The following is a 72089-nucleotide window of genomic DNA, read 5'->3' as shown; positions in this document are numbered from 1 at the left end:
GGTCTCCAGAGTTGTAGTCCAGTGCTCAGACCACTACACCTCACTGGCTGTCAAAAGCAGATTAGTGCAGCTTTAATGGGATGTTTTAATATTTGCATTTATTTGTGTATATACAGGCCATGTAAGGCACATACCTCAAGAGATCACCATAGTCTACTAATCTCCATCCAGTCTCCAGGGAGACAGCCAACACCCTAAGCTACATTTAAGGCACAAAAGGCTCTCTATTTTATTTTCTACGTCTGATTCAAACAGTAATCTCTTCTCAGGCACAGATACACAGATTTCTGCATCTTTAGCTGAAACCCAGAATAACTGCCTTTTAGGTCCTTGCAGGCATTTCTTGGCAGTTCAGAAAGCTGAAGGAAAATAGCCTAACATTTCGTTCCCATGGAAACATATACCTGAGCTATTAATACTCTTTTTGTCAAGTCTGAGGTTCTGGCCATGTTTTAGAGCAGTCCCCTACTCACAGAAATCCTATAAGAAACCCTTAACAATATATTCCATACTGCATTGCTCCTTTGCTTATCATAAGCCTAAATCCTATTGTTTGTCTTGACTAGAGTAGAGTCAATGGAGTTTATCTTACTACTTACCTCCCCCTCTGCTCCCATCACCCCAACAGGACTGATCTGCAACAGGAGCCTCCTGTTGGGATAGCGGATGGCGCTTTTAAAGGGGAATGCTTCCTTTTTCGTCATGGAAGCATTCTCGTAATTGTTTTTAAAAAGGCCCTTTTTAAATAACGAATCAAAGTATTATATATCCTCAAATGGCCATGGCTGAGTAGATTCCTGCCCATGAGATATACCAAGGAAGGTGACCACGACTTGAGGAAATTAGTCCTTATTCAACCAGGGTCCTTCTGCCATTGGATCTCATCAAACACAGCTGGCTGTGTCTTCCATTCAAGAGACTTGCCCAGCGATCCTTGACCTTGTGTTGAAGCATGAGTTTTCAATGGAGGGAGAAGTAGTTCTCATGGCAGTGATAAGGTGGTGAGGAGCACAGAGGGAGGGAGGGAGAGAGAGTGAATTCAGGGATAGGTGAGCACAGCTTTGATGGCAACAGCAGTGGGAGCAGGAGGTTGGTGATTAATTTCCAGAATCAACAGTCAAGGCCAGCAGCTTTTCATCTACCTTTCCTGTCACCCCCTGATTCTCTTCATCTCCACAAAAAACCACCTCTCCAGTTGTAACAAGGCCAGTGTAGATACAGTGCCGCAATGGCAACCATCTTGGAGTGCAGGTCCCTGCCAAGCCCAGAAGGTGATACTAGGGCAGCCCTGGAGCAATTGGGTCAATGCTGCCAAACTTCATGGGAACAAAAAAATTGCCATGGAAGAAAATTTCAAGAAATATGAGGAAAACTGAGAAACAATGCAACTCTATATATAAGGGAGGTTGAGGAGGGAAATAACTACAGAGCTGGAGGCAGAAGGATCCATAGTGCGGGGTGAGGGCTGAGGAGTGCCTTGGATGTAAAAAAAAAGTGTTGCAACACAAATGGCCAACTAACCTGAAAGTATTGAAGAAGGTATTGTTGGGGCAGGCCATGACTGATGTCAGAGAAGGGCAACACAGAGTGGCAGTGGCGGCAGGCAGCAGCAGCTGAAGTGGTGACAGTGGCAGAGGAAGAGGAAGCGAGAGCTGCCTTGGTCCCAGCCTTGCCACAAGAAACTCAACCAATGTGGCCCATGCTAACAGCATGGCAATGGAAACTGTCAGGCAGTGCAGGACCCTGCCTAGCCCAGGGATGATGCTGAGGCAGCCTGGAGCAACTGGACCGATACTGCTAAACTTCATGGGAATGGAAGAGCTGCCTCAGAAGAAAGTTCCCAGGAATATGGGAAAAACCAAGAAGCAATGTGTAGAGAAAAGATTCTATAGAAGAAACTGAAGGAGGAGTGGGATCACACCAGGATTGGGATTTTGCACACCCAATATGGGGCAAATCCCCCTCAAAGTGGTTTTTCTGAACGTGTTTTTCCCATGTTTCTTTTCGGAAAACCTGCTTCTTTCAGGGTGCCGGCAAATGTGAACTTGGCCCCGGTCATGATTGGGTCAAGTTCAGGGGGAGGGATAAAGGTCAGATGGTGGGCAGTGGGCAGAACATGCCTCCCCTCTTGCACTGGTCACTTTGCAAGTGGCATTTTTTAAAATTATTTTTTTGGTGTGTGTGACAGAATATGCGAGTGCTTGTGCTACATAATGTTTCTCTTTCAAATTTGGCAAATTGATACAGTGCGCTTGTGCTACATATGTGTGGGAAACAGGGAAAGCAAGAGGATGCAAAGGAAAAGGGAAGGAGAGATGGCATTCTGGGATGGGGAAAGGGGGGGAAAAGGGGGGAAAGCAAGAGGATGCAAAGGAAAAGAGAAGGAGCGATGGCATTCTGGGATGGGAAAAGGAAGAAAAGCAAGAGGATGCAAAGGAAAAGAGGAGGAGAGATCCCTGGGATGGGAAAAGGAGGGAAAGCAAGAGTATGCAAAGAGGAGGGAATCTGAAATGACCCGAAGGCACACAACACATGCACATACACACCTTGACAAGTTGACAGAATATGCAAAAGCTGCCACCAGTTTTGTTTTTTAAAAGGATGGGGGAAAGCACCCATTCCGTTGGCCAGTGGTAGTAGGACACATCACCTTTGACGAAAGCGGAAGTGAATTTGATTGACAACAAAAGGAGGCTCCATTTTAAAGGGCTACTGCAAATGTGAACATCAGTGGAGCAAAATGCATCGCTCAAGGTAAAGGGTAGTGGAAACTTATTTCTGGGGAGATTCAGAACCGGCTTACCGAATTCAACCTGGTTCCACCCAGGGCAGATTCCCCAGTGAGAATGGGGCCGTTGTTTAGCTTTTTGCAAGTTATTCAGTTTTTTTTTTAAATGGCACAGTAACTTATTTTATTTATTTATTTAGTTATTGGATTTATAACCTGCCTTTCTCACAAAAAGGGATACCTTGAGCATTCACTGAGATGATCAACAATCCAAAATATTTTAAAATAATGCAATATTTATTTTAATTAATTAATTAATTGATTAAAAATTAATTTTTTAAAAACACTGAGCTATGGCCCTTTCCTACCTCTACTGTGTGTGTATGTGCCCTCAAGTCACCTGTCTACTTATGATGACCCATCAATTTCATAGGGTTTTCTTTGGCAAGGAATTGTAGAGCTGGTTTTGCCTACAGCTTTTTTACATCTATATAAAATACCTATTAAAAATAAAACTAAGCTGAGTAAACTCACTGTGAAAGCCACAGGTACTTTACATCATTCTTTTGTCTTCATAGAAATTCATTATATCCATCATCAAGGTACAAGAATATATCTGAACAAGAACTGTTTATCGAGATTTCACAGAGACAACTGCATCACTCAATGAACACAAAATCAAGTGATGGTTTGCAGCCAATAAAGATCAAACAGTTCCATCTACACAAACACAAAACTTTTCAATGGAAGCAATTCACACCTTCAGCTATGAATGAAGTGGCAAATCATTGAAATCTCAAGTGGTATAGGGTATATGTGCAAATTGGCCATACGTGATATTAATGGATTCAGCTAGTTGAAAAACATTTTCAGTGAAAGAGTCTTTACCTTGTATTCTGAAAGAAAAATATCTGCTTTAAGAGGGAGAATAAAAGGAATAAGCCTATTCATGTTTTAAAGTTGTTATTATTTCTTACCTACAAAAATTTATTGACTGATTGCTTTGATTTCTATCTTGCCTGTCTCCTAAAGCAGCTTATAATATAGCAGTAAGGCACCGGATCCCATCTGATTTTGGAAACTAAGCAACCCTGGTTAATATTTGGATGGGATACCATCAATGAATACTAGGTGCTGTATGCTATATTTCAGAGGAAGGAACTGGCAAAACTAATTCTGAGTATTTCTTGCCTAAGAAAACCCTATGAAATTAATGGGGCCACCACAAGTCGACGGGCACCTTGAAGACACACACACAAAGAAAGGAAAAGGCCTAAACACCCTAAAGACACCAGATCTGATCTTGGAAGCTATGCAGAGTCAGCCATGGTTAGTACTTGGATGTAAGACCAAAAATGAATATGAGGTACTGTAGACTATACAGTCGCGCCTCGCCATACGCTGCCTTTTTATAGGCGGCTTTGAGCATAGGCGCTCAAAGCCGCCGGCGCGCGTGGGGCGGAAGGGGCGGCGCGTCCCATTCAATTGAATGGGCGCGCGCGCCCGCGCCGCTGCACCACCACGCACAAGCCCCATTGTTTCCAATGGGGCTCGAGCATAGGTGGAATTCGCCTTACGCGGAGGGATCTGGAACGGATCCCCTGCGTAAGGCGAGGACCCACTGTATTTCAAAGGAAGGAACTGGCAAAAGTACCATGGAGTTTTCCTTTTCTAACAAAACCCTATGCAATTCATGGGGTCTCAAAAAGTCAACTTAAGGTGACAGGTGACTTAAAGGCACATACAGACACAAAGGAAGAAATAACATACATTCAAGAAGGTGTGAAGAAAGTGGCTAGGGAAACATTTTTCTGCCTCTGTCATTATACTAAGACTTGGGTCATCCACTGATGCTGAACATAAGGAGAGAGACTCAGGGAGATAAAAGTACTTCTTCATACAGCACATAGTTAAACTGAGAAATTCTGCCATCTTGTCCTCTGCCTCAGGCAGATAAAAGTACTTCTTCATACAGCACATACTTAAACTGAGAAATTCTGCTGTCTTGTCTTCTGCCTCAGGGTGCAAAATGACATGTGCTAGTGGTGTGCTTTATAGCAGTGTAACTGGGATTTTCTTTTCCTCCTTCTCCTGCTGAAGTCCTACACAGTGACAACCCCCCATACACACTCTAATTCTGGAAAAAGCAGTAAACATCCAGAAGATGTATACCATTGGATCCTGGCCTTTGGCTGCTTACCACAGAGATTTAAATCCTTGGCAATGTTGACTGAAGAATTTTACTCAACTGATAATATTTATTTATTTATTGAGAGTATTTATATCCTACCTTCAGCCAAAAAAGATTCCCAGTGTGAATCAGGGGCAAAACAGACAGGCATAATATGTCAGCTTAAGGGCAACTTGGGGGCATGTTTAGATGATGCACGCCCTGATGCTGCCCAAGCCGGCATCACACCACCTGCCAACCCAGACAGTGGACAGCATTGTGAAGCTCCGGTGGCACAGCGTTTGTATGCCGTACACCACAGGAGCACCGCAAACCTGCTGCAGTGGTGAAAAGGGTGCCCTTTCCATGGCACAAAAAGGAGCGGCTTTCTGTTGCTCCTTTATGCACCAGAAAAAGGCTAGGTTGGGGCTGCGGCATGCGGTTGCCACAGCCCTGATTCAGTGCACAAACGGGCGGTGTGACACCACCCCTTTCGAATTGTCTGTTTTCAGCCTTACAAATCATTAATTGGACAGTTTCCTACCTTCAGGGAAAAGATAGGACACACAAAGAAAAGAGAACGACAGTGAGGGAGGAGGGAAAGTCCAGCAGATGTTGGCTGTTCTTCTCTCCCTCAGAATTCACAGCAGTGGCAGTTGAAATGGATGGAGGGTCTGTCACTAGTTTTGATACCAAGCAATAACAGCCCTGCCTCACTGCTCTGCAGAGGCCAGAGCAATGCAAATCATGTTCATCTCAATCCAAATGTCAGGATTGTATGTAGTAGACAAGCTTCCAGTCTCAAAACATTTGGAAGAGAAAACAGACAGGCAATAACGCTTTCTTTTAATGCCTTGTTTTCTTCCAAAAGCTGTTGTCACAGCCAGACTAAGGGTTTAAATGGCTATACCCAACTCAAGATTGGGAGACTTTTTTTATCTAGTGTTCTTCAGTCAAGTGGAGATGGAAGAAGGGCCTTAAGTCAAGTACGAAAAAACTCAAGCCTGTTTTAGCTTATGATCCTTCAATTCATAAGAACTGGGGAACAGTTCTTATTTGGAGTGCACCCTTCCTTGGTAATTGCTTTGAGCAATGGCAATTTAATTTTTGATCTCTTCCATACCCTCCAACATTTCATAGATTAATATTGTGGCAGAATGAGTGCTCAGTCATCCCCTTACTCCAGTTGCTGCCACCTCCACAGCCAAAGAAAGAATCACTGTTGCAGAAACTGGCTCCCCTTTATAGAGTCAGCAACTTCCTAAAAATGTCCTCAGAGAAGTTTGTGAGAGGAGGAAGGGATGGCTAGGAAAATCACCTGTGTTGTAGCACAGGCAACTTCCCTTCCAAACAGTGTGGTGCTGAGGACCAAGGCACTCAAGAAGCATGTACAGTCAGCCCTCCACATTTGAGGGTTTGATTCATGGTTTTGATTATTTGCAACTTTGCAGCTGCTGCTTGAAAAGGTCAACCTCTTCTCCCCCTCCTCACCCTTCCAGCCAGTGAAAATGAACACCATACATTCCCCTTCTTTGCCAAACTTTGCATCCTCTTCATTTTCAAAGTCCTTCCCTTTGAATCCAGTGTTTGTAGCTGCCTTCAAGGAGGATCTTACTTCTCTCCCCTCCTCCTCCTTCCCCTCTCTTCCAGCCAGGCAAAATCAACCTTCCCCTTGTTCTGATGGCTGCAAACACCAGATTCAAAATGGAAAAACCTGGGAAATGATAAGAATGCAAAGTTTGTCAGTGGGAAAGATATGGTGTTGCTTTTGTATGGCCAAAGGAGAGGCAGAGTAGAGCAGGTGGATTTTTTGCTGTGGTGGCTGCTAACATCATATTGAAAGTAGAAGCACTTTGGAAATCTTGAGGAGGCTATGTGTTGCAAAGTTGCAAAGAGTTCCAGATGGTGCTCTTGGTGAGACAAGACTGTTTATCATTCATGCTGGAAGGGCTAACATACAGTGGGCCCTTATCTTATGTGGGGGAATCTGTTCCGGACCCTCCCCCCCCCCCCGGCATAAGGTAAAAAGTGTGTATGCTAAAGCCCCATTGAAAATAATGGGGCTTGTGTTCATGGCACGATGCACATGCCCATGGGCACACACACCATTCATTCTTTTGTTGCCCAGCTTCAGCATAAGCTGAAAGCCACATATGATGTGCCTACATATGGCACAGGCACACTGTATTCAAGGTTTTTCCACTTTCACAGGGTTCCTCAGTCCCTAATCCCCAGGAATGTGGAAGGGTGAATGTATTCTTGCTTCCTCATTTTGTTTGAAAGTGGGGAGGGACAGAAGGCAGATAGGCAGGCAGGAGTAAGCATGCAGCAAAATAGCAAGTGCTTTGCTCTGGCTCATTGCAGGCTTCTCCATCACTGTGCCCCACTTCCCCACTCTGCTGATTTTTTTTAAGGCTTCTTTTTTTCCTCAGGACTCTTTTTCTTGCTTTTGGTGGGCATTATGTATCTGCAGGAAAGCTGAAACTGCTGAGAAATCAGAAGGCTGGGGAAGTGAAGCAGGAGTAGCACTGGAAATGAGCACTGAAGCTCATGGTGGTGGTGACCTTTGCTTTCAGAATTGCTACATCCCTTGTTCTCCTGTCTTCCTTCCATGATTGGGGAGGTGTGGAGGCATACCTACCAAGGAGGAGGAGGGAAGGGTAGGTAGGTGGCTAAGTGAAATCCTTAGTGGCAGTTTTCAAGGACTGATGGGAAATAACAAGCAAAGCAAGACCGTGGCTGAAGCAAGTGAAGTAGCAGGACATTTTAACACTGGTTTTATTTACAGCCTGTGAGATTTGGAGAGTATACTCTTTCTAGTATGACTGCTTAAAATATTGGTCAGAATCTTCTATCATAGTCTATGTTGAGTAAAATTCTTCAGTCAACATTGTAACTTTATATATACTTAGGTTAGGTACTTAGCAGAGATGCTAAGAAACCTTGTTAGTGATTTGTGAAGATGTGATACAGGACACCAGCCAGAGTGTTCCAAAGCACATGGGGCTATGCAGAAGTACATTGGCACTCTCTGTCTGTTGCCCTGATGCACAATGATCCTGTTGTGCATCAGTCCCCTTGTGCATTGGTCACTTTGCTGACTCTTCATATAATAACATAATGGCAGCTCCTTACTAGAAATGGACATTTAGTAACTGTCCACAGACTTACAAAGACGTAAATACCCAACACGCTTACAGCCATCATTCTTCAGCTGCCAGTTCTTTCATGGGTTACCATTCTTATGTACAGCTCAAAAGTTATTTTTTTAAAAGTAATTAGCTTCATCACTGTTCTAAGCCTTGGAACTTTATTACTGTTGTTATAGTTAGAATTTTAATAAAAGTAGCTTCTACTTTTAACTATTCAAAACCTATTGAAATAATTACTTTTAAATTATTTTTTAAAAATCATTTGGTTATGAGGTGCTAGCCTGGGTTGCACACCAAAATACTAAACAGATAATTAATTAGTGATTGCTGTCTATTACTAACAAAAAACCTATTCTGGTTATGTGTGCGTATGTGCCTTCAAGTCAACTGTTGACCTACGGCAACCACATGGTTTTCATAGAGTTTTCTTAGGCAAAGACTACTCAAAGGTGGTTTTGCCAGTTCCTTGGTCTGAAATATAGCCTACAGCACCTAGTATTCATTGGTGGTCTCCCATCTAAATACTAATCAGGGCTGGCCGTGCTTAGCTTCCACGATCAGACCTGATCTGGTGACTATACAACCTCTTAAAATGAGGTTATTCCTTATTACTTTAGAATCATAATATAGCCATGCAACAAATATGTCTGTGTCTATTCTGCACAGGTACAGCTATATACCTAATCTATACCCCAAATTACATAAAATTCTGGTATGTGGATACAAAAGAGATTTGGACCTAAGTAGAGAAATTCTCAGAAACATCTACATCAGTGTGCTGATAGTGCAATGTGTTCACACACCATTAGTTATGCTGTCTGCCAGTTAGAAAGGATGGGAATATGTTGTATGTCTCTAGTATTATTATTTTTTGTGCTTGCAGACAGCTCTCAGAGATGATTGCAAACAATATTCAGCAGATTTCACTAGTTCAGCTGTTGGCTGTGAGTTTCCCAGATCAAATCTGGATGTCGGCAACGTATAGGAAGTCGAAGTGTGATAAGCCCAGTGTGATAAGCCTAAAACCAACTTCATAAATAACCACATACCCTCCCACTGTCCTGATTGGGAAAGGATAATCCTCTGTTGTCCTACTTTTTCAGCTTCTTACAAACTGTCCCAATTTCTCTCTTCTCCTTCCACATTCTCCCTTCATCCTCAGTTTACTTCAATTGCTACAAAGCACTCAATTAACTCAAGAGCAGGGAAGAGATGAGAGGGTAGCAGAAACCTGCTCTTCCCAGTAGATTTGGAAAAAAGCAACTTGTTGCAGTCTCTCCTAGTTTTAAGTGTTCTTATTAATAACTTTTGCCATCCATGTTACCTGGCTACACATGCCCCAGTTTCCATCTATTGAAGGGTATGTGATCACCAGATAATAACAGTCTTTGGAGTAGTCTGTCTATTTATCTTTAACTGCATAATGAAAAGGGGTTGGATCAAAAATTTGATCTGGGCCATTACCATTTTTACCCGAGACATGTTGACAATTACTTCAAATACTTGACACACACTTGCTGTGCCACAAGTTTGTTTTTTGAGAGCCTTGGAGATCCCTTTCTGACATAGTTAATAAGCTTCTGCATGATCAACATTTATAGCTATTCTGTTCATAGGGGCCAAAGCCAAGCCTTAGATGGTCTTGGATACATTGCTCACATTCTCAAAATTAATTTGAGCTGAGATTAACTGCTTCAGATGACCTGGGGCAGACTGCCAGAAATATGTTTACATTGAAGTAAAAATGGACCTCAGAGAGATAGTTTGCAACATCACAAGGGAATCTCTCTGTATCATAGTTCAGTCAATTCTTTCCATTTACCTCAGGCCCTTAGCAAGAAAATACTAAGTTCTTTTTTTGTATGTTGGTGAGAGCCAATGTGGCTTAGTAGTTTGAGGACTGGGCTACAGGTCTGAAGACTGGGGTTCAATGCTACACCACAGAAACCCACTGGGTGAGCTTGAGCAAGTCACGCACTCTCAGCCTCAGATAGGGTCCCCTTAGGTGACTTCAAGGCACACAACAACAACAACAACAACAAGTTGGATTTACACCATTACATTTCACTTTTTTTTTGGTTGCTGTGGAGGTCAGAATTTACAACAAACAAAAGGTCTCTCAAAATCCACCTTTTAAATAGAATAATTTCCATGTTGTTGGAGAAAAGAGGAATGAGTGGAGACATGCCCAACTATTTTCTTGTTGGCAATGGCAAACCCCTGTCTGAACAAATTTTGCCAAGAAAACACATGATACAATCACCTTAGGGTCACCATAAGTCGGAAAGATTTGAAGGCATACAACACAAACAACCATATATAGTCATTGTGACAAGCAGCCACTAATAACCCATCCTTGATAAATTTGTTTAGTCCCTTTTTTAGAAGCAGTGCTTGTTTTGTGACCATTATTACAACAAATTCCACAATTTAAGTAAGTAAGCATTTTGTCTCTTCTGGTTCTCCCATCATTCAGTTTCTGCAAATAATCCCAGATTCTAGGGTAGTACGGTAGTTGTTGGTTTTCAAAGCTGCTCCATATCCACAAATAATTTTATACTTCCAACTGTATCTCCCTTTATTCACCTTTATGCTAAACTCAACAGCCCCTAAAACAGTGATCTTTCCTCATAGGGAAGTTGCTCCTTGATCATTTTGGTGGTCATTTTCTGTGCAGTCTTTAGTGTTACAGAACAATTTTTCAGGAGCAGCCAACTGTACACAATAGTCCATGTGTGGTCACACCACAGGTTTGCATAAGGGCAGTATGATATAGGCAATTTTATTTACAGTTCTTTTACTAATTATATCCAACCTAGAATTTACTTTTTCTTTCCATCCACAGTATCTTACTTTATGGCACTTGTTCTTGTGTGCCTTCAAGTCATTTCTGAATTATGGTGCCCCTAAGGCCATCATGGGATTTTCTTAGCAAGATTTGGTCAGGGGTTTGTCATTGCCTTCCTCTGACACTGAGAAAGTTTGACTTGTCTAAAGTCACCCAATAGCCAAGTTGGGATTTGGATTCTGGTTTTAGTCCATCACCACTACACCATGCTGTCTGAACTATGAGAATAATTTTGATGGCATAGCTTTAGGCAATGATCTTGTTAGTTTATGAATTGCTATGGGAAAAGCTGCTTAAATGCAAGGGAACATAGGGGATAGGCAGATTTTATTTCCCTTTTCTTTATACTTCCCCCCCCCCCCCCCCCAAAAAAACCCCTGGGATAAACTCATATTTTATATACAAACAGTTGCCTTGCATGTCTGCATTGAGTTTAAGCAGGGAAGTAGTTTCTGACTGCCATGCTGTGGAAATATAAGCATAAAGAAACTAGAGAAAAACAAGTAATCAACTAGTCAAGTTAGATTTATTGATTGTGGCTACCTTGTACCTTGTTGCAGATTTTGGTATTAGAAGACCAACTGATTCATCATCAAGTCTCTTCAAATGCCATAATTTATTGATGGAGGTCCCCCTTAGGGGAGAAGGGTCAAATATCTATACAAATATCAAATAAAGACTCCATTGTTTTAAATTCATGGAAGTACCTTTGGTGCTACAAGTAGAGAAAGAACTCACTATTCCCATTTGTGAATAAAAATAAACCCTATGATGGTGATTCTCAAAGCTTCCATTTGCACCTTGTGATGAGTCAGAGCATGTAGTTCAAATTAGTAATATTTGGCCTGTTAACTCTAGTTTAAAGTAACAATACTGTACAAATTTGGCAAGCTTGTAGTCAGTCATAATTGTGTGTATGTGGTGGGGGGGGGCATGTTGTCACATTACAAAAATAGTTGTTTGTGTTAACCATGGTTTATTACTTAAGCCACACATTGCAGCACAAATAACCAAATACATTCTAGCTTTTCTAAAAATGTATGTATTTTCTATGTATGTATGTATGTATGTTTTGTTTAGAACCCACAGGACAAAGTGGTTTGAGTGGTGTAGTGGTTGGACTATGACTCTGGAGACCAAGGTTTGAATCAAGGCATGGCCATGTAAATCTATTTGGTGACGTTAGGCAAGTCAGTCTCAGAGTATTCTTCATATTCTTCCCAAATGTCTGCTCATTCTTTTCTTTTAAATCTCATAGAATATAATACAGTGCAATATCCCTGGTGCTGCTTATACTAGTACTTGAAATGCTTGGATACTTGAAAAATAATCCCTAATGGTTTACTTTAACTACCCCTCTCAATTAAAGCTCCTTGTCCTATCCACAGTAAGCACTGTGAAATTTTGTTCATTTTCGTTGTTTCAGAGATCTAAAAATTGAAAACATGCTTCCCATTAATCTCTTTGTTTAATATAACCAGTTTCTTCAGCCTTTTTCAAACTAGATTTGCTATGAAGTCCTTTCTTTTTTCTCTTCTTTGTCAGCATATGTATTTAAATGTAGCACACAACAAAACAGATGTGGTGTGTGCCTTCAGTTTGCTTGTTGACTTATGGTTGCCCCCATGAATTTCATAGGGGTTTCTTATACATGACTACTCAGAGGTAGTTTTGCCAGTTTCATAGAATCATAGAATCATAGAGTTGGAAGAGACCGCAAGGGCCATCCAGTCCAACCCCCTGCCATGCAGGAAATCCAGATCAAAGCATCGTCGACAGATGGCCATCCAGCCTCTGTTTGAAGACCTCCAAGGAGGGAGACTCCACTACACTCCGAGGAAGTGTGTTCCACTGTCGAACAGCCCTTACAGTCAGGAAATTCCTCCTAATGTTGAGGTGGAATCTCTTTTCCTGCAGCTTGCATCCATTGCTCCGGGTCCTAGTCTCTGGAGCAGCAGAAACCAAGTTTGCTCCCTCCTCAATATGACATCCCTTCAAGTATTTAAATAGGGCTATCATATCACCTCTTAACCTTCTTTTCTCCAGGCTAAACATCCCCAGCTCCCTGAGTCGTTCCTCATAGGGCAAGGTTTCCAGACCTTTCATCATTTTAGTCGCCCTCCTTTGGACACGCTCCAGTTTCTCAATGTCCTTTTTGAATTGTGGCGCCCAGAACTGGACACAGTATTCCAGGTGGGGCCTGACCAGAGCAGAATACAGTGGCACTATTACTTCCCTGGATCTAGATACGATACTTCTATTGATGCAGCCTAAAATTGCATTGGACTTTTTAGCTGCCGCATCGCACTGTTGACTCATGTTCAACTTGTGGTCTACTTGAACTCCTAGATCCCTTTCACATGTTGTCTCCTTAAGCCAGGTGTCTCCCATCCTATATCTGTGCATTTCATTTTTTCGCCCTAAGTGCAGTACCTTACATTTCTCCCTGTTGAAGTTCATTCTGTTAGCTCTGGCCCAGCTTTCTAGTCTATTCAGGTCATTTTGAATTTTGATCCTGTCCTCTGGAGTATTAGCTATTCCTCCTAATTTGGTGTCATCTGCAAATTTGATAAGTATTCCCCCAATTTTTTCCTCCAAGTCATTGATAAAGATGTTGAACAGTACTGGGCCCAGGACAGAGCCCTGTGGGACTCCACTGGTTACTTCTCTCCAGGATGAAAAGGTGCCATTGTTGAGCACCCTTTGGGTTCGGCCGGTCAACCAATTACAAATCCACTTAACAGTTGCCTTGTCCAGCCCACAGTTTCCTCCTGTAAAATATAGCTTACAGCCTCTGGTATTCATTGCTGATCTTCCATCCAAGTACTGACCAGGGATGACCTTGCTTGCCTTACAGGATCAGACAAGATGTTCTGCCTTTTGTGATGTACATCTTTCTAAGCCTGCATAGGATGGCAATGACATTGTGCAAGTCAGAATTATTAAGGTTCCATATAAGGTTCCACTGATGCAACATGATTTCCCCCCATTCCTTTCTCTGCCCTCCTGCCATGCACTTCCAAGAAATCAAGTTGTTATAAATGCCTAAAATATTTCCCTTGAAACTTAAAACATGAAGTCTGCCTCATAACAGCAGCCAATACTCCCAAGCCAGTGTACAGCTTTACATTCAGGAATAGTCTCTCAGGTTTGGAGGGGATTTGTTGAGGCATCAAGGATTTTTAAGTCCAAAACTGATACAAATGACATGCTTACACATGCTTTAGCAATCCTTAGATTCTAAACAAGAGATTCCTAGTTGAAGCCAGGAATATACCAGTACTTGCAGAATGCAAGTTCTCTTTATTGTGGATTGTGTCCAGATATAGATGCATGAAAGTAAGCTGGACAGACTTCCCCACATGTTGCTTCCCAAAGCAGTTCTCCCAGCTCCACTGAAAATATCATCCAAAGGATCAGGGGATCCTTCAATGGGATGGGAGGATTGTGGTGTAGGAGCAGTTCCTGAAAACTGAGTGCCTCTGTGAGTGAAGCCTCCTGTCCATCCATAAAAGGCAAAAACACATCAAAACAGCATATCAAAGTATTCTGAGAACCGATATTTGACACCTTGGTTTGATGTAGTGGCTGCCCACCCTGATCTAGCCAAGTACAATAGAATCAACCATATGTTCTGCTCAATTAAACGTTTCACTTACTGTATAATCTTGACTATATGTTGAATCTCACATATAAGATGAGAGCAAAATTATATGGATTTTGATAATGTCCTATGGATAAGTCAAGGGTGAAACTAAAGGGCATGTAACAAAGGTTCTAAAGGATGAAGTAAAGGAAGATGATGTCAAAGGACTTACAAAATCCCAGCAGGCCTAACTGTGCTCACACTAAATGCTGGCTGGATGAAGAGGAAACTACAGGGCTCCCCCGGGTTACGAAATTAATTCGTTCCGCGGCGCCATTCGTAACCCGAAAAGCATTCGCAAGCCGAAGCCCCATAGGCGCTAATAGCGAAAGCCGCGATTTGGTGCGAAAAAGCGCCGAAAAGCACCAAAAAATTTTTCGTAACCCGAAATAACCTTCGTAACCCGGAACAGTTTTTTTTAATGGATTTTTTTCGTAACCCGGAAATTTCGTAACGCGGCGCATTCGTATCCCGGGGTACCAGTGTACAATAAATGACGGTTGTGCAATGTGTGTGGGAGGTGACCACGCACAAGCAGGGCTAAGAAATGCATACATGTCAAAAAGGATGAAATGGCAAAGTAAAGAAAATGGCACCTATGCTAGCACTGATGTGATAGCTTTGTCTGATTTTAATCCAAAAAACTGGCAGACATACACAAATATTTAAATCCTTTAAAGTCTGATTCTTTTGGCACTCCTTTGAGAGGAAGCAACAAAGTGCTGGCACCGCCATCATTTAAAAAGGCTGGGGAGGGGACCTGTACTTGGTTCCCAATATTTGGTTTTTCATTTATTTTGGACTTTAGCTTCCCGCCAGCTTGGCCTACAGTAAAGAATTATGCAAGCTGAAGTCCAAATCATCTGGAGGACTAAAAGTTGAGAACTCTTGTTTGAGGTGGTTAGGATGAACTAAGCTCTCATCTTTCACCACTCTACTTAGAGAAGGAGATGGTTCCTTTTTCTCCTAAGGGTTAACGTATAGTACTTACATTGACTTGTGGTTTTTGACCCAGGTTTTTGAGTCAAATTTTTGACTCAAAATTTCTAGACTTATACATGAGTATATACAGTAAATGATCTTCCTTGACAGCAAAGGAGGAAAACAACAACCAACACATTTAACTTTTTAAAATCAAAATGATGTTTTATCATTTTAATAAATATATATCAAGAAAAAAGCTCACTTTACTACAACACCACCTTAGTATACAAGTACCTAAATATCTAAGTTTAACACAACAGATGTTGACATATACTGGAAAAAGAGCAGACTTTTTTTCCTATTCGCAACTGAATTTAACACAAGAAAAATCAGCATTAAAAAAATTGGTCCATGTGGACAAATGACTAAATGATCCTACTCATACACTGTATGAATGAGATCTATATTTAATATTGATAGCAATAATAAAATGTTTTTGTCTTGGAGAAATAAGGTAGGATAACTTTTTAAAATAAAACCAATGCATCTAGTATTAATCAACCTTGTAAATATCTTACCACTGCATATTTGAATTTTCCTATATTTTCATCAGAAATTCTCTAAGCATTCCTTATGCACACAAGAAAGATGGTGATACCTCATTTAATTCCATCTGGGGCAAATGACAAGTTTTAAAATATGACAACAGAATGTATTAGAAGAACACCCTGTAAATTCCAAATATATATGGTCTAAATCCCGTTGTTAGTCTCAATAAGAGTAGTCAGTCAGTTGGGTTTAACCTGTGTGTTCTCACCATTCAACAAATGAGTTAGTAGGACTATTCTAGTTGGGACTAACAAATGGTATACCAGCCATATGTGTTTTTACAGATACAACTTAAGAATAATGCAGCATGTTGACTGGATCATTGGTATCTGTAGTGAATTTGCTCCTGATCAAGGAATATCTTGAGTTTAATCCTTGGTATGAGTGCATGCTTGTGCACATCTCTGGCATCCCTTCCAGGCTGTCAGTGTTAGTCTCCCACTGATCCCATCAACTAGCTCTAGTAATTTCCCAGTTGCTTCTGTGCCCTTCAGATGTGGTGGGCGAAGGAAAGATAACAACAGAGTTTGAACAGTTGCTCATTAAATATCACTCATTACAGCTTTTAAAAAGGAAATCCATTGTGTGTGCTGTATGCCTTCAAGTCATTTCCAACTTATGGCAACCCTAAGGTGACCCTATCATAGAGTTTTCCTGGCACCTTTAAAAGTATCAAATTTATTATGACATAAGCTTTCATGCGTGAAAAGGTTCATTTCATCAGCTGCATAATTAGTTCACAAAAGCCCATGTTATAATACATTTTTAAAGTGCCACAAGTTTGTTTGTTCCTTATCTTGCAGCATAATGTAATATGTTTCTACTCAAAAATAAGTCCTTCCTCTCAGGTGCATAAGATTAATGCTCTATGGATGTCATTGCAGGTGATATCTCCTACAACATTCGAATTTTAAAATCATTTGTTGACTCTAATTTGTTAAAACATTTTCAACTGGACAAGCCTTAGAATTTATTTTTAGGTCCATCCCATGAAAACATGAGCTATTATCCAAAAGAAATATGCCTCTGTTTACATCTAGGGTACCTTTCCATCACCACCTGTCCCTTGTATCTCTGCAATTAGGTTGAATAATTTTCATTCTGAACACTGAACAAAGAAAAACTGCATTGTACATTCTCTGAAGATGCCAGCCACAGATGCTGGCAAAACGTCAGAAAGAAACTCTGCTAGAACATGGCCACATAGAACAAAATCCACAAAAAAACTATGGATGCCGGCCATGAAAGCCTTCGACTTTACATTGCATTGTACAGTAGTGGGTAAAACTCTCTGCCTATTTAGTTTAGCATGGCTACTTTGTCTGGCAGCAACTATCCAGCAGAGCTCTTCTTCATCACTTGGTACCTGATAGTTTCACAGAAGGGGTTAAATTATGAACCTGGGATAAAGCAAGTGCTCTGTGTAAAGGAGGAATAGGCAAAGAAGAGTCCATGGGCTGCATGTGACCCCCTTGAGCTGCTTTCCCTCCCCCAGGCCCAGAAAAGTCCTTTATAAAAATCAGAACTGACTTCCACTGACTTCCAGTTTTGAAAATAAGGCTACTCGTGGGGATAAAATGGCCTGCAAATGGCCAAATACCCCTACAGTCTCTAGAAGGCATAAATGAGCTTTTTAACCCTTTGGGTTGTGGGGGTACATCCCCCAGGTCTTCAGGGGGCTAAAATAGATCCCTAGATTCCCTAAGTTGTGCACCCTTGATGTAAAGCCACTCAGCTATGGTCACTCTCTAAATTCCTAGACCAGTGTACCCTTTGATATGTTTCACATTAATAAAAAGGGGGGCAGAGGAACAGGGGTGCTGCATTTTGGATCTTTTAAAATCAAGTCATTTGAAATGTGGTGCTGGAGGAGAGTTCTGTGGATACCATGGAATGTCAACAGGACAAATAATTGGGTTCAAAAGCAAAGCAAGCGTGCACTCTGCCTAGAAGCCAAGATGATTAAACTGGGACTGTATTCTTTGGAAAGATTATGAGAAGACCCACTAGAAAAGATAATAATGCTTGGTACAGCAGAAGGCAGTAGGAAAAGAGGAAGAATACATTAACAGTGGATAGACTCAATCAAGGAAGCCACTAGCCTGAGCTTGTAAACCTGAGCAGGGCAGGGGGATAACAAGGTGACTTGGAGATCTCTCATTCATAGGGTTGCCATAAATCAAATTCAATTCGATAGCAATTAACAACAAGAAGATTTTGAATATCATTCGGCGGGAGCACTACAAATAATTCTGTTGATATCTGGGTGACATAACAGAAAGAGATTGGGTTCATTTGATCACCCCAAATGTATGGTCCAGATCAGACAAATGTTAAACCTTTCTTTGAAAAATGTGGTATCTTCCAAAAGTTTGGAAGTGTTACTTTTGGGGATTATAATTCTCAGAATCATAGAATCATAGAGTTGGAAGAGACCGCAAGGGCCATCCAGTCCAACCCCCTGCCATGCAGGAAATCTTCAACCATCATGGCCATTGATTGGGAAATTGGAGGAGTTGTGGTTCAAAGTTTTCCAAGTTCCATATTTGTTTCCCAGTCTGTTTCCTGGGTCTTTCAGCCACACACACACCAAATCTCAGCACTTCCAATGGGGCCAAATTCATTGAATGTGTAATCTTCCCACAGTTATTATTAGGATTCAGAAGTGTGGAACATTAGCCAGATCTTATCTCACATGTGCATTTTTAAAATGAGGACATCTGAAGATGATCAAAATTTGTGTCTAACAAATGAAAGTTATTTCCCTGTTTCTCCAAGAGAATCTTTAAAAATAAGATTAAAACCTTTACATTCATTTCAGATAAAAATCTTATATCACCACATTGTGCTTTTTCCAGAATAAAAAACCCTAACATTATAGGAAATCCCAGTACATGCTCTTTACAACTTTAAAGAGAGAAAATGATTTGAAACAGAGTAAAGTATAAAAGCATGCCACTGGTCCATGAACTTCATTATACCAGAAACAAAAAGGAAAAATTACAGCAACAGACAGTTGCCATAGAAATGTTCAAGCAGCTAATGCTTGTTTACAAGAGACCTCTGTGTTTTTTCTTCAATCCCTTCCTAAGGATGGCAAACCAAAAAAAGCAATTGAGCAAACAAGAAGAATAGATGCATTTGAATTGGAAATCAAATTCTCTATTTCAAAGGATACAGGTTTCTAATAATATTTATCCACCCTGTAATTTTTTTCCTGTTTAGGTTACATCCCTGCTGTAGCTGTTTTATTTTGTTTGTTTTTTAACTTAATTTTCTCACTGGAAAAATTAAGATAAAAAGTAAGGCACCAAAGAAATTCTGCCCTTTATAGCAACAGACCACCATAAGGCTCTTTCATTCTTGCAGCTTAGATAAACACTGTACATGTGCTGGAATTGTACATGGTTTCTGATTAAGATTCCACAGAAAGATGTTATTGCACCCTTTTGTTTAGACCAGACATGTAAAAACTTCTGAAGGGTGTCAATACTAGATCATGGCATAGGTTTATTCCTCTTCAACTATACACAGTCTTTCTCAAAGCCATTCTTGTTGGGCAAGAAGTATACCTCCCCTTTGCTGGTAATAATTTGCTTTTCAAATAGATAATTAATTGATAAGCATAAAGGAGATTCTTCTTAAATCATGTCAAACTCCCTAGGGCAAACCTCAGAAGGGTTATGTTTTCTCCATCTGGTCTATTGGTTCTTTCAGCAATGAAAGCTAAAATATATTTATATATCACAATTCAACTGTGCTTTTTAATTCCATATATTTATAAATAGTTCTGTGATGCAGACCATACATACGCTTTGATGCAATCTGCTCCCCAGTCATTAAAACTATCCATGAAGCTTATGACATGATTGTATTGTCTGTATAAAAGTATAAGAAGATCCATCCAGAAATTTAGTTTGATAAATTCAACATGCTGTGTGTTCTTCAGAACTGCAATTATATGGAATATGGTTCAGATTTTACTTCCTTTACTGCAACATATTTTGCTGCCTGGCAAGTATTCCCTTTTTCGTAAGGATTTCTTCCATGATTCATTCATGTTGCTCTTGTCATCTTGCCCCGTCTCAAAATAATCATAATATTTATTTTTACATTCAATGCCATGGTCACTTTTCATAGGTTCCCAGTCTGAAGCACGGTCTCGCTCCATTTCATGGCCTCCTTTCTCGTTGCCTAACACTGTCTTATCCTGATGCCCATGTGGCCCAGCATTAGTAATGAAAATCTCATTGGCATTTATCTGATCATCATTCCTGTAGACAGGGACATTGCTGACACCATATTCTACCTGTTGTGAACAACCTGGCAAAGATATGGAAGAGGAGGAGGAGGAGGTCGAAGCAGAGGAAGAAGAGGGACTCCCTGTTGCAGAATTAGTAGATAATGGTAAACTTAAATAGTGGCTGCCACATTCTTGATAAAAGCAGCAGGTGTGGACCTTTTCACAATCCTCCCGTGTCATCCGAAGGCGTTTCCTGTAAGGACAGTCATGAGACACAAACCACTCTTGGGCTGAAGGATTGCCAAAAGAGCATGCAGGGAAACACCAGTTGTTTTGCATGATGATCTCTCCATGAATCCTCTTCATCAAATTATTTATGAGGACAGATCTCCTTAGGTAGACCTCAGGATCATCGATGTACTTCAACTTTTCCAATGACATGTAAAGGATATGTGCACGCTCCTCAAAGACAGATATTGTCTGCAGAAAAAGAGAGAGATAACAAAAACAGAGATCAATGCAGGGGAGGTTTAGCTGAAATGTGCTAATGTAAATCTGATCTGTGAGGCCATCATTTTGCACTTGTGAGATGTATTGCAAATCTGTTTAAATTATCTAAAGCTTTTCTAATTTTGCATCTGTATTTCTAAATTAGCATATGTAGTTCTCATGCAAATTCATGTTCTCCTTTGCTCTCCTTTGTGGTGATGCATATCCTTTTTTCTGATGATGTGTAAGTGGCCCTATTAAAAGTCCTCCATCAATTTATAAAAAGAAAAGAAATTCAGGTTTCTATTCTTTTTTTTAGCAGGCTGGTTATTTTCCATTTTTATCACAGCAGTTCAGGCCCAGAATGAACAAGTCCCAAGTTATGATGAATTAAGAAGCCTCAAAGCATTATATAAAAATATATATTATTCTAAATTATTCATTCATTTACTTATTTGTCTTGCTATTTTCAGATTATTCATAATTTAAAGTCCTAAACTGTAGTACTTAGCTTATGCATAAATCCAGCATTGCATCAATTTCTTTGTGCTCATCTAAACAAACATATATGATCTTCAGCTCTCATTCTGTTTACAAAAACGACTACAATCCAGTGAAGACACCTAGAAGGAGAAACAACTCTACAAAAGTGAAGAAGATCTCTGTTGTCATTGTGTGCCTTCAAATAATTTCTGACCTGTCACAGAGTTTTCTGGGGCTGAGAGTCTGTGATTCACTCAAGGCCACCCAGCAGGTTTCCATGGCTGAGTGAGGAATCAAACCCCAGTCTCCAGGGTCATAGTCCAATGCTCAAACCACTACAGCAATTACAAATCACCCCTTCTCAGTTTAGGGTTGTCAATTCAGGACTATCCCACGCCCTGAGATTTCGAGGCCAAAACATGATGTCTCAGGAGTTGGGTTCTGATAATGTTAGAAAAGGCAGGCCATTGTGAAGCCATTAAGCTTGATGTCTTAACCATCAACCATGGTTGCACAGAGTGCATCATTCAATAAAAAACACCAAGTCTAACGAAGGAGGAAAATACATGTAACTTTTAAGACCAGAGGTCTTGCCTTGAAATGTACAGTGGGCCTGCGCTGTACACACACTATACGAGGCTTCAAGCTTGCATTGAAGCTGCACGACAATAAAACATATGTTGTGTGCGACGCTGAAAGCATGCGCCCATTGTTTTTAATGGGGTGGGGCATATACAGAATTCCCCTTGCCTGGGGGGGGGGGTCCAGAATGGATCCCCCGCATAAGGGAAGGGCCCACTGTATTCTACTTTCCCTGAAGACTGAAGAAGAGAGTCCAGGCCATGAAATCTGGCAACACTACCTCTCACTACAACTACCTTCCCTGTTGTTCTGAGGTACCCCCACCTCACCCTCCCCTGGGCTGCAGGAAGAAGGATAAACCATAGGGAAGAAAATTATCCTCCCTTCCTACAGCAAGAGCATTATGTGAGTGAAGTTCCATTTGCAGAAAACCTGTATCAATGCTAATTTTGCTTTTTAAAAAGAGTTCTGGGGGAATATAAGATACACATCCAAATTCTGATCATATGGTGTCACTTCCTGCTATCTGAAGCTATGTCCACCCTTGCTTTGCTCTTTGGGTAAATTGAAGGAAGAAGCACCTTCAGCAAAAAGTTAATGATGTCATTGCATTCTTTATGCAGCAGGTCTGGGGGAGAAAAGAGATGTGTGCAGGGAATTCTGTCAAATTCATAAGACTTAGTGACAGATGCAAGGATTACTTGCCCACAAAATTGGCACTGGCACAACAGCTTCCTTTCTTCATCTTCTACCAATTGGGATAAGCAAAAGAATAAGCAAATTTTGTATGAGAAGGAAGCATTCCTCTTTATGCCTGCTTTTCTTCTGCTCTTTTCCCTTGTGGCCAAAGAATTTTGGCAGAAAGGAAAAATCTTTCCTATGAAGGCTATAGGGAAATTTTCCAGTTTTTCATAAACATGCATCTTCTTTCATATACAACCCTTTCCTTTCAGCAAATTCCCTCTTTTACACATACTGACGCATTCCTCATTCCTTGTAAACAATTACCAGGATTTGTGTTTATCCCATTTTGTAACAGAATTTGTTGTTAATTGTTCTAATGAAATATCTATTTCTATAAAAATTATGGAAATAAACAAATAGAGATACACATCACTGTAAGTGATTGGGTGTCCTTTGTGTTTTAAAAATGCATTAAGCATGTGTTTCTATACAAGATGTTCATTGTATAGACTCTTTTTTAAAGCAATTAAAAAGAGACATAATCTTTCACCCCAGTGTCTCTGGCTCAATTGCAGTCACTGTTGCCTGTAACTGGAAACTGATAAGTATCTGGCAGAGTGCTCTGTGCTTTCTGTGAAAGTATCTCCTGGTCTCTGTCCAGTTCCCAGTGGAAAACTATCTACAGTACTTTACAAAAATCGCCATCTCATTTGGCAATCTTATTTTGCAAAAAGGTCATGATACACATGAACCATAGTCTGACATTCCCCTGGGTTTAAAGCTTGATCTTCCAGATGTCCATGCAATATGGCAATCTTGCAAAACATGAATACATTCATATATTATTGGTATTTTTAGAGACTGAAATGAAAATCACAGTTGCAAAAACTGTTTAGCTATTATCTAGTGTCCTAATGGTGATACAAGAGAGAAGGAAAGAATCAGCAGAATCCTATTGTTACTCCCAATTTACGGAGACTTTTTGAATCAATACAATTTACATATGGTTTGATTCATTCTTCAACAATTGATTCAGTGGCACTATTCTAATTTGGATGAACCAACAGTTTCTAGGTTAGAATTTTTATTTATTTACTTATTACATCACTGAAGGTTTCTTCATTATCTAGTCTCGTGAAGAATGAATTCTTCTTGTCATTGCTGCTATTTAGGCTTTGATCCTGAGTTGTTGAGAGGAAAAAAGCTCACAGAAAGAGACCTCTCCCTTTGGAAGACAGCAGAAAGAGCTGAACAGCCACCTTCCAGTTCAACTCTATAGAGATAGAACTGATGGCTCCACTCCATCCAATATTGAGTACATCCCCCTTTTTACAGTGTTACAACCCATTTCATCCCACACTGATCAATAATATCCACCAGCCCTACAGAGAGGCATTTCTGGGAATGAAGGGGACCACAAAAGAGGAGACAAGCAAACCCCTTCTGCAAGTTTCTTTTGCTCATGGTACTCAAGATCCAAGTTATATTATTTATTATTTATTATTTATTCTGAGCTTTTCCCAAGTTCTCAAGCATATGTAATTTCAGAGCCAGAACACACACTTTAATACCCATTTTGAAGCCAATGAAAAACCTTTACATGTGGCGATGCTCAGCATAGAAAAATGTAATATCTATTTATTTTACAATCATTTTAGCATCATTGCCTGCCTACTCACATTGACTAAAAAAAATCAAAAAGTAAAACACATATGGCAGCAATACATTTGATAGGATCAAAGACGTGCACACACATACACATACACACACACACACACACAATGTGTATTCAAAAGGCGATCCCACTGTGTTTTCAATTAGTCTTTCTCCCTAGTAAGGCTGTTTAGGATTGCAGAACCAGGATTTTAGCAGTACTTCAACATACACATAGCAGAATGATCAGCTATTTGCTTTCTGAGACTGAACTTATAAGAACTTCAGACAGTCATGAAGTAGGAGGAACTGGGCCCCAAAATTAGAGAAAGAGGTCTATAATTGCCCTAAATGTGACCCTGCTGTATGGTTTTCAAACGCTCTCCCAGTGTGAAGAATGGCTGCACTGCAGAAATAATGTGGTATGACACCATTTTTAATGTCATGGCTCAGTGCTATGAAATGTGGGATTTATACTTTTGTGAGATATTTAGCCTTCTCCATCAGAAAGCTCTGGTGCCACAACAAACCCCAGGATTCCATAGCACTCAACCACGACAGTTAAAGTGGTGTCAAACTGCATTATTTCTGCAATGCACATTCAGCCCATATTGCTGAAATTACTCATAGCTACTTTCAAGAAGAAATTTAGTAAAGAACTGTATCTCTGGTTGGCTGGTGGGTTCTGGGAACTATACACATTTTTGAGTACCTCTTCCAAACCAGCCCAACTTCATAGCACGGGGGGATTATTGTAGAAGGAAGTGCAATGTGTCAAATATGTCCTCTGGAAGTAGCCAATTCAGAATAATTATCCTCAAGAAACCTTGTAAAAGCAAGCCCCCCCCCCCCCAAACTTTCTTCTTCTAACAGCTGTAATAATAAAGAATGCAAAGGGGGTAGCTATTTTGTTTAATATACTAGAATTAGATTATAGATATTTTTTAAAAAGGAAACGAAACATTCATATTTAAGAAGAATGAAATATTGCCTGAGTGGAGAATTTGCCTGGGCGGATGATTTTCACATTCTTATCACAAACCTGCTTTTAAAAACTTTTAAAAACTTACTTTAGGTGAAGAAGTGCTGAGCGGTGGATGAAAATCTTCTTCTTCTACATATTTTCTTTTAAAATATGTGATCTTGGATGTTGCTAGAGGATTTGAAATTCCTCTGTGGTGTGAGCCTGTGGAAAATAAATTACATACAAGTAAATTGCATACCTCTCTGTTAACAAAACAAAGACCTCGCAGGTCTTTTCTTTGGTAAAAGTTCATTGCAAGACTATTGAGAATTTGCTAACCCAGCTCCCTTTTTTAAAAGGATGCTTTGTTATAAAAAGTCAAATGATGTGCAGGTGAACATGTTTATTCAGTAATATGAAACAATTAAAAAATACATGAATACAAAAAAAATAACAGGTGTATTAAAGTGACAATAGAGAAATAAGCAGGTTCACAATGAATTCTAGATAAGAGACATCAAAAACTGACAAAATTACTGGATGGCAAAGAAAGAAGTCTGTACCTGAGAAATTGGGGGGTGGGGAGGGTGGGACTACATTCTTTGAGGTCAAAAGTGTATGTAAAATAATTGCTTATCAATTAATGAGCAAAAAAATTGTACATCTATATACATATGTATAAGTTTAATAAGTACGCTTCACTAAGAAAGTGTATTTTCAAAGGGTGATTCAGAATTATCTTATCTACCCTGAGAGGTGTGTCATTTTGCATTTTTTAATTCTTAGGAAATGTTTAGTATCAATAAAATAATTAGGGTTGAAATGTATGGGGCAGCAAGTAACATGAACAATTACATGCACAGGAAAGGTATTTGGTTTTTGAATGAAGTAGCAGCAAGTTCAAAAGCCAGTGTAGTGTTGCAGTTTGAGTGTTGGACTAGGACTGCTGCCACACTGAAGAATTAACACAGTCTAATACTGTTTTAACTGTCATGATTCCATGACAATTTCATTGTGGCACCACAGTTCTCTGACAGAGAAGGCCAAATATCTCACAGAACTCTAAATCCCAGAATTCAGAGCACTGAGCCATGGCAGTTAAAGCCATGTCAAGCTGCATTAATTCTGCACTGTAGATGCAGCCTAAGGTAAGACTGGGAAGACCAGGCTTCAAAGCCCCACACAGCCATAGAAACTAACAAGGTGACCTTGGGCAAGTCACACAGTCTCAGCTTTCTAGGATGGCAATGACAAACCTCAGAATAAATCTTGCTAAGAAAACCCTAGGATAGGGTCACCATTAGTCAGAGAAGGCTCTTAACAACAGAAAAGCTTCAAGGTCAGGGTAGGTAGATCATTGCTGCACCACCTGGACTTTGGTCACATTCACAGGATCACATTCAGCAAGGTCAGACTTGTGATACCTAGTTTAATAATAGTTCATGTGGAAAAAATTCCACATGATCCAGACAACAGCCAAGGCTTGTAGATTGTTTCTATACAATATTGCCAAAATCCGACCATATCTCTCTGCCTCTACTGCCAAGATCCTGGTCCATGCCCTACTGGTCTCACAACTTGATTATTGTAATGTCCTCCTGGCTGGGCTTCCTCTTTCTCACCTCCGTCCTTTAATTTCTGTCCAGCATTCAGCTGCACGCATTATCACATCCACCCACCGCTCTGACTACAGCTCTCCTGTGTTGGCACTGCTTCAATGGCTCCCCCTCCCTTTCCGTATTCAGTATAAGCTTCTGCTGTCGACATTTAAAGTCCTCCTTGGGCTGGCCCCTCCTTACTTATCAGACCTTCTTTCTCCTCATCTTCCCACCAGGGCCCTCCGTTCTGGTAGTCAAGGCCTGCTGTCCCAGCCCAGGATTTCCTCTGCCCCATCCCGGATTCGCCCCTTTTCACTTGCTGCCCCTCACTCCTGGAACCTTCTTCCTCCGCGAGCAAGGGCCATCACTTCTTTAACCAGCTTCAAAATGGAGTTGAAGACCATCCTGTTCAGAGAAGCGTTCTCAGGCATTGCATAACTGTCACTTGCTATTTGATGTTCTTTTGTTGCCTGTTTTATTGAATCATTTCCTGTATTGCTATGTATTTTATATGTATTATCCTACTAGAGAGGCAGGCTAACTCCAACAGGCCTCCCTGGAAGAAGTTTACCCATCCATTAAGAAGCCAAGCCCTCCCTCCAGTCCATCTCCCCTGATCCAGGCCTTGGAGGTAGAGAAGAACTGCTGGCCCTCATCCCCTTCCCCACCACCACTCCCTTCTCCTTTTGTGTCGTGTCTTTTTAGATTGTAAGCCTGAGGGCAGGGAACCGTCTAATTAAAAAGATTGTATGTACAGCACTATGTAAATTTACAGCGCTTTATAAATAATAGTTAATAATAATAATAATAATAATAATAATAATAATAATAATAATAATAAATTAAGTGGGCAGTGAAAGGTTTGGGAAATGAGTCTGTTTATTTAAAGACAGTCATCACATCGTTCCAAGTAGTCTGCGGAACTCCTATTCCACATGTCCAACCCATTTGAAAAATAGCAGCATTCATCAATGCAAGTGGCACTTGTTTAAGGATTTAGAATTTATTCAAACCTTCAAAACAGGGATGGGAATTATGCGGGCTGCATGCAGCCCTCCCCAGGGCTCCTGCCCAGCTCTCAGCCAAGTTTTCAGCTGATCTTGAGACCCTCCCAAGCCCACCTTGAGTTTTAAAAACTGGCTGAAAAGGCATACATTTTGGTTAAAAAAAACTCTGACTTGCTTTTGCCTCTCAATGCTGTTTTGCCACTACCCTCCAAGACAGTTGAAAGCCACCCCAAAACAACTACAAGTTCAAGAGACTAGAACATGTCAGTCCCAAAGAAATGTTACATGTGCCCATACAGTTGGGGAGACTGAAAATGCCCTACCCAAGGAAGTTAGGCTGGCCCCATCTCTTTTATGCTTCTCATGAGCACCCAAAACAGTGCTATTCTGTGTGGCATTGAATATATTCAGTATATTCTCTAATATTTGAAACTGATGTTTTAACTGTTTCAAAACTGGAGTCTATGACTGTTTTCAAACTGCTTTCAGGAATTTTCAGATTATTTTAATATGTTTTTAAATGTTTTTATATTTGTATTGTTTTAATTGTTTTTTATTTGTTCATCTCCTCGGGAGCCCTTGTGGGCTAGGAGGCGATACAGAAATACTTTAAATAAATAAATATTAGAGAATATACTGAATGCACTCATCTCATACCACCTGACAGGAAAAAACACTGTCCTTATGCAAAGACCAAATCTTAGTTGCAATTTATGTATCAAATATGCATAATTTGCTATAAACCAATTTGGGATGATGTTCTTTAGGCTCAATAGAAAGGAAGTGATTTGGAACAGGTAGCCAAAAATGTAATTACTCCGAACTCTTTTGAGACTACTAGATACCGTAATCTAGAGTGGGTCACAGCACTCCAATCAAACCATATGCTCCCATGGAGAATGAAATTTTAATTATTGTCTAGTATTTAATATGGCCACCTGTTTGGGATTTATTACATTCCCTTCCCCAGTGCTAATTTAAACCACCAATAAATAATATACAAGACAAAATGGGTGGTCAAGGTTTACTTTTGAGACAGGATGCTATAGAACCTAATCCCACAGTTTTGCAGCTCATCTTGAATGCATGTGGAGTATACATATATGTCTTTCATTCTAAGATTTTATGTTGACAACTAGCCAACAAGGCTTTTGTGGTGGATAAGGGCAAAATATTCAAACATTGTAAGTAATCAACAATATTAGACATCACTAGTGCTTTATGGTACCAAACTACTCTATACACATATTTATGTGGAATTTAATCTTAAACTTGTTTTCCTTGGAAGAATTTGATAAAATATATTCAGAATCAGGCTTTGATGGGCTTCTTTAAAGAAAGAATTCCAAAGCAAAGTAAAACAGAGGGTACTTTTAAGCAGTTTTAGAGTGCTCTTTCTCACTGAAAACCTATAGCAAAGCCACTCATATCTGCAGTTGGAAATAAGTAAAGGCCACTGCTTAGTTTATAAAATAAAAGTCTGGTTCTTATAATCCCCCATAATCTGGGAAAGGGAGACTGTGGTCCTTAGTCTGATTTAATGTGGAGGAGGGCAGAAAACGAGGGGGCAGAATGAGCAGTATGCAACTTTGAAATGGTACAAACTTCCACTACTATTGGCCATGGTTTTATCCACCTTTGGAGTTATCTGAGACTCTCACATATTGACTTTTCCTGTGGATCTGCAATCCTTGATAGGAATCCTACTTAAGTAAACTATGAACCATCCAGAGTTGGTTTATTCCTTCTCCTTTGCATGCACAAAAGACATGAAAACTTCTGTTTTTACTCTAGAACAATCCACACTCCAAATTGTAACCAAAGTTTGGTAACTGTGGTTTGGTTTAGTTTAAATAACCAGCTAGGAAAGAAAACCAGTTTTATTCTGATTTAATTAGCATTGATTAGAAGGGGGGAAATCAGCGACCACAACTCCCAGAATCCCTGAGAAGTGGCCAAGCTGATTCTTCTAAGTTCTGGCACACTTCCATGTGTTCTGACACACTGAGAAACTATGGCTTGTTCTAAAGTGCAGGAGGGCACTTTCCTTCATCTCATGCAAGAAGTGGTAGAAGAAGGAAGAATTCATCCAAACCAAGGACAGTGAGTAATTCAAACTGCTGAAGAAGTCAAAGCTTCTCTGAAGATCCAAGACTTGTGAAGGCTGGTGATGGGGTTTCTTTTGAGAAATCACTAAGATGGAAAGAAAACTATATACATAGCAAGAGATTGTAAATACTGTACAGACAAATAGTACTTAGATACAAATGTGATGGCACATTTATGTGGACTCTGCCACTTCAGATTGCATAACAGGGAGGTCATGTGTTAAAAATCCAGATGAAGTCTTCCCATCCACACAGAAATAAGGAATTCTAAGGAGAAAGCTCAACTACAGTCCTTCTGGTCAGTGTCTAGATTTTTATCTGGAAATATATTTCCCTCTTGTAAAAGGGAGCAGTTAATCATATGAGCTCCCACCAATGGTATGGTCATAGTCCAGACATAGGTTTACCATCTTATCTCCTGTTTGTAAAGCTGAAGCTCAAAAGACACACCAATCATCTTTATTACTTCATATGTTGCAGGGCTTATCTATACCATGCAAAACAGGATCTGTAAAGCTTGGTAAGTCCAAATAGGGACACAGAGAAGCAGCCATTTCCTCCAGTACTTGATTTGAGTTAGGGAACACAGTTTTAAATTCAGCATCATTTTCCCCCTCACCAGTGAAAACATCAGTGAAATAGTTTAACACTGAAGAAAATGTCTTGAGCAGCTGGTGCAATATGTCTTCTAAAATAATCAAACTGCTCAGTCCTTGACTGAGAAATCCAAAGAGAGCAGAGGATGAAAAACCCAAGGTAAAAGAACCACCAAATTCTATGGCATGCTCCCCCCACCCAAGCCTTTATCTTTCAGGAGAATGTTGGGAGAAATAAGAATCTCCACCTCAGCAGACACATCCCAACCCCAACCCCTTTCGCTGTTGAAACACCAATGTTATGCAGAGCAGTGGTTCTCAAACAGTTGGGTGGGACCTCCAGGGAGTGTGTGAAAGTTGCTTGAGGGGGATATGAGACTTGGAGGCCCTGATCCTTCCTCGTTCTCCTCCTTTCCCAGACTTTCTGAATATGTAAAATTTACACATTTGTTGTTGTTGCTGCTGTTGTGTGCTTTCAAATCATTTCTGACGTATGGTGACCCAGTGAACCTATCAAGATTTGTTCAGAGGAGGTTTGCCATTGACTTCCCCAGAGGCTGAGAGCATGTGACATGTCCAAGGTCACCCAGTAGGTTTCATGGCAAAGCAGGAATCAAAGCCTTGTCTCCAGAGTAACAGTCCTGAAACCACTACACCACACTGGCTCACATGCATTGAGTTAAATAATTGAGTTTACTTAAATAATGCTGTTCTTATTTTAACAATAATTATCTCCTTACAAAATGTTCAAATATGGATATACATGAATGTGAAAATGAAAATATGAACAATAATAAACAAAATATTTTTATTCATTTACTACGTTGAATGGGGGGGGGGTGCAACATCCACATGTAAAGGGGGTTCCCAAGGATAAAAAGTTTGAGTACCACTGGAGTAGAGGATTAGTGGCTGGGGCTCCCACATGTACCAGGATACAGTGGGCCCTTAGTATCTGCTGAGGTTTGGTTCCAGGCCCTCTCACCATAGATAACAAAATCACTGGATGATCAAGTCCCATTAAATACAGTGGTACAGTAAAATGTGTCCCTTATAAAAAAATGGCAAAAACAAAGTTTGCTTTTTGGAATTTTTATATTTAAAAAATATTTTAAGTCCTGGATGGTTGAATCCATGGAAAAACAATCCACGGATACAGAAGGCTGACTGTACACCATGGAGACACATACACACACACACACCCTCACAATGGGGATATCAGTTGGTTCAGAAGAGATGACATAAAAGTATTCATAAAATGCATACTTTAACTTGATGGAATTTACAGACACAAGAGATGGTGATGGTCACAGGCTTAAAGAAAAAATGGTACTGGGCAAAATAGGGTTTGGTTCCAGAACACCAACACCACTGGATAACAAAATCAAATCCCATTAAATATAATGGCATAATAAAATGGTGTCCCTTATATAAAACGGCAAAAACAAGGTTTGCTTTTTGGAATTTATATATTTTAAAAATATTTTCAAACTATGAATGCTTGAATCGGTGGATTAAAAAAAAATCTGGATAGAGATGGCTGATGATTGTACAATAACATCCAAAATCCACAAAACAGTGATACCTTTATTGGCCAACCAAATTCCAAATTTTGGCACTGGTTGGCATTTTTCCCCCAACCAAAATGCAGGCTGACATTAATGCTGAATAGCTGAACTGAAAACAGAAACATCTTCAAAATGTAAAGTTGTGTTTTATAAATTGATACCTAATATTTTCTGGCTTTGGAACATGTCCACCACACATATGATAGTATGTTCCTGGGTTTTGTGCACATTTCCAACAATCATTTCTTGCACCTTTATACATTTTAGCTATTCTACGTGGAGACAAGTGCCATCTTAAAAACATTTTAGAATTATTTTCCTTTAATCCTGACAGTGTGTGTCTTTCATTCCACATTTTCCCCCACAGGTCTAGGTTTATTGCTTTACCTATATTTTGACATTTATGTTAATGTCAATATGTGTTTTTAATGATAAAAGATGGTGGTATCAAATAAAAATAAACAGTGGGAGGGAACAAAATGTAGGCTTGTGACTAACACAGTCATAATTTTTTTCTTCTGTATGATTTTTTTTTTACTCCTTTGTCTGATGAAGAAGTCATTGGAGCTTCAAAAGCTTGCAACATATTTTTTTTTGTACAATGGGCCCTTGGTATCCATTGGGGTTTGGTTCCAGGACCCTCCCCCCATGGATACTACAACCCATAGATGCTGAAGTCCCCTTAAATACAATGGATAGTAAAATTGTGTCCCTTATATAAAATGGCAAAATCAAGGTTAACCTTTGGGAATTTATCTCTTTTTGGAATATTTTCAAACCATGGATGCTTGAATCCATGGATAAAATATCCGTGGATATGGAGGGCTGACTGTATTCTGGTTGGCCCAATACGTATAAGTATCACTGTTTTGTGGACTTGGGATGTTATGGTACTTTACTACATGGTCAACAGGGCTAGAACTAGAAAAGATCCTAAAATGCAAAGGCCCGGTCCAGACGGGTGCGATAGGACACCCTCGTCACATGCAAGGGGCAGTGCTTCTAGACGCCCCTCACCCCTTGCATGTGACGAGGGTGTCAAAATGGCAGTGCCCTGTACAGATGGGCGCCACCATCTACATGATGGATGCCTAGTGTCCCCACGTCGCGGCGTCATTATAGTGCCACAAGAATAACTCGCTTTTTGTGGGTTCTTTTTGGTCCATGGGGAAGTCCCACGGTCTGGAGGCTGCGGCTTCCCCACGGACCAAAGCTGGGTGCCAAAGATATACAAAGATATATGCCAAAGATATACAACTGAGCACAAAAGTTGGAATCATCCAAGCCATTGGGTTCCCCATTACTGTGTATGGATGCTAGAGCTGGACAGTTAATAAAGTGGATTGGAAGAAAATGATTTCATTCAAGATGTGGCGCTGGAGAAGAGTACTGAGGATAACTGTGGGCAGACAAAAAGACAAAGAAATGGGTCCTAGAGCAGATCAAGCAAGAAATCTCCCTGGAAGCCAGGATGGCAAAACTGAGGCTGTTGTACTTTGGACACATCATGGGAAGGCAGGAAAGGTAGAGGGAAGTAGAAAGAGAGGAAAGTCACATGCTAAATGGATGAAATCTATTAAGGAGGTCATGGGACATTACATGATTGTTATCCAATGTTATTTTAATTTATTGTCTGCTGTATTTTATTGTTTGATTGTTAATATGTATTAATATGTATTATGCTTGTTTTCATAGAATGCACACCATAGACAAGTTTATTTTATTTTATTTATTTTAACTGATTGTATGTACAGCGCTGTGTAAATTTACAGTGCTTTATAAATAAAGCTTAATAACAACAACAACAACTTAAGAAAAGCAGTGGAGGTTAGGGTGTCTTGGAGATGTCTCATCCATGCGGTTGTCATGAGTCGAGATCAAATGGAGGGCAGTTAACAACAAAAACAAATGGTTTTTTAAAACACCTTTGCCTGAGGAAGAAGCCAGGGGAGCTTCAAAAGCTTCCAACATGATGTGTATTATGCATTTTGGTTGGCCCAATAATAGTATCGCTGTTTTCTGAACTTGCAACATGGTATTTTCCAACATGGTCAACATGGCTTTTTGTTGTTGTTAACCATCCTTGAGTTGTTCTTGACCCATGGCAACCCTGTGGATGAAACATTTCCAAGACTCCCTGTCCTCTACTGTTCTGCTTACTTCCTGCAAATTCATACCCAAGACCTCCTTAGCAGACTCCATCCATCCAGCGTGTGGCCTTCCTCTCTTTCTCCTTCCCTTCGCCTTTCCTAGCATTATTGTTTTTACCAGTTCTTTCATGCCAGCCCTGGATACATCGAGCCTTGGTTGTTGTTGGGGAGGCCAGTGGAGTCTTACCTGCTGCAGGAGGATGCCCAGAGGATGCCCGGCCCTCGCTGCCCAGAGGCGGAGGATGCTGATGCTGGTGCTGGGATGGCGTGGGCTGGCCCTGGCTGCTGGTGTGACTGGTGCTGCTGGAGGCTGCTGCTGCTGCTGGCGCTGGTGCTGTCTCCGCAGGAGCTGGGCTGCTGCTGCTGCTCTTGCTGCAACACCTGGCTTCCCAGAGCGGCTGGAACTCGGTGGCAGCTCCCTCGGAAGAGACAATGGGCTCGCCGAAGCTGCTGCTGCTGCTCAGGGGCAGCACCAGAGTCATCCTCGCGGCTGCCACAAGACAAAGGTCACCCAGAGCCTCAGGTCAGGAAGGCTACACCAGCTCCAGCCTCCCTCCTCCTTCCCTCCCTGCTCTGCCTTTGCCCTGCCCTGCCCGGGCATTCAGGCTGGCATTCGATGTTCTCTCCTCCCTTCTCTTTCTTCCCCACCACCCAGGGACCCTTTCCCCTGCCTTTCTGCCCTGCCTCCCCCACTCACACATGGCACTGGCGCCCAACCAATGCCAGCCTGACTGCCCAAGCAGGGCAAGGCACCCATCAGAGACAGACTGGGCATGGCTTTGATGTTCATCTTCCCTCCCTTCCCCTTTCCTTCTTTCCTTCCTGCTTCTGCCTGTCTGCCCTCTTGCCCATCAGAGTGCCACCCTCCCTTGCCCGCATCTTCCCTCCTTCCCCCCACAGCCCCTGCCCCCTTGCCCCCCCCCCACTCACGCATTCAAAGGCATCCAGCAGAGACAAATAGGGCATGGCTTTCCCTTTTGCCCACATCTAGCCCTCTCTTCCCCCCAAAATGGGGGGAAAGAAATGGAGGGCAAGTCCGAGAAAAGGAGGACGGCTGGTCACCCTGGGCGAGGCGAAAGCAATGCCCCCTCTGGCTCTGCTGGGTGCCACTGAAGGGCCTGGGCGAGGAGGGACTGGGGGGGGTCAATGGGGCAGGAAAAAGGCAAGGCAGAGAGGCTGGGAGGAAAGATGTGGGTAAAGGGAAAGCAATGCCCAGTCTGGTGACGCTGCGTGCCACTGAATGCCCAGCAAAAGCAGGCAGGGCATTGCTTTCGCCTTGGCCACATCTTCCCTCCCTTTCCCCTTGCCCAGGGTCCCCTTCCTTCCTCCCAGCCTCTCTGCCTTGCCTTTTCTGCCCCATTGACCCTCCAATCCCAGCCCCTCCTCGCCCATGCCCTTCAGTGGCACCCAGTCTGCCCAGCACTGCATCGCTTTCTCTTTTCCCGCACCTTCCTGCTCTTCATCAGCGCCCAGACTCTGCCTTCTTCCCCTTCTGCCCCATTGCCCTCGGTCCCTTCGTGCCCATGCCTTTCAGTGGCACCCAGCAGGCAGGGAGACCAGGCGTCCTCCTTTCCCAGGACGTGTCCTCCTACACTTCCACCTCCTGTCCAAGAGGGATTTCAAATTGTCCTCCCCTTTGAGCAGGACTGAGACGCATGGATTTATATTTTATATGAGGGTTTCCAGCTTTTATTTGGCAACGATTCTTCTTGAGTGTCCTACATCTGGCCATGCCTTGCCCTCCTTCGCGGTTACGACATCGGCTTCCTCTGCCAGCAGAGGCAGGCTGGGCATTGCGTTCCCTTGCCCACCTCTGCCCTCCCTTCCCCATCGCCCGGGGAGCCCTGCCTTCCTCCTTCCCAGCCTCTGCCTTGCCCTCCTCTGCCCCTTTGCCCCCACTCTCCAGTCCCTCCTCGCCCAGCCATTCAATGGCACCCAAAAGCAGAGGCAGAGGGGGCATTGCTTTCCCCTTGCTCAGCCGTCCTCCTTTTCCCCAGGACCTGCCCTCCATTCCCAGCTTCTTGTCCAGGAGGGATTCCACAGTGTCCTCCCATTTTGAGCAGGACGCAGAAGCATGCATCTCAGCTTGACAAAAAGAGTTTGCAGCTTTCCTTTTGGCATGTCCTACACACACAGGACACTGTGTGTGCGTGAGAGAGAGGGGGGAGAGATTATATATATCCCCCATACATACATACATACATACATATATATATACACACACACACACACACACACACACACATCCTCTCTTTCTCGCTCGCTCTCTATCCTACACAAACACATATATAAATGTCCTAAATACCGGAATGCTCTACATTTTGCAGTGCCTTGCCCTCCTTGGCGGAGAGGAGGGCATGGGGCCACCTTGCCAAATGGCATTGGTTTGGGCACCACTGCAGGAAATCAACGAGGGGGAAAGAGAACCCCCCCCAAAAAAGGTGACCTCTCTCCTCCCCATAAAACAGACCCCACTCCATACACCGCCTTCCCCGCAATCCTTGGGAAATGACCCCTCACCTCCCACCCCTTTCGATGCCAGCATCACTTACTGTTCCACGGAAGGCTGAGGTTGGCAGCCTTTGCCCTGAGGAAGGCGACCCTTTCCTCCCGCTTGGCTAGCTGTCTGCCTGTGCCCCCAGCCCCTGTGCCACTGCTCTCTACACTTCTCTCCATTCAGATCCTCTCCTCCTCCTTTTTTTCCAAGAGGAAGAAAGGAAGGCGCAAATGGAAACAGACCTCTCTCTTTCTTTCTCTCTCCAAGCGATGCTCCGGGATTGCAAGAGGATCACTGGCTTCTCTCCTGGCGCAGCGACCTCGGCAACGACATTGTGTGTGTGCCTTGTGTGTGTGTCTCTGTCTCTCTCTCTCTCCTCTTCTTCTTCTCCTTTCCTTCTTTTCCTTTCCCTCCCCAAGCGAGACTCTGAGGTCGTTGTTTCCACCAGCCCCGATTGGGCTGAACTGGATCTGCCTCCAGTCAAAACACGGAGCTTAGAAGACAGAAAATTGGCTCCGGTTTCAAGCCGGGAGTTGGCAGCCCCACAGGAGCCAAGCACAACAGCAGTGGAGCAAGCGGAATGTTAAACAGGAGCAGGAGACTCCAGGCGATGGGAGCTCGCCTTCCAGCCAGAGAAAGAGAGAGAGAGAAGAGAGAGAAACTTTTCTGAAAGAGCCAAGCAATCCACAACCCACTCTCTGCAGTCCTTCACCTCCTCTTTGGCACACAAACCAGACACAGCCTCTCCTTTGCTTTTCCCTGATGCTCTCCAAGAAACAAGAAATGTGTTTCCTTTGCAAGATTCCACAGATTTCTCAACCAAGGCTACATCTACACTGGAGAAATAACCCAGTTTGGTACTGCTTGGCTCAAGGCTATGGAATTCTGGGAGTTGGAGTTTGTTGTGGGGCCCAGAGCGGAGCAGAAACTCCAACTCCCAGAATTCCATAGCCTTGAGCCAAGCGGTGCCAAACTGGGTTATTTCTCCAGTATGGATACAGCCTCAGTGGCACCAGGGAAAGGCAGCAGTATGTGAAGCATTAACACCTGCCTGAACAAGACTGATGGTTGAAACAGGAGGGTCAGGATTTAAGAACAATCACAAGTAAAGAATATTCGAGACCTCCACATGGTTCGGATGTTCGGAAGAATCTCTTTTTGTTACACCAGCCAAGAGCTGTGAGGCAGGGATGCATCTATTCTTGTGCGCAGGCCAGAACCTTGCAGCCAGTCTGCAACTGCTTTTTCCAAAACGTCCGACTACAAACGGCCTTGTGTGCTTTGCGATGGTGAAAACCGTGGCACGGATCCAAATTTAAGCGAAAGCTTATGCTGGGATAAATTTAGTATTTGAGATAGAATCATAGAGTTGGAAAAGACCACAAGGGCCATCCAGTCCAACCTCCTGCCATGCAGGAACTCCCCGACAGATGCCCATCCAGCCTCTGTTTAAAAATCTCCAAAGAAGGAGACTCCACCACACTCCAAGGGAGTGTCTTCCACTGTCAAACTGCTCTCACTGTAAAAAAGATCCTCCTAATGTTTAGGTGTAATTTCTTTTCCTGAAGTTTGCATCCATTGCTCTGTGTCCTATTCTCTGGAGCAGCAGAAAACAAGCTTGCTCCATCCACAATATCCCTTCAAATCCCTAAACAGGGCTATCATATCACCTCTTAACCATCTCTTCTCCAGGCTAAACATACCCAGCTTGATGCCACAAGTTCTTTTTTTTTAAAGCAAACATAATTTATTTGCTTGTTATATGAAAAAAAAATGACAGCTACGAAGCAACTGTGTACAAAGGATGACAAAAGTGAAACAACAAGGTTCAAAAAGTATTTCTCCAGAACTGAATCAATGTTGATATAAGGCAGTATGGTCTTCCTATGTTGTTTAAACTAAAAATGATACTTCATGTTGTTTCCCCACCACAACCCACTCTCCCTAGCCAAGTGGTATAAGTCCAGAACAACTTAGTCACAGCTGAATTCAGAAATATAGTCATGTCAGTCTGGGATATTAATACACAAAGGGATCTAATGCACCTTTGAGACTAACAAGGTGGGAAAGAGTTGTTGCACAAACTTTCATTGGAATTTATCACATGGAATGGATCCCGTGGAGAAACTTTATTTAAAGTGGTGAAAAACCGACAAAAGTGGGTTGTCACACAACGTTCGGGGTTAACCTGAACAGAAATTAGAAATAACCTGCAAAAGTGGGTAGTTTTTCAGACAATGTTTGTGTCAATGAGAAATAACACAACATTAATCCGAATGCACAGTGCATTCACAAAAACCCACAAAAGGGTTTTGCGTATTTTAAAATCCCATTTCTCCATGGGATTTAACCAATTTGCCTCCAATGTGCTTCCATGTGATGAAATCCATAGACTTAGGTCTACTTCCTCAAAAGTGTTCATTCCATGAATCTGAGGATGTAGACTAAGTCTATGAAAGCTTATGCTACCACTTCTTTCACACAGTTAGTCTCTAAGGTGGTACAAAATCCCGTTCCATATTGTTAGTCAATTTACTTTGAAACTGACTAAATTCAAGGTTCTTGCCACTACTTGTTCCACTAATTTTAATAGCACTTAAGTATAACTGAATCTGGATTGGGATTCACATGTTTTTGGTTTATTTTTGCAAATGATATAAATTAAATTATAAAGAGAATCATACAAGCCAATTCTCTGAAGGAAATCTTCTGAAGGAAGAAGACTTAAAGCCACACCAAACACGGATGTCCACAGATTCTTTATCCATAGATTCAACCATCCATGGCCTGAAAATATTTTAAAACTATATAAATTCCAAAAAGCAAACTTTGATTTTGCCATTTTATGTAAGGGACACCATTTTACTATGCCATTGTATGTAATAGGACTTCAACCTCCATGGATTTTGATATCCATGGGGAGTCCTGGAACAAAACCCCAGTGGATACCAAGGGTCCACTGTAATGAGATTTGAGCATCTAGAGATTTTGGTATCCACAGAGGGACCTGGAACTAAACCTCAGTGGATACTAAGGGCTAACCATAATGGGACTTGAACATCAACAGATTTGGGTATCCATGGGAGATTCTGTAACCAAACTCCAGCAGATATCAAGGGGCCACTGTAATATGCAGTTCTAGTGTTATGTCTAATCAGGAGTGAGACCTGTTGAGTTTATGGAACTTTGAATAACACTTTTCTGTCATAGGATTGCAGTCTCACCTATCCTCTTCAGAAAGGGGATTCAGTACTGGCACTGAATGCACATTTTCCCCTAATGCAGAACCTTCAGAGCCTTCTTAAATGCTTCCATTTTGGCAGCAAAAAATGGAGCACAAATGTTCTAATATAAATAAATAAATTGGACAGGATATGTACACAGAAGCCTGCTTTCATGAAAGGATCGTCTGTGTTGGATTGAACCTAATCAGTGATTTATGGTACTTGTATTACAGCTTTCTCACACACCCAGGTTTAACTTTGTAGGCAAAACACTGACAATCCTATTTCCCTAAAGTTTTTGAATGGTTGCTTCTGTAACCTGTGAGAAAGTGAAAGAAAAATATTATGAAAGATTACAAAAGATGCTTGTGTTTCATTTCTATTCTACAATTTGTTACATAGTTTAACCTCATAGCTACTCATAGCTTCAGAATCCATACGTGTTGAGACACCTCTACTAATGCTTCTGGCTTTTTATATCTTTACTACATAAACACTGGGAAATCTACTACGCCAGGTTTTGTTTAATTTGTGCATTTAACTTTTCTCTAGATTATCTGCCTTTGTAGATAGTTGTCTTTCATTTACCTTATCCAAAAGTTCACCCACCTCACATTAAGGCGGAGAATAGGTATGTACTTACTGGACTCATTGTATCCTTTTGTCCATGCAAAGGACAGAGAAAATTTGAAGTGGCGAAAAATGCTGTGTGCATGGGGGATGTGATTTAGAAAACGAATTGTGCAGAGTTCTAAATTGCACACAATTCTCTGTCCCTCATGCAGTCTCCTGCACATATACATAGTTAAGACTCCCTGCCTTCACACCTGGATTGTAGCAAGACGAGGTGATGAGGTATGATGTAGGGCCAGAGCCAAGAGCAAGCCTGCCCCTTCCCAAATGCAAGAGTCATACAACAATAGTGGAACTGTCTCTTCCCATACAGTAGTAACACATGGAGTGCTATGTTGTGCAGAATGAGTGGTGTTCACAAACCAGCAAGATCCACTAGACAGGAACATTGCAAGGTGTAATGCATGCGTACTCAGAGATTAGTCTCATTGAGTTCAATGGGAGCTAGTCTCAAGTTAAGTGTACACAGATTTAGAAAGGGAATGCTGGTGATGTAGCATATCTTGATTTCAGTAAGGCCTTTGACAAGATCCCCCATGATATTCTGGCAAACAAGCTAGCAAGATGTGGGTTAGACAAGGCTACTGTTGGGTGGATTTGTAGTTGTTTGAACAGCCGAACCCAAAGGGTGCTCAGCAATGGTTCCTCTTCATCCTGGGGAAAAGTGACCAGTGGGCTGCCACCGGGTTCTGTTCCCAGTGCTATTCATCATTGACTTAGAATAGATGAAGGAATAGAGGGCACACTCATCAAACTTTCAGATGCCACCAAACTGAGGACAGGATCAAAACTTTAAATAACCTTAATAGATTGGAAAGCTGGGCCAAAACTAACAAAATAAATTCCAACAGAGAGACATGTAAGATACTGCATTTAAGCAGAAAAAGTTGAAATGCACACATATGGGATGCAAGACACCTGGCTTGACAATAGTACATGTGAAAGGGATCTAGAAGTCCTAATAGATCACAAGTTGAACATGAGTCAACAGTGTGATGCAACAGCTAATAAAACCAATGCAATTCTAGGCTGCATCAATAGACATATAGTGTCTAGATTAAGGAAAGTAATAGTACCACTCTATTATGCTTTGGTCAGGCCTCACCTGGAATACTGTGTCCAGTTCTGGGCACCACAATTTAAAAAAGGATGTTGAAAAACTGGAGCGTGTCCAGAGGAGGGTGACTAAAATGGTGAAGGGTCTAGAAACCATGCCTTATGAGGAGAGACTTAGGGAGCTGGGTATGTTTAGCCTGGAGAAGAGATGGTTAAGAGGTGATATGATAGCCCTTTTTAGGTATTTGAAGTGGGGTCACACTGAGGATGGAGCAAGCTTGTTTTCTGCTGCTCCAGAGAATAGGACACAGAACAATGGATGCAAGTTCCAGGAAAAGAGATTCCACCTCAACATTAAAGAACTTCCTGACTTTAAGGGCTGTTCAACAGTGGAACACACTCCCTCAAAGAGTGGAGGAGTATTCTTCTTTGGAAGTCTTTAAACAGAGGCTGGATGGCCACCTGTCGGGGATGCTTTGACTGGGATTTCCTGCATGGCAAGGGGGTTGGATTGGGTGGCCCTTAAGGTCTCTTCTAACTGTATGATTCTATGATATCGCTACTTCACTGTCAGTCTGGAAAACTTGGATCTAAGCCCAATATATACTTACTCACTCAACATTTTGTACCAGTTAATATGAGTTAGGGTATCCAATTTAAAAAAAAATTACCAGGATAGTGATAATATCTGATGTTTGTGTTTGGCTGTAGCTCCAGAAGCACAAGGAATTACAAGTCATGCTGTTTCATACATATTTGTAATGTTAAAAGTAGTGAAAAGCTGACAGAATTGTTTCAAGGATGAGAACTGAGTGAACTTAACTTCTTTTCTGCGAAGAAGTACAGCATAAAAGGCTGGAATTAGTGGTTAGATCTGTGTTTCAAAATCTGTTTACAAAGCTTTGTGAGAACTTCAGTAGTACAGAAGCCAGACCAAATTTATATTGAACCCAGCTCTTAATCCTTAGGCTACCACAGATTTTCCATGTTGCCAGCCAAACGCATACATTAAGAGAACACCCTGAGGCATGCGAAGCAGCCTGAAGGTTAAAATGTCAGACTTTCATTGCATGCATGAAGTTCTAGTCAGTAAGATTACTGTGCAGTGCTACACTCTTCCATTTGCTCACTATTTCTTTTGCAACAGCTCCATTTTCACTCACTATTCCTTTAGAGTCATTATGATGCTAATGAGAGAACTGTAATGATGCCATTCACAATGTCAGTGAAAAAGGGTCTTTATGTGCTTCCAGAATGCCACTAAAACAGAAGTTAAATTTAAAATGCTTGTTACAATAATGCTGCAAATCTGACTAAAATCCCTAAAGGCCAGAAAGTAGAGTTGAGGTGGAAGAAATGCTGGGTATTGGTAGGGCCTCATTAGTTACTCTAAATTCTGTAGCAACCACATGTGGTATTATTGCTAATTCTGAAACTCTTTCATTTCTTATTTGCAGGAAGCCATTATGTTTTTACTTTGCTTATGATGAAAACATGTAATGGAATGCACCTATTTTGATGTAGGAATGTTTATTTATAACAGTTTAGCAGTAGTATTGTTTTATTTTTAAATTCTATATAGTCTGCCTTCCAGCCTACTAGAACTCTCAAGCCAGCTCACAGTACAAATGTATTTAAAAGTAATCATTAATATTAAAACCCCATTGTATTGAGTGACATACAGTTGGCTGTGAGACCAGGGTTCGATTCTCAGCTTGGCCATGAAATCCACTGGGTGATCTTGGGCAAGTCACACTCTCTCAGCCTCAGGGGAAGGCAATGGCAAACCCCCTATGAACAAATCTTACCAAGAAAACCTTGTGATAGGGTCGCCATAAGTCAGAAACTATTGGAAGGTACACAACAACAACATAACCTTATAAATTGAAGTGATCTGAGACTGATTCATGACACTTGAATAAATAGAAATTTGGGTTACTGGAATTTGTCACTGAATTGTCAAGGAAGTTTGTGCTGAATTCTGAAAACTGTATGTTACTGTGGATGTGTCAGCAGAACCAACATTTATTTTAAAAATATTTTTGGATTGTTGTTGTTTCTCCTGTTTGGTGCATTTGTAGTACATATCCTGAAAGATTAGAACAGAACTAATAAGAGGCACTAGAAGCAATTCTTTGATAACCAAAGCAGTGGGCAAAAACATCTATTTATACATACAGCCACCTCTAAATAATCTATTCAGTAAAGGCCCCATTCTGTACAGAGCCAATGAGGTATAGTGATTTGGCCATTGCATTAGGCCAGTGGTTCTCAGACTTTTTACTCTTGTGACCCCACTTAACATCTACGTCCAGATGTCACACACCCCACCCGATGCAGTATATGAATAAAAATATTTTGTTTGTTTAGTGTGCATATTTTCATTGTGCATTAATATATACTTACATTTTAACATTTTATAAGTAAATAACATGGCCAAATTAGAACAATTTTATTTGAATATATTAAATACGTAACACATGTGTAAATTTTACATGCACACACAGCCACGCTCCCATAAGCCAAAGCTCACAGATATGTACGGACTCAGACATGTTCTTTCATTCTTCCTTTCACTCACACAAATATTTGTTTACTCTCTCACACAATCACACAGAAACATTCATTCTCTTGTGTACAAGTGAGTATGACACAACTTCATGTGCAAGTATGCAAAAACATCAAGAGTGTAACAGAATGTGTGTATGTAAGAGAAAGACAGAATTTGTGTGGGAGACTGTATGTGAATGGATGTATGAGACAGAAAATCAGGAGGAAAAGTATTACTGACTATATGTGAATGGGCGTATGAGTAGAATGGAGTGTATGTGAATGTGAGAATTGGTGTGTGACAGAAAGCCACTCACACACTGAGAGAGGTAATGATGTTTTGTGAGAGAATGTGTTGAGGCTTCAGCAATGTCTCATCCTGAGAAATGGGTGGGTGACAGGACAGGTGGGGGAAGAAGAACCGCCAGATTGGGATGGGCCCCCAGAGGCCACAATCCAAGAAGCTCCCCCACTCCTCCCCTCTTCCCTCAGGCAGAAGCAGCTGCTCCAAACATCGCCCTTGCCTTTCTCTTCCCCTCCAGGACAGAAAAGGTTTGGGAAGAGGAAGAGGGGGGAAATCAGAGCCTCCAAGAATTGCGCACACACATCCTTGAGTAACTCTTGCACACACACACACCATGGTGCCCATACCACTGTTTGAGAACCACTGAACTAGAGGCTTGTCTACATCTGTAGGAAACCTCATATTCACCCAGCAGCATTTGCTACCAGTGCTCACAATGTTATTTGGGATTTGCAGGCAAGACGGGGCTTTTCTATAAAAAATCCAGAGGGGAAAAAATAATTGCCTTTTACCGCTCATTCACCTGAAAATTCTGGATCAGTGTCAAGAACACAGTCATATAGCTGGAAATAATCTGCATTATAGGACACGTGGTCATTGTAAGACTGCCCTTTTCATCCAGGTTACTCCAATCTCACCATAGTAAGTGTGGCATTGTCAGAATCACTGTAGACCCAGAAACTGTGCTGCTGCTATGGGGTGAGTACAGGGTTTCTCACCAGTATAGACAAGCTGGAAGGACCAGGGTTTGAATCCCCACTCAGCCATGGAAACCCACTGGATGACCTTGGGCAAGACATACTCTCTCAGTCTTAGAAGAAGGCAATGACAAATCCGCTCTGAATAAAGCTTGCCAGGAAAGTATGTGAAGTTGAAGGCTTTCACGGCCAGCATCCATAGTTTTTTTTTGTGGGTTTTTCGGGCTATGAGGCCATGTTCTAGAAGAATTTATTCCTGATTTTTCACCAGCAGCTGTGGCTGGCATCTTCAGAGAATTCTGAAAAACCCACAAAAACTATAAATGCTGTGATAAGTTCACGTTGTGGTTGCAACAGCATGGTGACAAACAACAAGCGCTACAGTCTGCTATTTTATGGAGGAAGATGAGACAATATTAGTCTCACAATGTCTGCCAAAAACATATAGCCTTTCATTGCACATGTAGTAAGAGTTCAGGGGGTGTTTATATTATACACAGTACTGGTTTGTTCTTTGTACTCTCCTTTGTGTTTAGCATCTACCTATTTATTGCCTGAGTAATCCAATCATTCCTTTAACAATTTCAGAAAACAGAATTGTCAACACGCACTCCACTGTACCATTAAGATGGGACAAGCTACATCTGTTGTAGTTTTGCATAATCTGAATAAAACCAGGGAACCTTTTTGTATCTGCATTTCCCCCTGAATTAAGCCTTTCTGTCATAGTACACCTTGTTTCTTCCTTATATTGCTAGAAAACTTTGAACAAGACAACATGTGCAGAGTGGCTATTGTATGTAGTGAATTGCTAGCAGGCAAGACTTTTTACATGTTGTTTTTTCCAGTATTGTACAGGCACCTACTATTTCTATTCTGCAATTCAGTATCAGTGCAGTTTCTTAAATGAATTTAACAGAGCTTGTTGAGAATCTGAGCTCCGCCCCCCCCCTTTTTTTCTATTTTAAAAGTCATGTTCTACCATTTAATAAAGTAAAGCTTATGGATAGTGCATAGATAACGTTTGGTACATTTGCAGAAACCGAAGCAAAAAGAGATAATGTAAGCAAAAGTCCAGTGTCCCAAATCTGTTTCCTGGACAAATAATCCAGAAGGTACTGAGAGGACCAGAAGAATTAACAGGGTCACACTTCATTTGTACTTGTCCAAGTAGAGGTCAGCCATCTGGGTGACCAAGGCTCCTTTGGGGCAAAACTCTGCCTTGAAGCCATAATTTGGTAGAGATAAATAATTACACTCATCTGAGTTTCTGTTTTTGACAAGGCAACATTATACATGCCTTCTCAAAAGTAAGCCCCACCACGTACAGTGTGGATTACGTACTTCCAGGAATCTGGGTATTATGAGAGGAGAAACTAGTATACACAAGAAAAGATTTGTGACCGAACAAGTATTCTTAAAATACTTGCAATCCAAGAAAGTTAGAAGTGGTTCCCCAACTATCTCCTTCAAGGCTGTCAGAACAATTCCTTCATGCTAGAAGACAACAGAGATCCAGCATGGTGTAATGGTTTGAGTCTTAGATTATGACCCTGGAGACCAGAGTTCGATTCCCAGGCTGGCCATGAAACCCACTGGGTGACCTTGGGCAAATCACATGCTCTCAGCCTCCGGGAAGACAATGGAAAACCTCCTCTGAACAAATCTTGCCAAGAAAATCCCATGTTAGGTTCACTTTAGGGTCATCATACATCAGAAATTACTTGAAGGCACACAACAACAACAACAACAACAACAACAACAACAACAACAACAACAAGACATCTGATATTATTTTCTGTACCAAGCCAATTAATACTTCTGCTACAAGTTATGAATCAAAAAGAAGAAATAATAATGACTGGCCACATTCCTCCAAATACTTCATCCCCATTTTCAGCAAATGAAATTATCTAACACAGTGATCCCCAAACTCTGGCCTTCCCAGTGTTTTGGACTTCAACTCCCAGAATCCCAGACCTTTGGCCAAGATGGCAGAGGCTTCTGGGAGCTAAAGTTCAAAACACCTGGAGAATCAGAGTTTGAGACTCCCTGATCTAACACAACACCATACTTTGAAGATGTCTGCAAGCCAACTTGTCTGCAACCAGTCTGCGACAGAACCAGAACTACTGTAACAGAACCAGTGACATTCAAGTCAAGAGGAATTGAAGAACTGTATCCATTAAGTGTTTAATGGATAAAGTACTCAATCACTTAGAAAAGTTAAGTTAGATGTTTGCAAATAAAATGGTGGTAAGGTGCTTTTTCTTAGCTGTCATTGTCACCGTGAAGTAGCTAGGATGAGAATTTCTGCTGAGATGAGAATTCTTACATTTTAAAAATGATTTTTGCACAAATTTTGTAAAACTGCAATAGCTGCTGTCAGGAATCAGATGCATATGATGTCTTATTTGTGTCTTTTTGAGCAATCTGCCAGTTCTTCCATGTTTGGTGTGTGCATGTATGTGTGTGAACGCACACAGGCACAAATGCTTTGTTTCACAAAGAGAAATGAAAATAGTTTTTTGTGGGTTTTTCGGGCTATGTGGCCATGTTCTAGAAGAGTTTCTTCCTGTCGTTTCGCCAGCATCTGTGGCTGGCATCTTCAGAGAAAGATTGCAAAATTCTGCACAAATTGCAAAAACCAACCAAAATTTTCTCATTTCTCATTCCTTTTCTCATTCTTGTGCTGGAGGCAGAAAATCTTGCAGGAATTGGTGATTTCTTGATAGACTGTTCTGGCATGTCAAGACAGCCTGTCTTGTCAAGAACAAGCAATTTTGAGAGAATTCTTCAGATCCCTAGAGTAGGCTTTAAAACAAGCTCTTGCTTGTGTTTGTTCAGACTCGCTACAAGTTTTCAGCTGCTTGCATTCATTGCCAGCTACTTCATTGTCCACACTTCTGTAGTAAATCAGAGTGATGAACAGGCTGTATTCATTGGGAAAGAATACTTAGGAGAGATCATGTCAATTACCTGGGTCATTTCCATATCCCTCCCTTTGAGATGGGAGGTAAGTCCTGCCTACTGGAAACCTCCAGGGGATTTTCAGTAATCTGTTCAGATCCACTAGCATCTGAGGGTGAACAATTTTAATAGGTTTATCTCTCCAGAATGATCACTGTGATCTTAAACCTTAGCTGGAAATGTTTTGCCCATGAAAAAGGGAGTTGAAAAGAATGTCTCCATTCACAAATCACAGTTCTGCCCTGCTGAGAACACCAAGTCAAGTGAAAACTGCATTGGGCTAACAACACAATAAGGTAGCAATGACAAAACCATGGGAATGGATGAGAAAAGACAGACAAAAGATGGAAATGCAATCAGTTGTTAGCCTTCTCTTTAATGGGACTACAGTACAGTATAAGAAATTCTAAATCCATGTTGTGCCTCTCAGTGTATTTTACAACACCAAAATTACTCTAAGTTTTGAACGTTAAATACTCAGATAAGAGGTTGGTAGCCTGAAGAAAGTAAGGTGTGCTGATAGGGGTGAAATTTGATTACTCCATTGGCTAAGCCAGTCTGAGGAAAGATAGCTAAACCAAGGAAAAGTAAGAAAAGTTTGTTTTAAGATCTATGACACCAAAAAACCCACAGATAAGTACCATAAGACTGTAAAAGTAAAAGAATATAATGCATTGGCTGATATTTGTGAAGGATGTGCTATACTGTTTCAGTAGTTCTCCCATGTTGCTGCTGTTCTGACTGGCAACATAATTATTACTCAACTCATTACTGTTAAGTACTGTATTACACTGGAAATGTAGATAACAACTCAATTACACATGTATTCTGCTCCAAAAAAGCATGAGGGTTAAATCAGGTTGGAACATTCACTTACAAAACCACCATACCAGATCTCAGTGCATCAGTGTAGTACTGCAGGCTTCTTTAAAAGACAAATGTCTCTTTTGTCTGATCCTGCAGTTGCTGATCATTTTCTCTCCATAGAAATACGACCAATTCACTTTTCTTTAAAAATAAATAAAAATGACCCAGTACAAGAAAAATGTGTATGAAATAAGTAACTTATATCAGCTTATAGACAGTTCCAGAAAGAAGTATCTGACATTATAGTTCTTTATTTGTTGTTGTTATTGTATGCCTTCAAGTCATTTCCGACTTATGGCAATTCTAAGGCGAACTTATAATAGGGTTTTCTTGACAAGATTTGTTCACAGGTGGTTTGCCATTGCCATCCCCTAAGGCTGAGCTTTGCCCAAGATCATCCAGTGGGGTTTGGTGTAATGAGTTAAGTGTGGTGGTGTGAGTGTTGAACTAAGACTCTGGAGACTAGGGTTTGATACCCAGGTAGGTCATGAAAGGTCACACGCTCTCAGCCTCTGGGGAAGGCAATACCAAACCTTCTCTGAACAAATCTTGCCAATAAAACCATGTGATAGGGCTATCATAAGACAGAAATGACTTAAAGGCACACAATAACAACAAAAGGGAATCAAACCCTGGTTTCTAGAGTTGTAGTCCAATGTTCAAGCCACTACGCCACACTGACAGTGTATTTATTTCTTTTTTAAGCATTATATTTCTTACTTATGTTACTATGGCGCAGTACAGGCGGTGTTAAAGCGCCATGCTCGCGCCATGCTAGGGTTATGGGACAGTGCAGCAACTGCACGGTCCCTAACCCTAGCACTTACTGGTGGTGGCATAATGGCAGCACCCCATGTACACAGGCGCCACCATTATGATGTAATGGACACATAGCGTCTGCACATCACATCATGCCAGTTACGCCACAAGTGCACCATTGGTGCACTCGGACATAACTGGCGCAGCAGAAAAAGAACTCACTTTTTCCTGTGGAGGGAAGCCACACAGTTTGGCGGCTGCGGCTTCCCTCTGCAGGAAAAAAGGCCACCGCCGCTCTTGACAAAATCCCAGGTATGTACCAGGCCAATTTTACATGTACAAATATTCTAACATTCTGATACCTCTTTTTCAAACAACACATTTTGGCTAAATATTTTCATATATTTGTAGATCACAGATTTTAATTCCCCAGTATATAAGAACTGTAGGTTATTTGAAAGAGCCAAATGATTATTTTATTGTTAGTGTACTGCTGGATCTATGGGTTCATAAATGGCTACTCCAGTCTGTTGAATTCCCTCTCATTGGAGGCTAGGCTAGTCTCAAATCCACCTTCCTCTGCTAGCAGAAAAACAGCTTTTAATTTAGGTAGGCTTTTGGCTAACAACTGGTTGGTTGATGGGGAGATGAAAGTGCTCTACTTTTGTTACTGTGTGCCTTCAAGTTATTTCTGACATATAGAGACCCTAAGAAGAACCTAACAAGGGGGTTTCTTGGCAAGATTTGTTCAGAGGGGATTTTCATTGCCCACCTCTGATGACCGACTCAAGGTCATCTAGATGATTTCCATGGCCAAGCAGAAATTTGCACCCTGGTCTTCTAAAATTGTAGTCCAACACCAAAATCACTATACTCCAGTGGCTGTCCACTGTACTTTTATTCTCATTGTTATATTTTAAATGCTTTAAAATATTTTAAAATAGCATTATTTACTCAGTTTTTTTTTTAAAAAAATATTCTGATTAGGTTTAACTGTTTTTAATGTTCTGAGCCGCCTTGGGTCCCAGACTGGGAGAAAGGCATGACAGAAATAAAATAAAAATGTAACACATACCCTCCCACTGTTTTCATGCTATGCTATAGTTACCTTCAAGCTACTTTTTGTCCATTTTGTTCACTGAGCTAAGAAAACAAATCATTCCTGGCTTTTTTTTAAAGCTGCATTTTGTGTTTCTTGTTTGGCCTCAGGATCTCATTACCAAGCTACTGAGATCCCTAGAAACAGCTGTTTTAAATAGCTTGATTTCCTGCACTTTCTTTTTAAATGTTGGGGGTTAATTAAGTGATAATTAAGCAATGGGCTGCACTAATTGGCACTGCTCCCACTCAGTCTTCTTAGAACCTACTATCAGGAAAGATATAATATTAACCATCATAATAAGTAGGGTTTTAGTGTTTTTATGTCAAGATAGATAAAAACAAAACACCTTGCTCATTCTATCTTTTCCATACTAATATAGTCACCACTGAAGGATGATTCCCAGAAAAAGCATGTCTTCATGTTAGAATTTGAATATATATGAAGAATATTTATGCAAGTATAGAGTTCTTTGGCATCCTTCAATTTGTTCTATTAATTCTGGCAATGAAATATAAGCCAACTGGATAACAATAAGATGTGTATATTCCTCTAAGCCACCACCCCCAAGTGCTAACTGCCTGATGTCACTCACCATGCCAATGATAATACTCATATTGTTTAGTGTATACAAGCTGCTTCTGATGTAATTTTTCTGAATCCACACCATAGATAGATTACTTAAAAGCTATCTGTTGAACACTTTCATGTGGAAATGTTACATGGGGGTCATACCATTCTGTATGTATTTATAAGAAGGTTTCTTAGATTCACACACACACACATGTGCGCACACACACTGGATCCAGCTCTAGAAAAGTTGCATAGAGGGTTCATCTCCACAGAATATTTTCATGTAGAGGCACTTTACTTTAAGAAGTCTATTATTATGTGCAATCATGTATTTGTATTTTTCTATAGGCCAGCATAATAAAATCACAATAAAACCAGAAATTAACATAAGAAAAACAGGCTGTAAGCACAGAACATTATGTAGGAACAATCCTAAGATAACGTAACTTGTAGAACAATTGGGCATCATGTGGGAAACGAATACTGCTGTTATATAGTATTATATTTTATTTTGTTTCCCACGTGGCTATAATTAATATATAGTTATTGTGCTAGTACAGTATAAATCTTAAGAGAAAGAAATTAGGTCAAAGAACTCAGTGGGTTGACACAGCAGACCAACCCTTTCAACAAAGACCTCTAAAATCACAAGATGGTTCTCTTGATTCTTTAATTATTCTTTTTAACAGAAGTACCAATTAAGGTTGCCTTTCCAACTGACTTTGCACCCTAATGCAGCAGTACACAAATGTCACTAGCACAATAAATTAGATGTTTTATGGGTTAATTATATTGCCGCCTTCTCTTCTGTCCACTGAATAATGCAAACAAAACCAAAATAAGTGTTTTGAAGCAAAAAAGCTAGTTGTCTTCTGTACTACTTTCCATGAAGCCTAAGAGCTATTATTATACTTTTACAAGACTCCTTCTAAGGGAAATAAACACTAAAGGTAGGATTCCAAGGAAATGACTCACAAATATTGGCAACAAGACTTTCAAAATTAAATCCAGTCTTTGCAAAAGGGTACTGCAGCTCACTAACCCTTCTTAATTCAAAATAGGCTTTGCAAATTAAAATAGGAGCTGCTAAAGCAACTTTTTAATGTTTTTTAAAACACCACCCTCTACCTCAGGGGGTTTACTTAGGGTACCATTTTTAGCTCAAAGTTAAACATTTTTAATGATTGAGTCATCATGGCAAGCAGGGAAAATAGGAATCATTTATCTTCATGCGCTGAGGCACTGCAGCAAAATATTACTGATAAACACCTCCACAAATTGGCTAAGACTAAAAGGGGGACAGTGAAGGGGGACTAAAGTAACACACATGCCACTGGATACCTCCCTGTGAGGTGAATTAAGGAGACGTACGGTTTTGAATTCCCTTTCTCTTGTTGTGTGCCTGTTTACCTGGAACACCATTCAAGATGCTTGCATTAGACAAAACTGGAAAGAATTCAGGAAGCTTATACAGATGAAGGAACCATATTCAGGGATAGCTGTGCTGGACATGCAGCAAAATACAGAGCAAGTGGAATAAATGTGCTTATGCCAAAGCCTTCAATGCACTAATATACTTGTTTCCTCCCTTCTTTTTTGAAATTCAACTTAAAATTGAAATGGCAGCCTGTATCCTCTGGGTTGTATAATCTCAGCTATCCCTCAGACACAGTGTGTGTATATGTGTGTGAGTGTGTGCTTTATACCTTTAGTATACAGTTGGTCCTTGGTATCCACTGGGGTTTGGATCCAGGACTCCCCATGGATGCCAAAATCTGTGGATACTGAAGTCCCATTAATTACAATGGCATTGTAAAATTGTTTCCCTTATATAAAACGGCAAAATTAAAGTATGCTTTTTGGGAATGTGTGTGTGTGTGTGTGTGTGTGTGTAACTGCGGATGATTGAATCTGTGGATAAGGAGGTCTGACTGTATTTGATTATATGTATTGACTAATTTGTTTTATTCGGCATTGTGTGTTTTTATTATATTTTGGTATTTAATATTATCAGAATAGTTACACATGTTTTATTCTTTAACTGTAAAGAGCCATGTACATGGATGGCCCTATGTAAACAAACAAGGAGAAGTGTAAGGCATATCTACTGTGTGTATTCCTACAACAGATTTTTAGCAGGCCAGAACTAGTACCCATTTCCCATGTATTCAAAGACTGTTTATTCTACATGTCTCTTTTAATGCCATGCAGTCACACCACACCAAAGGCAAAGGGAAAATTTTTAATGGAATTGAAGAGTTTTGACTACAAATAAGTTTGCGCACATGCCATCACCACTAGCAGAATGTGCGCCTGTACATATATATTTCTGACAGTGGTGTACCAAAGGTTAGTGTCACATGGTTGGGGGGGCAGACTGCTTCGGTTCCTGGAGGTCTGTTTCAGCTTTGGTATGGCTGCAGCAGCACCAAAGCCCAAACGGAAGGCACTGTCCCACGCAGCAGCCACCGCCACTGGAGGGGGCAGTGCCAGGTCACCAGAGATCTATTTGGATTTGCAGCCACACCAAAGTCAAAATGGAAGGAACTGCTATAGCAGCTGGACAAACAAGAAAGGGACATGATGCCTTTCCTTGCTTGCCCAGAAGCCACAACGGGTGTACCACCCTATTTAGTGAGACCCCCCCCCCGGGGTGTCACCAGGTGCAGTCTGCACACCCCATACACCCCCACGTCACTCATTTCTGAGGGAGGGGAAAATTTATGTTCAATATCACAAAACTAACAAAATGAATTTCCACAGGAAGAAATGTAAGGTACTACACTTAGGCAGAAAAAATGAAATGCATAGATACAGGATGGGGGACACCTAGTTTAACCAGACTAGGTGTGAGTGGGATTTAGGAGTCCTAGTAGACCACCAGTTGAACATCAATAGTGTGATGGGCAGCTAAAAAAACCAATGAGATTCTAGACTGCTTCAATAGCAGTATAGTGCCTAGATCAAGGGAAGTAATCATAGCACTCTATTCTGCTTTGGTCAGGCCAGACCTGGAATACTGTGTCCAGTTCTGGGCACCACAATTCAAAAAGGATGTTGACAAGTTGGAGCATGTCCAAAGGAGGGTGAAGGATCAGGAATTCATGCCTTATGAGGAGAGCCTTAGGGATCTGAGTATGTTTAGCCTGGAGAAGAAAAGCTCAAGAGGTGATATGATAGCCTGTTTAAAATAGCTGAAGGGGCGTCATACTGGGGATGGAGCAAGCTTGTTTTCTTCTGCTCCAGAGAATAGGATCCAGAGCAATGGATTCAGACTACAGGAAAAGTGATTCCAGCTCAACATTAGGAAGAACTTCTTGACAGTAAGAGATGTTTGACAGTGGGGAACACACTCCCTTGGAGTGTGGTGGAGTCTCCTTCTTTGGAGGATTCAAAAACGCTGGATGGCCATCTGTTGGGAGCACTTTGTTTGTGAGTTCCTGTATGGCAGAACGGGACTACACTTGGTGGCCCTTGAGGTCTCTTCCAACTATAGTTCTATGATTCTATGAAATGTGGAGGACCAACTGTACTTGTACATAAAGGATGAGCCATCCAAGTAGAGAGCAGTAGCTTTAAAATATTACCATATTAAGGAGCCCTGGTAGCACAGTGGTTAAATTCTGGTTCTGCAATCAGAAAATTCTTAGTTTGATCCTAGAGGGCTTCTGACTTTTCCAAAGTCACTACAATGAGTACCCAGTTTGTTGGGGGCAATTGGCTTCCAGGTTGTAAACTGCTTAGAGAGTACTGAGTTCACTGATAAGTGGTATAGAAATGTAAATGCTATTGCTACATTATCTTTCAGTCTAACTTTTCTAGGACAATATTAATATGAACACAATCTGATTACGCAAGTCATTTAATAAAATTAATATGTCTCCTTTCAGTGCTGTACCAGCTCTATGATTCTGTCATTCTATGGCCTCATTCACATTACAAAAAAATCCAGGTTGAATCCTTGGTGTTCACACGCATCCCAAATGCACCTGATACACTTTCTGGGAAGGGCTGGCAAAACCCCCATTTAACTTGGGGTATAGATACTATTTCACACACCCCAAGTTTTCCTGAAAGATCTGCATCAATCTGCATCTTCAGCAGCATGAATACACTTCCGAATCAATTTGCATCGCCCTGTATCATTAAATGAAGGGAGGCAGCTCCATTTTAACCCAAAATGATAGTATATGTGAATAACACAAAGGTTAAAACAGCTCAAAGTGATTCATGAATCCAAAACATAATGGAAACAACCCAGTATGCATCAGCGCAGTGATACATCTCCTTGGGATAAAAAAATGAGTGTGAATGTCACCAAAGATTCACAGAATGAGGTGTGTCCCGCAGCCACAGAGAGCCTAAGGGACACTAGCTCTCATCGGTGGCATCACTTGGAGGGTGCGGGAATGCGGAACGCACCAGGTGACACCCTAAGGGTGGGGTGACATCACTGCTCCTCAAAATCTGCCTTTTTTGGAGAAAGAGATTGTAGCATTCATCTGTTTCTGTTTAAAATGCTTTAGGAGATGGTGTGAATAGGAGAGGCTCAGTGAAAGGAGAAAAGAGAAGCTCCAGATTTTTAAAAAATAAAATTTCAAGTTTAAATTTAATTTTATAAAAAAATTATAAAATTTTCTTTAAAAACATCACATTTTACCAAATTTTTCACTTGGACCACATAAAACTATGCTTATGTAAACACATTTATTATGTGCGTATATTGTAACTGAAGGGTATCATTTGAATTCTGCTAGTTGTTTATCTGCTTTATCATACTAGGGAGCAAACAGGATTTACACGAGAATTAAACTAGAGAAAACCAGGAAATGCCTCGTGTTTATCACACAACATTTCCTGGTTTTCTCTGGTTTAACTTTCATTTAAATCCCGTTTGCCCCCTAGTGTGATAAAGCAGGTTTATGTCACAACTGTTGTTTATGTCACAACTGCTGGCATTAGATTCAGTGATATATAAAAATAATAGTACAAAAACCATTATTAAGGATTCTGTATGTGTGTGGTATGGAAGGTCAATGGGAGGGGGATGATACCATGAGTTACCACACCAGGTGACACCAATCCTAGTGACACCTCTGGCTCCCAGGCATCTCTTTTTGCTTCCAGAAAGGAACCTGCTTATTGTATCCTCCTAGAACATGAAGTATTGTATTGTCTCAGGAGAAAGAGGATGCTGAAAGGCAGGGTTTGAGGGTGGAGGGGTGGGCTGTAATTATAAACCTAAAGTGGCCCGGTTTTTTAAGAGTCCTGGTGGCACAGTGGTGAAATGCCTGTAACTACAGCCACTCAGGACCATCCCTAGGGTTGGTGTCACCCAGTGCAGTCATCCCCCCCATTGACCTCCTCCTGTTTTACACCATACAGGATCCTTAGAAATGCTTTTTTGCACTAATGTTACCTGTAAATCACAATTCCTATATAGCAGTGACTGTCATGCTAATAGCTGCGACATAAACAATCAGCAAAATTAAAATCATACCTTCAAATTACAATATCATTCGCACAAACTAAATGTATTTACATACACATAGTGAAGATTTAGTTAAAATGTGATGTTTTTAAAGAAAAATTTAAAAGATTTTTTAAAATTAAATTTCAAAAAATTGTATTTTTTTAAAAAAATTAAACTTTGAATTTTGACTTTTAAAAAATTCTGAGGCCTCTCCTTTCTCCTCTCCCTGAGCTTCACCCCACTCCCATCATCTTTTAAAGCAGCTTAAAGGGAAGCAGATGAATGCCACAGCCCATTTCTGCCAAAAGGTAGGTGTTTGAGGACCAGTGGTGTCACCCCATCCTTAGGGTGTCACCTGGTGTGGTCCGCACCCCCCTAGTGACCCCACTGCAGCCACTCACTCACAAATCACAAAAGCTGTGAGTTCAATCTCAACCGCAGGTCAGGGTCCACTCAGCCTTGCATTCTTACGTAGGTTGCTAAAATGAGTACCCAGCTTGTTGGGGGCAATTAAGTTACACATTGTAAAACATTTTTCTTCTTCTTAAATTTGGACTGAATTCGCATGTTTTACCTCTACGCCACCAAAATGTTCCTGATGTGAAAACATGGAGATTTCTTGAGGAATCCATTGTTCTCTGCCAACAAAGAGGCCTGTGACCTCACTGGAATGGAGACTTATTGGACTGCCAAAGTGGGGTCCCTGTTGAGATGCAAATGGACTTTAAATGTCCTGGACTTTGAAAATCTCCCTATTGCCCTATGGCCAGAAGGAAGAGGAAACTGCCTGCCTCAGCACAAAAGAGATCCTCCCCAGTGTACCATCTTTACTAAGGACTGAAACAACTTGCAGGCATCTAACAGGCATGGCCTTGAGTCCCTGTGGGATATAAATAAACATAAACATAACAACAACACAACTTACTCAATTGTGGTTTGTTTGTTTTTTTCATTCTTCTGTTTAGTTTGTAACATCTTGCCTGATAAAGAAGCCCATGGAGCTTTGAAAGCTTGCTGCAAAGTATATTGTGCATTTCGGTTGGTCAATAAAAGGTATCACTGATGGATTTCTGTTTGCATCTGTTAAAATGGCCAACCCGGCTCCCCTCTGCATGTTTTCTGTACATTGTAAACCACTAAGGGAGTGCTTAAGTGCACTTATAAGAGGGTCTAGAAATGGATTTGCTATTGCTAACCTCCTGGAAAGGAAAAATAAGGAAAGGGTTTGGAGTTCCTTAATAGAGAGCTTGGCACAAGGTGCAGGGCACCGCTTTAACTCTGTTCTGGCTCAAGGCTATGGAATCATGGAGTCCCAGAATTCCACAACCTTGAGCCAGAAAAGAGTTAAAGCAGTGCCAAACCGGGTTATGTCTCCAGTGTGGATGCAGCCTTGGAAGAGAAAAGAGAGGGGCATTTGCACTTCTCTTTTGGTCCTCTTGCTATCCAGTGTCCTCCTTTTCCAGGACCTGTCCTCCATCTCCTATCTTCTCTCTCCAGGAGGAATTTCAATGCTCTTCTCCATGTCCAGAGAAGACTTCTTTTAAGGAGCATGGATTTCTGTGAGGGTTTTTTTGTTTTGGCTTTTCTTTGGCTAAGTCCTCCACATTGTTTTCTTTTTTTCCTGGAAGTCCTCCATTTGGTGGTGCCTTCTCTTCAGACTCCGAGGGGGCCTCAAGCTTCAAGGAGCACCGAGGCAAAATGGAGGACCTTTGGGGGGGATGGAGGACGTGTCCCAAATGAAAAGCTCAAAACACTCACCCCCAAAAAAGTCTCCTACAAATAACAATCCATGCTCCTCAAAATGGAAGGCCTTGTTGTGGAATTCTTTCTGGCAACGGAATGGAGGACAGGTCCTGGAAAAGGAGGACGGCTGGTCTCTTCCCCCTGAAGAGAATTCAAATGGAGGACCTTCCAGGAAAGAAAGGAGATGCCAGACAGGCCCAAATGAACAAATACTAAAGACGCCCCGAGAACTATCACCAACCCAGGCTTCTTCTTATGCCCTGCTCCAAAGGGAGGACGTTTTGGCATGCGTTCCTGGACAGAGGGGTCCGGGAAAAGGAGGACGCCTGGTCACCCTGAGCAGCATCCCCACAGCACAGGTGTCCTCCTCACCAAATGGAGGACATTCCAGGAAAGGAAAACAATGCAAGAATAAGACATTTCCAAATAGAAAAGCTCAAAACACTCGGATGAATGCAAATGCAAGTTTCTTAGCCCAGCTCCAAAGGGAGGACGTTTTGGCATTTGGGTGGAATGGAGGACGGGTCCGGAAAAAGAGGACGCCTGGTTTCCCTGGGCTGCATCCCCACAACCCAGGTGTCCTCCCCGCCAAGGAGGACCAGGCGCCGCCAAATGGAGGATCTTCCAGGAAAGGAAAACAAAAAAGCCATTTCCAAAGGAAAAGCTCAAAAACACTCAGATCAATGCAAATGCCAGCTTCTTCGCCCTGCTTTGGCTGGAATGGAGGACGGGTCCGGGGAAAGGAGGGCCACCTGGGCAGAATCCCCCACAACCTCCAAGGAGGACCAGGCAGCCTAAAATGGAGGACCTTCCAGGAAAGGAAAACCATCTAAGCCGTACCCACATGAAGCCCATGCGCCTCAGCCCTTCTGCGAAGGGAGGGCAGGGGAGCATGCCTCCTGGGCCTGAGGCTGGAGTGGAGGGCGGGTCCGGGAAAAGGAGGACGGCTGGCCCCCTGGGCAGCATCTCCCAGCCAAGGGCTCCTCCTCCTCCTTCCTGCTGCTGCTGCTCCTTAGTCCTTACCTGGGCTGGCGCTTCCCTCTGGCCCCCACCCTCTGGGCTGCTGCTGGCTCTTCTTCTCGGGGGAAGAAGAAGGCGAGGGTCTCCTCCTCCTCCTCGCTTCTCCGGAGGCGGAGGGAAGAAGAGGAAAGAGAGGCAGGCAGGGAGGGAGAGAAAGGCTGCCCAGGGGGAACCAGTCGGAGCTGTTCCTCCCCCTCCTTGGCCCCCTCCTCCTCCTCCTGGGAGAGGTTTGAGGGTGTCTCTGGGGGGGGGGGAAGAGCCCCCTTGGAGGCCGCCCCAACTGCCCTGGCTCAGGGCCGGGGCTCCTGGAGATTGGAGGGCTTTCTGTGGCCCCAGAGCTCTCTGCAGAGGAGGCTCCATCTCTCACAAAACGACAGGCCTCAGCATTGCCTGGCATGGAGCCAGGGCACTTCCAGAGGTCTCAGGCGACATCATTTCTGCCTGTGCTCTGCCACAGAGTGAAAAGGAAGGCGGCTTTTCCCTTCTAAGACTGCATCCACACTGCAGAAATAATCCAGTTTGGCACCATGCTAAGGAATTCTGGGAGGTGTAGTTGGTTGCAGCACCAGAGCAAAGCCACAACAAACTACACTTCCCAAAATTCCATAGCAAAGCTCTGGTGCCACAATAGAGTGGACTTCCCAGAATTCCAGAATCCAGAAGAGACTCCAAGGGCCATCCAGTCCAACCCCTGCCATGCAGGAACTCTCAATCAAAGCATCCCCGACAGATGGCCATCCAGACTTTGTTTAAGAGCATGGAGCCAAGGCAGTTAAAGTGCTGCCAAACTGGATTAATTCTGCAGTGTGAATGCAGCCCTAGCTGGCAAAAGGGACAGAGGGAAAGCCTCCTGGTCCCTAGGTTCAAGACCTTCTCACCTTCTCTTTCACCCCCTTTCTTGACTCCTCCATAAGCTGAAGGCCTCCTTCCAGCACATGGGCTCTAAGAGGGCTTGTTTTGTTCTCATCAAGGAAACCATTGTTGATGAGGGAACCTTGCCTTTTCGGCTTGCATCCCTTTCATCTCCTTTAGCCCATGCGGCATTGATAGAAAACAGATGAGGGACTGAAAGGCCTAGCATTAGCTGAGGTGCCTTGATCTGCTGGATAAGAGTTTCAGGCTGGGGTCTGTAAGGCAGGAGACCTCTGAATACCAGATGCTCTGGACCTATATGTTGCTTTCATGCCCAGCTGCTAGTGCCTTGTAGGCTTCCTGGAGACCTGGAGACAGTGTGGCTGGCTGGTCAATGCAGGACCCAGGCGATCTTGAGTAGGCCTGCAGTCCCGTCATAACACACTGCATTCGCCCGATATCTTGGTGTACTACTTTCATAACAACCTGTGATGAAGGGCAACTGGTAATGCTCACTCCAGTTATTTATAGGGTGAACTTCACAGATTGCCTGTTATTTAATTGCTCACTGCATGTTTAATGAACACACACTGCTCCAGGCAGCGTTGAATTTGGTGATTCTACGGGCATTTACTTGCTGTGAAAGTAGTATTTAGTGAGATGATTATCTTAAAGGCTCCAGGCAGGTTGAAACATATTTAAAACCAAATCATTCTAAAAATATGGTCATTAAATCATTAAGGGATCTCCAAAAGACCACTAATATTCAGCCCCAATAGGAAGGTTTTCCTGAAGGGTTGGAAAAGTTCCCATTCTTAATCTGGCCTGAACTACTCTTTTGATTTTGAGCTTTTCCAAATTTTGTTCCTGTGTCTTTTCAGAGCAGGATGTTCCTGAACTCCAGTGAGTGAGCAGAAGGAAGCACTACAGGTGGTGAAACAGTAGTGAGGACTCACAAACTAGTTATTTAATTAATTTTTAAAAGAGCAAATTATTTCTTTGTGGTTATCTCACAGACCAGTTCTAAAATGCAATAAAAATGAAATTCTAAAGCTTGACGGCGATAGAGCTAAATCTATTATTAAACAAAAAATCCTAGAAGTAGAAAGATACATGGACTTCGCTTCCCTCCCACAATATGCCATGTTCAGTGTTCAAGTTTTGGTCCCCTCCCCAGCTCCATATCTGTTTCATGTTACCCTCCCAAAATTTAGAAGGGCTTTGACTCTGGCACGCTTCAATGTGTTGCCCACGGCCATGTTGGAAGGTAGATTTTAAAAAAACACCTCTTGAACTTCGTTTTTGCCCATGTGGCTCGGGCGCTGTTGAAACCAATGAGCATGTTCTCCTTTATTGTCAATTCTATAGAGACATTCGTCACCAACTGATTAGCCCACTACTGAGTAAATTCCCAGGTAAAACTGACTCCTTCTATTTATGCCTCCTATTGGATAACAATGATTCTACAGTATCCCATAAGGTGGCTAAATTTTGTTACATTGTCTGTAAACTGCGCCCTCAACTGACAAATGGCCATTTTATTACCGTGTAGAAAGTTCTGTTTGGATATTGTACATGTATAGTCTACTATTAGTTTATATTTTAAACTGTTACTGTGATACTGATACGCTGTTTGTGTGGTTTTGTTTTTATACTGGTCAAAGACCGAATAAATTTTATTACATTACACTAGATTAGCACATAAAGGATTAAAATGTCATTTTCCATGATACATTCAATTCAACCATGATATCATCACATAATTCACAACAATGCAATAATGAGGTTAGAGTGAGGTCCCTTTTGCAAGTAGTAGAGTTAGGCTACATTACCAGTTTAGTGTCCAGTTCTATATATTTACATTTTAGGATCTTGCCTAGTTCTTTCATAGTTGCCCTTCACCATTCTGATCAACATTTGATCCAGCTTCAGCTGGTACCCATCTGCATCCTTTACTGGAACCGGGGGACCTGGAAACTGTGGTACATACTCTGGTAACCTCACGACTCAACTTCTGCAATGTGCTCTACATGGGGCTACCCTTGTGCCTAGACCAGAGACTTCAGTAAGTTCAAAATATGGCAACTAGGTTGGTTACTGGAAAAACCAGAAGTGACCACATAATACGTATTGTAAAACGCGCCATTGGCTGCCTATTAGTTTCTGGGCGCAGTACAAGGTGTTGGTAATGACCTTTAAAGCCCTACATGGCTTGGATTCAACCTATCTATGGGATTGCCTCCTTCTGTACAATCCACCCAGCACACTCAGATCCTATGGGAAGAATTTACTACAACCTATAAAGACCAGGCTGGCTGTGGTTACCCAAAGGACCTTTTCTTCAACCGCTCCTAGGTGATGTAATGGCCTGCTGGAGGAGATCCACCATATTACCAGTTTGGACAGCTTTAAAAAGGCTGTCAAGATGGATCTCTTCCAGCAGGCCTTTCCTGAATAGTAAACCCAGCCACCAATTGGATCGACCATCTCACTGAGTACTCTGTAGCCCCGTTCGCCCGTCTCCGATTATTTTAATGGAATATTTCAATGGTTAAGTGTGTTTGATTGATGTTTTAGGGGAAGGCGAGAATAATTGGGTTATTGTTGATGTATTGTATGGACTTTTTATTGTAAGCCGCCTCAACTGTCTTCTGACAGGCAGAATAAAAATAAAGTTGTTGTTGTTGTTATTATTATTATTATTATTTATAAGGTATGGGAAGTCTTGGTTTGAGTGCTGGACTATGACTCTGGAGGACCAGGGTTAGATTCCCAGCTTGGCCATAAAACACACTGGATGACCCTGGGCAAGTCACACTCTCTCATCATCAAAGCAAGGCAATGGCAAACTTCCTATGAACCAATCTTGCCAAGAAAACTCCATAATAGGTTCGCCTTAGGGTTGTCATTAGTCAGAAACAACTTGAAGGCATATAACAACAACAAATAGGAAGCTTTTGACTATTTTGATATTGATTTCCTCATTATTGAGGCTGAATTTATATAAATTCTCCACAGTCATTATGGCGGGGTACAGACCGCCCAAAAAGGGCGGTCTGCCAGCGCCTTGTTTTGCTGCGTGAAGAAGCCGCAGCAGACAAACTGCACGGCTTCCTTGCACAGCAAAAAGAACCCACAAAAAGCGGGTTCTTTCTGCGGCGCCATTGTGATGCCACAGTGTGCCAGTGGCGCACTCGCAATGTCACAATGGTGTCGCAAAGTGTGGATGCTAAGTGTCCATTGCCTCAAAATGGCGGTGCCCGTGTGTACAGGGCACCACCATTTTGACGCCCTTGTCACGTGCTAGGGGTGAGGCATGTATGGGTGGTGCGCCCTCGGCCAACTCCTAGCACGTGACAAGGGTGCACTATAGGCTCATCTGTCCAGAGCCTACATTTGTTTTCTTTATGTTCAGAAGTAAGCCTGTCTTTGCACTTTGTTCTTTTACCTTCCTCAGTAATTGCTGCAAATCTGATCTTTCTGCTAGTAGTATGGTGTCATCTGCATACTTTAGATTGATGATGTTCCTCCTAATTTCACTTTTCCTCTTCCATGTTTAAACCTGCTCTTTGTATATTTTCTGCATATCAGATAGGGTGAAAGAATGGTGATAGAATGCATCCTTGCCTGACCATTTTGCCAACTGGGAAACAGTTTGTTTCTCCATATTCCATTCTATTGGTAGCCTCTTGTCCTAAGTACAGATTTCTCATTAGTACTATCAAGTTTTGTGACACTCCAATTTCTTTAAGAGCATTCCATAGCTTTTCATTATCTATGCAGACAAACTGAAATATTGGAATTATTTTGTACATGTTTGAAGTTACCATGGCTCCTGGACACAGGGGAACAAGGAGCTCAAGCCCCCCCCCCCCTAAAAAAGAAAAAAGAAATAAGGTTAGAGGGAGCTGAGACCCTTCCCAAAGGACCACATAAAATTGGACCACCAGAATTCAGGAATTATCAATCAGAATTGCACCAGACGATCCTTATTTTGCCACTGCTTTCATGGTACTCAAATTGTTACCATCTCGAGATGGATGGTGGTGGTGGTGGTGATGGTTTTAATGTAGTGAATTGTATTTTTATTGTTTTTAAGAACATACCTGCAAGGAGTTAAAATTAATTACAATCTGTCCGCCAATGTTTCGGCTCCCCACTCCCATCTTTACAACAGTTCTGGAGCCCCTGGCTGCCTCTGCACTGCAGAAATAATCCAGTTTGACACTGCTTAAACTGCCATGGCTCCATCCTATGGAACTCTGGGATTTGTAGTTTGTTGTACTACCAGAACTCTGACAGAGAAGGCTAAATCAGGGCTAGCCTAGAAGAAGAGACTCCTCCCTCCATAACTGTCATCCTCTGGCTTGCGAGGGAGTTGACCAGGCAGGACCAGCTCCATCAGGGCTAGTCTGGTAGAAGAGTCCTCCCTCCATAAGTGTCATCTTCCGGCCTGCAAGGGAGTTGACCAAGCAGGTCCAGCTCCATCAGGGCTAGCCTGAAGAAGACAGTCCATCTGCCTTGGTCCAGGCCTCAGAGGGAGAGAAGAATGCTGGACCTGATCCCCTCCCCCCCACCATTCCCTTCTCCTTTTGTGTCGTGTCTTTTTAGACTGTAAGCCTGAGGGCAGGGAACTGTCTATTATCCCCTCTGTTGTAAGCCGCCGGGATTCCCAGTGATTGGGCAGCATATAAATAAATCCTATTATTATTATATGTCTCACAAAACTACAAATCCCAGAATTCCATAGCATTGAGCAGTGTCAAACTGCATTACTTCTGCTGTGCAGATGAAGCCCCTGTTAGCTACCAACCTAAATAATGTAATACAACCAGAATTTATAACGTTTAGTAGTGCAATTATCTGGAGACATCAGAATAAGCATTTCTTTAAAGAACCATACGTGTGGAATAGACTAAATATCCTTTTGCCTGTCCCCACCCCCACCCTAAAGCACAGCCACTGAGCCAGCAATGCCAAAAGAACAACCTACGTACTCTAGTGTGTAATGCACACAGAGAACAACCACATTAAAGAAAGTTGCCTGCAGAGCAAATAGCTCCAGATGTCTCAAGTAAGAGATCTTTTGAATGCCTGCAACACATTTCTTTTAGAGAAATGAAATTTAGTCTTACTGCTCACCTATGAAAAGCACTGAATGTGAGGAAAGTGATGGTTATTCAAAACAGCTTATTAAAAAGCAGCTTTTGAAAGTGACTGTGGTTAGCATTTCTAGAACAGTGGGGATAATACATGGATCAGTTGATGTTCCTTCTATGCAGACTGAGGGGCTGCAGCAATCACCTCATGTCTGCTGATCCACTTGGAGAAAAGGGAATACAAATGAAGCTCACCATTGAGGTAAAGCAAGGTAAAAAGAAAATCTAACACAATGGCATAAGATCTGATCAAGAGGCCATCTAATCCTGCATTTTTTCCCAGAGGTTGCCAGCTAAATGTTTCCAGGAAGTCCACAGCAGGGCATCTGGGTAAGAGCCTCTTCTGCTGCTGAGCTCTGCTGCCGACTGGTATTTGGAGGTATACTGCCCTGGAAATTGGATAGTCTACAGTAGTTAGTTATCTTTGTTAATACTCATTTTACCCAACCCCATTTAAAAAAATTTGACTGAGTCTTTGACAGTTGCCAACTTCAGTGTCTGTGAATTCCATAAAGTTAAAGTATGCATTTTATGAATACTTTATGTCACCTCTTTTGAATCAACTGATAGTTTCAGTAGCTGTCCCTAAGTTACAGTACTGTGAGAGGGGAAAAACATTTGTCTGTCTTCATGTTGTACAGTTGGCCTTCTGTATCCATGGATTGTTTTTTCATAGATTCAGCCACCCATGGCTTGAAAATATATTATTAAAAATATAAATTCCAATAAGCAAACCTTGATTTTGCCATTTTATATAAGGGACATCATTTTACTATATGCCGTTATATTTAATGAGACTTGAGCATCCATGGATTTTGGGATCCATGGGGCATACTGGAATCAAACCCTAGCAGATACCAAGGGCCCGCTGTATGGCTTTATTAATCAGTAACATATATTTCCTTGGTCATCCTTTTTTCATAAGCTAAATAGCCCAAAACACTGAGTAATTTGGTGTAGCTATACTATAGATGAGTGGTTCCCAAACTTAGGTTTTCCAGGAGTTTTGGACTACAATTCCCCAAAGCCCCAGTCATCTTGGCCAACAGTCAGGAATTCTGGGGGCCAATGTCCAAAACACCTGGAGTACCAAAATTTGAGTATCATTGCTATAGATAAAAGAATACATAAAAGCATTATAATACTGTTTTCCACTGGAGCCCTCAGGAACCCTTACTTCGCCCTATCAAGTTCAACAGTGCATATTCCCACATATTTGAATACAGGATTGCAGGTCTGTTTTCAGTCTCTTGCCTATTTTCAGCCTTCATTGCCACTGCAGCATTCTGCACTTTATATTATACTGTACATATTTAACTATAAGTGAGCAGGTTCTGGGACCAGAATTAAGGGCCCGTTACAAACGGGCCTATAGTACGGACTGGGTCCGTATTAGGGTTAGAAAGGGGCGTCCCTTCCGGACGCCCCTACCCCTAATATGGACCGAGTCCGTACAAAATGGTGGCCCCCGTTCCACACTGGGGCCGCCATCTTTACGTAGCGGACGCGCTGTGTCCACACGTTGCATGGCGCATATGATGCTGCGAGTGCACCATTGGTGTCTCGCGGCGTCATATCCGTGCCGTGGAAAGAAGCACCATTTTGGGGCTTCTTTTTGCTCCACGAGGGAGCCGTGCGGTTTGGCTGCTGCGGCTCCCTCGCGGAGCAACCGGCAGTGGCGCGAGACTGACCCTTCTGGGCGGTCTGTAATGCACCATAGATTTTTAGGATGGGTGGATGAGAGTATAAGGGTTGGTGCTTCTTTTAAGTGCTCCAAGGAGGGATTAAGGCCTCACCTTTTACCAAGGAAGGTTCCTTTTTTGATAAAGAGTTAAAATACAGTAATTACGTTGACTTGTGGATAGGCTGATTCAGGTTTTTGGGGTCACTTTTTTTTACTAAAATTTCTAGACTTATACATGAGTACATACAGTAATTAACCATGATCCCATTGCGATGCTCATTTATCTAGTTTGGTGATACCCTTTTGTGAATGTCATAATCCATAATCCCCTTGACTCTTCAGCCTCAATAATTTTGTGTCTTGCACAAATCAGGCCATCCTATTGCTTACTCTGGGCACCTATAAATTAAATAGTATCTTTATTCAGATACTATTTGAATATTATTTGAATACTATCTATTGAGAAAGACTTGATTGATCTCAGAATTTCTCTTCCTCCATTTTAATCAGGGAGCTTCATTGAATGGTGGGCAATAAATCTGAACATTAACATAGATTAATAAACTGCACTTTGCTTACTGGGATGTTGTTGTTGTTGTTTTGAAAGCTGAAATCCATTATAAAGTGGGCTGTCATCCTTGTAATACATAGTAGGTGCATTTTCTCAGACAATTTTGGTGAGGGGCATTTTCAAAAGCTATTTAAATTGTAACCCTGTTAGAATGCTTGACTGAATGTATAGAAAACCAAATGTGTGGTGAGAATGTGGACACTCATGTAATCTCCACTTTTGCAACAGAGGTCTTCGCATGTTTAACTATTTAAGTGATCATACAAAGGTTTTGTGACCAGGAATCCAGATAAGGCGGAGCTCCCAGCCATTGAAGCTCTGCAACTGCTTAGCTGAACACAGGTACAGATCTGTCTTCAGACCTTTAGCTCAACCCATGAAGGTGTAACTTACTTCCAAGGCTTGGGGATATCTTACACACACTGTCTTGAATTTAAGCCTTCCATACATTTTCTGGAAAACTGTTGAACAGGACTTCTGAGCTTGGAAAGTCTATCAGATTACCTTTGTCTGCATGTTTACTAACTAAAGAATCCTAAAAATGCTCATGAAACAGGACTTCCTTTTCTCTATTTGATTCTAAGACTTCCTCTTTGTTGACATTTTTTAAAAAGTGTTATTTGGTCATTATGTTTTCCTTTCCACTAGTAATGCAGGAAGAATTTGCAAAAGGGACCTGAGTCTAACCTGCATTGTTGCGTGGTTGTGAATTTTCTGATGATATCATGGTTCAGTTCAAGTAGAAGTCAACATGTCTGGATAGCATCATAGAATTGGAAGGGACCTTGGACATTACTTAGTTTGATCTGCTGCTCAGTGCAGGCTCTACAACACAAGAGTGCAGCTACAGCATTCTTTCCAGATGATTGTCCAAATTCTGCTACACTGTATAATGCACAGGAAAACCCACCACCAACTGTGGTCATGTATTCCACTACTGAGTAGCTCTCAGAACTGAGAAGGTTCTCTTCCTGTTCAATCTGTTTCCCTGCAATTTCCAGTCATTGGTTCTATTCCAGTCCTTGGGGCAACAGAGAAGAAGTATGTTCCATCTTTTCTCTGATAGCCCTAAAGCTATTTGAAAGTTGCTATCACGTCTCCTCCCTATTCTCTCTTCCCCAGGTGAAACATACTCAGCTGTTCAAATCATTCTTAATAGGACTTTGTTTCCCAAATATGTGGACATATTCTAACTTGTCAATGTCATTCTTAAAATGTAATGTCCAGAATAATAATAATAATAATAATAATAATAATTATTATTATTATTATTATTATTATTATTATTATTATTTGTATACCGCCCTCTGGCAAACCAATCCGGGCGGTTAACAACAGTAAAATATAAAATATGACAATTAAAAACACTTTATCCCTCCCCCCCTTAAGACAGTATTAAACAGTATAACATATTAAAACACAATGTCAATGCATAAAAACAGCAATTAAAAACTAAAAACCCTGATATCCCTCTGTTGATCCTCAACCATCACTAAGATGGGGCCACGGGAGGAATGAGGGAATCAGGAACCTGGGCCGGGATGGTTAATCTGGAAAGGCCTGCCGGAAGAGATCCGTCTTGACCGCTTTTTTAAAGCTGTCTAATGATGTTATCTGACGGATCTCATCCGGCAGGTCGTTCCAGAGTTTGGGGGTGACAGCAGAGAACGCCCTCTGGGAGGTCGCCGCAAGCCTAGATTTTAAAGGCTGTAGTAAGTTCCTCCCAGAGGACCGGAGAGCGCGTGGAGGATTGTACGGGAGGAGGCGGTCCCTAAGATAGCTTGCACACAATACTTCAAAGTTGACTTGACAAATACAGGTGAGAAGAGAACTGATAGCCCTGTTTAAATATTTGAAGGGATGTCATATTGAGAGAAATGGATTTGAATCAAACATAAGATTTAATAAAAGAGTTAGAAACACATGAATAGAATAGAAATTGTGTTAGGACTATATAAATGTATGCTATAATTAAATTACATATATATAATATGGAACCACATATATATATATGTATAATATTATAATCAATATATCTATTCTAATAGGATTGAGTAAAGGTCAGCTGAGGCCTTTAACTGAAAGGGAATTTTATAAAAATATATAGGTTAGTAAAAGAAAGAGTTTTTAGATAAACTTTTTATAACACTGTTATTTATTAAATATATTGTTTTACAAGAATAAAGGGGGGTTATGTTGTTGATAATAAGATACGCTTATAAAATATGCTGGACTTAGTTATTTTAAATAGTATTTTTTGTCTCTATTAAGATTATCAAAATGGCTAAGTGTTCTGTGTGTGTGTGTGTGTATATATATATATATATATAATGAAATAGACTTGCATTGCAAATATAACAGTTAAATTAGACAAAGAAGCTTCAAAGGAAAAACTTTTGTCTGCACCTGTAAATCTAGGACAATGTGACAAGGGAGAAATGAATCAAGAGATACGGGAGTTTTATTCTCACTAATTGACAAGAATACTTTTTTTATAAAAGGGTGACTTAAAGTTCACAAAAATTTCTAACTGACCATGCGTAATAGGGGGTGATGAATATTAGAACACACCTATGAATCTATAATGGCTAATTTAAATGGTCATGAGACGTATGATGAGATATGTTATGGGTGGAGTTTTTACATACTTGGAAAGGTGGTCTTAAAATTGATCACATGTCTAGATCTAGCCAATAAAAAAATGAGATAGAAATATTGTAACAGAAAATGTCTTATAAATACTGTGTAAAACCTCAGACGGTGTGCCTACTTGCCAGAGACACCCCTTCTTGCAAGATTGTAATGAATAAATTGGAAATTGCTGCTTCACTTGTTCTGTCCTGATTCATTTGATTTGGTACTTTGGTACTTAGAAAAATCTGTATCTCACACATATTGAGGAGGGAGCAAGCTTGTTTTCTGCTGCTCCAGAGACTAGGACCCGAAGCAATGGATGCAAGCTACAGGAAAAGAGATTCCACCTCAACATTAGGAGGAACTTCCTGACAGTAAGGGCTGTTTGAAAGTGGAACAAACTCCCTCAGAGTGTAGTGGAGTCTCCTTCCTTGGAGGTCTTCAAGCAGAGGCTGGATGGCCATCTGTCGAGGATGCTTTGATTGGGATTTCCTGCATGGCAGGGGGTTGGACTGGATGGCCCTTGTGGTCTCTTCCAACTCTATGATTCTATGATGCTATGATTCTATGATCTATTGCTTAAATGCTGTTCATCTAATCTTAAAACTAAGGCTGCATTTGCACTGCAGAAATAATCCCATGGCCCAATGCTGTGGAATTCTGGGAACTGCAGTTTGTTGCGGTATCAGAGCTCTCTGACACAGAAGGTGCAATGTCCCACAAAATTATAAATCTCAGCATTCAATAGCACTGAGCAATGGCACTTAAGGGCGGGGTGTGTGTGTCAAGCTGGATAATTCTGCAGTGTGGATGCAGCCTAGGACTCCATTATTATTATTATTATTATTAACCTTTATTTATGAAGCGCTGTAAATTTACACAGCGCTGTACATACAATCTTTTAGTTAGACGATTCCCTGCCCTCGGGCTTACAATCTAAAAAGACATGAACACAGAAGGAGAAGGGAGTGGTGACGGGAAAGGGTAAGAGGTCCAGCAGTTCCTCTCTACCTCCAAGGCCTGGACCAAGGCAGAGGCTTCATAATGGATGGTTAATTGTTTTCCAGGGAAAATACATACTCTCAAGTAGGATAATACATATACAGTACATAGCAATACAGGAAATGGTTCAATAAACAGGCACCACAAGAACATCAAATAGTAAGCGACAATTATGCAATGCCTGGGAAGGCTTCTCTGAACAGGATGGCTATTAGCTTTTCTAATAGCCACATCATTACTTATTGGCTCATATTCAGTTTATGATCCACTAAAATATTTTTGTCCTTTAGAATTTCTACAACCTATAATTGTGCCTATGATTTCCTTCATATCTAAAGGAAAGATTTATCATTATTATATTTAATTCTATTTTGTTAGTTTTGGCCCAACATTCCAGTCCACAGTTTTCTGAACCTTATTCTTTCTTCTGTGGGGATAGCTGTCCCTCCTAGCTTCAGATCTGACAAGGAATCCCTCTTCACCTACATCTTAGTTATTTATAAAAATGACCCTGACCTG

The 72089-nt window shown here is 41.4% G+C and overlaps 1 protein-coding gene across 3 annotated transcripts; it reads right to left on the bottom strand.

Moving 5' to 3' along the window:
• Window positions 1–18413: 18413 nt before the first annotated feature.
• Window positions 18414–59802, bottom strand: SERTAD4 (SERTA domain containing 4). Of its 3 annotated transcripts, XM_042446307.1 has the most exons (5): window positions 59672–59802; window positions 36942–37321; window positions 34390–34692; window positions 25282–25397; window positions 18414–20800 (listed from the first exon to the last, which is right to left on the bottom strand). In XM_042446307.1, the coding sequence occupies exons 3-5, from the start codon at window positions 34682–34684 to the stop codon at window positions 20051–20053; spliced, it is 1161 nt and encodes a 386-aa protein (XP_042302241.1). In that variant the 5' UTR covers window positions 34685–34692; window positions 36942–37321; window positions 59672–59802; the 3' UTR covers window positions 18414–20050. The 3 variants fall into 3 exon arrangements, with proteins under 3 accessions (XP_042302241.1, XP_042302242.1, XP_042302240.1); XM_042446308.1 differs by lacking the exon at window positions 36942–37321; XM_042446306.1 differs by lacking the exon at window positions 59672–59802 and having other exon boundaries at window positions 36942–37561.
• Window positions 59803–72089: the final 12287 nt, after the last annotated feature.

The sequence above is a fragment of the Sceloporus undulatus genome, chromosome 1, assembly GCF_019175285.1.
Source record: "Sceloporus undulatus isolate JIND9_A2432 ecotype Alabama chromosome 1, SceUnd_v1.1, whole genome shotgun sequence".
NCBI classification, from domain to species: Eukaryota; Metazoa; Chordata; class Lepidosauria; order Squamata; family Phrynosomatidae; genus Sceloporus; species Sceloporus undulatus.
The sequence above is the reverse complement of the archived record's forward strand: the minus strand, read 5'-3'. Positions and strand labels throughout refer to the sequence as shown.

Excerpts from the sequence above, each read along its gene's own strand:
- SERTAD4 (XM_042446307.1), bottom strand. The coding sequence starts at position 34,684 with ATGACTCTGGTGCTGCCCCTGAGCAGCAGCAGCAGCTTCGGCGAGCCC. Across the intron at positions 25,398-34,389 it reads TGGGCATCCTCCTGCAGCAG|GCTCACACCACAGAGGAATT; the intron begins GTAAGACTCCAC and ends TATTTTCCACAG. Across the intron at positions 20,801-25,281 it reads TCAGCACTTCTTCACCTAAA|ACAATATCTGTCTTTGAGGA; the intron begins GTAAGTTTTTAA and ends CTTTTTCTGCAG.